This window comes from Python bivittatus, unplaced genomic scaffold (genome assembly GCF_059951505.1).
Source record: "Python bivittatus isolate LINGU-HERP-01145 unplaced genomic scaffold, Pbiv_v1 ctg000610_np1212, whole genome shotgun sequence".
Taxonomy (NCBI): Eukaryota; Metazoa; Chordata; class Lepidosauria; order Squamata; family Pythonidae; genus Python; species Python bivittatus.
The window spans coordinates 11,850,785-11,922,873 of record NW_028277088.1 but is presented as its reverse complement, the minus strand read 5'-3'; the positions used below and the strand labels follow the sequence as shown (position 1 = coordinate 11,922,873).

General features: G+C 41.6%; 1 protein-coding gene and 1 long non-coding RNA gene across 2 annotated transcripts; one reads left to right on the top strand and one right to left on the bottom strand.

The window, feature by feature from the left end:
- Positions 1-43,253: 43,253 nt before the first annotated feature.
- LOC148214563 (uncharacterized) lies at positions 43,254-49,093 on the bottom strand. The gene is made up of 3 exons (XR_015797807.1): positions 45,869-49,093; positions 45,197-45,262; positions 43,254-43,473 (listed from the first exon to the last, which is right to left on the bottom strand). It is a non-coding gene; the product is annotated as an uncharacterized LOC148214563 (long non-coding RNA).
- A 2,260-nt stretch (positions 49,094-51,353) lies between these two features.
- Positions 51,354-63,272, top strand: KLF6 (KLF transcription factor 6). The gene is made up of 4 exons (XM_025175659.2): positions 51,354-52,214; positions 54,971-55,550; positions 58,077-58,200; positions 59,513-63,272. Exons 1-4 carry the CDS (start codon positions 52,113-52,115, stop codon positions 59,562-59,564), a joined length of 858 nt encoding a protein of 285 aa, XP_025031427.1. The 5' UTR covers positions 51,354-52,112; the 3' UTR covers positions 59,565-63,272.
- Positions 63,273-72,089: the final 8,817 nt, after the last annotated feature.

Sequence of the window (72,089 nt, the reverse complement as noted above, 5' to 3'; positions counted from 1 at the left end):
ATCTGGGAATTAGAGGGGAATATGTGGAAATTTTATCTGTTCTTCCCCCAGAAAGAGAACAGGTTATAAAAGAGATGGAGAAATGTCTGAAATGAAAATGTCATTCAGAGACCCAAGTTCTAATCCGCTGTCAGAGGATTGTTTGGGGCCAATCATTCTCTCAGCCTGACCTACTTCAGAGTTGTTGCTCTGGATATCGTACTGCATTTAGATATAAATGCATACTAAATAAAAATACAAATCATAATTAATCTGCTTGCTCTGGTGAGAGGCTATGTGATCAGGAGAACTCATGGGGAGAGCAACAAAGCCAAGATGGCTGCTGCAAACACACGACTGAAGATTGCTCCCATGTAAAAGAGGGCCAAGGTTTCAATCATGCAGTTGTGGGTGCCATCTTGACTTGCTTGACATGTATCCAACCCATGGATGCTCCTCTCTGTGTTCACTGCATTTTTCTGGCAAAAGATAATTCCCAGCTTTGTGATGAATTTTTCGATCATTTTCCAAAATGGATAATTTGCCTCTTCTTGCCACTCCCTTGACTCACGCTGTAGGCTGTATAGGACCTGGTGCTGATTGAAGGCACTTGGTCAACATGAATTTCTGTACCTCCTTCAGATTATTCTATTGTTTTACATCTTTTTCACTTTCCCTCTGTCATTCTTGGCTCTCCCTCAGAGGAGAGTTATGATTCAGGACTTCTCATAACTTTCTATTTCTGTAGGAGCTGAGGACTTGGGTGAAAATTCTCCTCTGCTTAATCCTGGAGAATGGTTGGAAGTAAATTTGGATAATTACTCAGTAGATTGACTCATCTATACAAAGGGATGTGAGCATTATTGCTCCCCACCACTGAAGATTATTTGTCCTCATCCACCTCTGGCTTTCTTGAGCTTTGAGAAGCAAGGACAAAGGGTTGTAGAGTTGAACATAAATGAAGGAAACAACACTATGATCCACCAACTTCTATGCTCTACATTACATTGCTTAATTGCTGTCATCTGCGAGATGAGTCAAAGCATTTTTTCCCCAATCTGCTATCTCATCTTGGGCCCATGTCCCAAAGGAGCTTCTTAGAAGATTTCCTCCTTTGCTTTCATCTGGTGACTCAGGCCCTTCTCAGGAGGATAGACTGGCGCATAAACTGAAGATGCTGCTCTCTGTTGCCATACCAAAATTGTCAACATGCTGGAGGGCTTTCTCCTCCTGATCTTTTTGCTCCTGTTTTGCAACCTTTTGTTTATTTCCCATGTCCCTGAGGTCTTAGTTGTTAAGGTGATCTTCTCTTCTGCTCCTAGCTGCTCATCTGATCCCTTTCCTTCTTACCTTAACTGTTTACTCTTCCCTATTTCCTCTTTTCTTACCTGATGTGACCCACTTTGTGGACTGTTTCTGAACACTGAAAAGTTCTCCAGGAATGTTTAAACAAATTTTTGTTCATTCATTCCCTGGAATCCTTAGTGTGTGCTAATTACCATCCCATATTTGTCCTTCCTTTTTTGTTTAAAATCCTTGGGAGACTTGCACCTTCACAACTAGCTGTTCATCTAATCAGTTATGATCTTGATGACCCTGTCAGGATGCTGGGCAGGTCATTCAACTGAGATGGCTCTTTCTCATGTACTGAATGACATTCTGGTGTCTTTCTTCATTTTTATGCTATTAGATTTGTCTGCAGCATTTGACACTCTTGACTGGGGCCTTCTGGGGGGTTTGATCCAAAAAGTCAAGATGGCAACTATGATCATGCAGCCATGGTTACCATCTTGACTTTTTTGATTCCCCTGCAGATGGCCCTGCTCTTGCCCAACAGATATTGCTGATGAAGTTATAATTCCTAGGCATGACCAGCAATGCTTTACCTCTCTGATTGGTCCTCTTGTTATTTTAGATTCAATAAATTTCATGATGTAGTCTAATTTCACAATTAGACCTTAAATACCATATTTATGTTGTTGACCCCCAGATTATAGCTTTTTCTTGAGGTAAATGAGGCTGACAGGATTTTGTCATGGACGACTGTACTTTGGTTAAAACTAAATATGAATTAGACTGAAATCTTGGTATTTCAACAGGACCATCCTTCCCATCTCTTAAGCCTCCTTCAAATCTCTGAGCTGCCTCTGGCACTGGTAACCAGGAACCTCAGCAGCTTGTTAGATTATGTGTTCTCTCCTTGCAACTGCAAGAACATATCTTTTTCAGTTATTGAACATCTCTCAAATCCTCAAAGTTAAGTTACTGAACATCTCTCAAATTTCCTGTCCACTATCCCTGCAGTTCAGGTTCTGGAAATTTCTTGGCTGGACTACTACAACTATCTATGGGAGGGTCTTTCTTTGTCCTCCCTTCATCTATTGACCCTGGTCCAGAACTTTGCAATACACATTATTCTGGACTTCCCTTATTTTTTACCCATATGTCCTCCCACCATTGGGCCTTTTATTGGCACCTTCCCAGGGCCCATTGTAAGCCTTTGGTGCTAGTGTTTAAGGCTCCATGGTTAGCTATTCCACATTTGCTGTGTCAACTCATGTCTTGGTGTGATCCTGTTTATACAACACAACTGGTAAGGCAGGGACTTTTTTCCATTCCCTTCCTGTGTGTTGTACCATCCCATCTGCTTACATTTCAGGTCCCGGGTACACTTCGAATTAGAGAATTCTTTTCCTTTTCTTCTTTGGTGCCACACGTCTCTGAATGAACTTAAGAGAAATTTCAAAACTTACCTAGTCAATAATCCAGATTGATTGGTGGAAATTGTCATGAGCAGATGTTGAGAATGATGATTAGTAAAATTAGATGGTGGGGCTATCCTGTTGTAAACCTTTCTAGTAACGTCAGATGGCAGGGTATCAGGTTATTGATTGTTTGATTGTGATTGATTATGTGCTACCAAGTCTTACTTATGTCCACTCTTAGCAACCACATAAATAGATTTTCTCCAGGATGACCTGTCCCAACGTGGTCCTTCAGGTTTTCCAATGGTGGACACATTATCACTGAAATTGAGTCCATCCATTTGCTGCTGGTCTCCTTCTCCTTCTTCTTCCTTCCACATTTCCTAGTGTTACAGACTTCACCAGAGAGCTAGGTCTTCTCATAATGTGTCCAAAATATGATCATTTGAGTCAGGTCATTTGTGCCTCTGGGTTGCTTTGTTCAATGATCCATTTGTTTACTTGACTCTCCATGGTATTCTCAGGCATCTTCTCCAACACCAAAGTTCAAGAGCAATCAGGTTGTAGGTGTACTTTATACTTGTATAAGTGTTATTTTTATGGTGATTATAAATACGTCATGACGTATCTTGAATATAGTGTTCAGGTAATTTTTGTTTTTGTTTTAGCTTAATTGATCATTTTAAGTGTGCTTGGACTTTTCCCTGGTGTGGCCCTGTCATTCATACACACACACACACACACACTCACTGTCTGTGTATATTACTTGTTTGTTACTGACATAAAGGGTAGGACTATATACATGTTTTCCCCAGTTCTCATTTTATTCACACAGAAGCCTTGCAAGATAAGCCATGCGTGTGTGTGATTCACCCAACCTTTCCTAACAAGAAAGATTTGATCCCAGGGATCCCTACCAAATACTTTCCCAGAGGCCAGCTGAAGATATCCATGGAATTGCTCTCTTATACTCTAATCACATTTCCCCACAGTAGAGGGCCCTAAAATAGCTCATTTTTTCTTTTTTCCATTATGCATTTACATATCAAAATATTTATAAATAGTTTTTACAGACCCAAGAGATCCCCCACGTGTTGCTATTTTGAGATGATCCCCCCCCCCCCCCCCGCTTCTCTGTCTTTCAAAATTCTTGAAGAGCCTCCCAATTTGTTTCAGACTGCCTCACATTCTGATCATGAAAAAATGTGCGGGCTGTTGTAGAAGAAATATTTCTGCTACAACTAGAATAATTGTAGCAGTAGGGAGAATATTCATCACAAATATCTGAGAATATGCCTCTTAGTACTGAGAGACTAGTTCAGTGTCTATATGCTTGTTTACAACTTGGAAAACACTGGATATTGTTAAATATTTCCTACTTTAAAATCTGAGCCATGCTTCTAGACAGTATTTGGAGAGTTCACCTCATGTTAGCTCTCCATTTATTTCCATCTCTCAGATGCCTTTCTTCTGAAACTGTTACTAACTGACTAAGTCCATTATTTCGTTCTTGAAAATCAGTTTCCATTTTCCCAGTTCATCACTTCTTGAAACCATAGTAGCTGAAGCTTGCAGAGGCCAGAGGGGAATTATATTGTATGAGAAATGTTTAATGTGCTGCACTAAATTATAAGGATGGAATTGTATAGAATTTAAGTTATAAAGGAGATGGAAAAGGATAATATTTTTACACTTTGCTTTACTAATGATACAGTATTTTATTGCCTGTGGTGAAATGTATTTATTGTTGCAACGTTTAGCTGGGATGAGAATTCATAATTCAGTTGGCTTGTTATACTGTACTTTTGCACATACACGTTCACACTGCTCAGAATACTAACAAATATTAGACACTGTAGTGTTTTAGAGGGAGCAATGCCCATTTGCACAGACATGGGGCAAATCTCAGTTTACACACACTTGCTCATATGTGTATTAACTTAAAATAGCTATAGGATGCCCTTTTTCCTAAAAGCTCCCAAAATAGCTCAGTGATAAAACTACAATCAAGCACATTAAAACGCAATGTTCAAAAGAGAAAAGCCCAATGGATTAATTTAAAAAATATTAGAGAGACAAAAATTGCCTCTTCGAATGTCTTGAAAAACTCCCTGATTCAGAAATCCTAATGAGAGGCAATAATTTGAGCATTAGAGGAATCTCCAGTAAGAAAATTTGCACAACCAGAGTACTGGTCCTTATTAACTCCACTTCTGGTTGTGGTGGCAGGATCCAGTGTGAGACTTCATTAGAAGATCTCCATAGGTAGATATATCCATGCAAAAGAAGGATGTCTTTTATGTCTTCTTGGTTCAAATGATAGATGGCAGCAGAAAGGGCTCCATTTCATATTAATGTTGCCACTGCAGATGACAGGTTGAGATTTGGGGCCTGATTTCATCCTTTGTTGATTTTCTTGTTTTCAACTGGTATAGGCTGAAAGAAACTTAATGGACATAATCATGGTCTTCTTAGAAAGTAGGACCACTTGCAGCCTGGAGGTTGCCTACTGCTAGTTTAAGACTTTGCCCTCTGCTGAGAAAACAAATTGAAAGTCAAGGTAGATTGATTGATTGATCAAATGTGTCACCACCTCTCTCATTGAAAGTGACTCTGGGCAGTTGACAGACGAGATAAAATCAATTAAAATACAATATAAAAAGATAGACTAACAATGGGCAACCTGAAACCTATACTAATCCTTGAAGTGCCAACCAGCCAAAGCTTTCTGTCTCAGCTGCAGTTAGTGGCTTGTAGAGCATGTGCCGTCCTCCGATATTTTCGTCCTCTTCCCTACTACAATTTCAATTATTCATTCCAACAGAATCATAAATGTTGCACTACGACCTGGAGACCTGCAAGCCAAACAGTGCAGTAATCAGTCCTCTTGTTGACCCTTTCCTGACAACGTATTGACGCTGGATTGTTCATCAGAGGAATGTGTGATCTGAACAAGAGCAGGGTGGTTTTGAGAATGGATGGAAGATTCAGCAGCTCCTCTTGCAAACACCGAAATCCAGAAAAAAGCGAGACACACACTGCTGGGGCTGGCCACAGAAAGGAGAAGCAAGTCAGTAGAAGGAGCACTCTGTCATTGGCAGCACAGAAAATGTAAGAGAGGTACCTATTAAGAGAGGTGACTATGGAATGGACTGGGCTTTAAGGGGATAGAACAGTGTTTTCCCAATTAAGTGCCGGGGAGAGGACAAATGATGGCCCTTCTCCATTATCTCTAAATGGACAGGTCCCATCAGGGAAACCTCGGTGGTAAATTAGTAGGTATGTCAGGATATTCTAGGATGGGGAAGTGACAGTCAGCATTTCAAAAGGCCACAAAGTGCCTTTGCACGTGCAAAAAAATGGTAACCCTTAACCATATAAAGCAAAAGTATGTATTAAGCCAATAAGAAAAGGAAACATTGTGTTATGCGTGTTTTTCAGGACTGTAACCACCCGAATGCTGGTATCTGCTCCTGTGGGACAGATCCAATGGTTGTTGCTGAATCAACTTTTCTTTGCTGGCTTCTTCTACTTGTTGGGCACAGAATGGTTATTCTATGACACTATTATCATATCATATCATATCATATCATATCATATATCATCAATATAATATAATATATAATAATAATAATAAATATAAACACTAATATACTGTGATATCAAACTGCCCCCAAATCCCAGCCCTGTTCACTACCCTTTCTTCCTTACAGATTAGCAATAGTCTGACATTGTCCCCAGCATTGCCCCCAAAGACGACAGATGTGCTAAAATTACCACTGCAGTGATGCATTTGTCATTATCTTGCTGCTTGATTTACTGCTATGGGTTACCCTCCTTATCATCAATGATCCCTACCATCGTTTAATCTAATAAGGGTGAGATTGGCTGTGTGGCAAAGCCATGACCTGGTTTGAAAACATTTGATCTCCCCAATACTTACACAACTTTAAGCAGAAATCAGAAAGGCTGCCACACAGTACACATGTCACAGATCCCAGATTGTGTGCCTTGGAAAATGTATGTCTGCATTTGGGTACAACTGCTGCACAATGCTGATATTTTAGTCCTACCGAGACAACCACCCTCTTTTCTTGCACTCAAATCGCCAAAGTAACTGCCCTCTGTGCTTCTACTGTTTCAGATTATGATAGTGCATCAGTTATAGTAGGGCTCACCCAATGCCCAGTAGAGGACTATTGCCACCAGCTGGTTCTTCCTCTTGCTAGAAAGCTCACCCATTATCCAAAAATAAATAGGAAGATGGGCCACTAAAAGTCCCCAAGGTGAGGTACCCCTCAGTCTCAGTCCTGTTCAAATATAGTACAGACATATCAGTTCAGTGTATATTATGTGGTGAATATACAAGAATCAGAGCGTCCCCCAGTTTTTCTCAACTTGGGCACTCTTCAATTGGGCAGATTTCAAATCCTAGAACTACTAGCAATGGAAAACTATCTGGGAAATTCTGAAAGTTGAAATCTACACATTTGGAAGATGCTAGTTTGTGGAAAGCTGGCCTATACCATCATTGCGCCTAGGCTGTGGACTTCTAGATGTGTTCTTGAACTAGGAGTTACTATGAAGACAAAAGTCTTTTTAAAAATAACTGCAAGGCAAACAATTCAGCCAAGGAAGGACTTGTCAACTGATCATGGCTTTCCTGTTACCAATAACATCATCCCTGACTTTTGTTCTAGTTGTTTTTCACACAGTGGTGCAACTTCTCATTCCTATGGATGGTAAGGACTCTTTTGAAGATCACAAAGCTGTAAGATCTGCCTGATCTTTAACACACCTATAGCCTGGTAAGTGATCTAATCAGTTCCACAGATAATGCTTGAATGACTTCTTTGAAAAGAAGGTATAAAGTTATAAAGTTAGAGTGTTTCTCTGCAGGGCGAATGCTTTACATTCCATCTCCTTAAAGAAGATTCACAGCCAAACAGCAGAGCTGACCTTCACTCACTCACGTTGACAAACTGACCTTCCTTCAGCAAGTTTCTCACTCTACTCGCCCACCCACTCACCCCAAAACAGTTGCATCCTGAAGGAATGACGCTATTTTATTTAGCTTCCATTTTTGGATGGATAACTACTAAGAAAGTAAATAAACATAGCAGCAGCCAAACAACTGCCCAAATAACAGGGTTTCTTTCCCCATTTCAAACCAAAAAGGCAATTCCCAAAGGAAAACTCTTTTTTGCCCTGCCACTCAAAGGATGGGGAGATGTAATTTAATTCCTTGCACAAACCAGAAGGGATAATTTAATTTATTGCACAAACTGGCAGAAATATTGTTCTTAAGCTTTTACTCAATAGAAAACCAGAAAGCTGATCAGACAGACATGCAAGCCATGTTATCACTTCAAGTTGAGCGCGTTTGACTGTAGGAAGGAAAAAGAAAGTGCTATCAGTGTGGTTGCAGCATGACTGGTTTTTCCCACACATCCTTTTCAACTATCTTCTAACTTCAGAGTAGAAGCCAATATAGGATAGCTATACAGCATCCTCACCTTGGCTTCCTCTAAGTGGGTGGGCACTTCCTTGATCATGAGGGTCAGGAATTCTGGGAGCTGCAGTTTCAGCATAGTTTGAGAAAGCCATGTTCCAAACAGCTGATAAAGATGAGTCTATTGGAGTTGAATGGCTACAATAAACAGACAAATAAATTGAGAAATTACCTTGTTAAGATACCGTGCTTAAAATGTTCTTGAAAGAGAATTATCTGTGAAAGCTTCTTTTTTTTTAAAGACACGTTCTCTTTGCTGTTTAAAAAAAAAAAATGCAAGAGCCAAGCAGCTATTTTATTTGACAAAGAGGCAATGCCTTATTCAGATGGGGCCTAAAGGTCTTTCCTTTGTCACCTACATTATTATGCTGGCTGGGGAACTCTGAGAGTTGAAATCCACATCTCCTAAAGATGCCAAGGTTGAAAAGCACTAGTTTAAGCTGAAAGGCCATCTGCTTTGGCTGATCCTCAAACACGGGCTTCCTGTTTGGTAGGGTGGTCATAAAAACCAAGATGGGGACCAGAAACACAAAATTGAAATCCTGCCTCTTTTTTGCACTTGATCTTAGTCAAAAGGCTGACATGTGTGACACATATGTAACACATGTTAAAAAGAGACAGGGCTTCAGTCGTGTGATTACAGATACCATCTTAACTTTTTTTTTTTTATTCTCCTGAAGATACCCCAGTCCCCAAAGCTTGCCGTGACTTAGCCAGCAGCCATTCCAACATGCAGCCTTGAACCCTTCTCATCCTAGCTGATTATCATAAGAATTGTAATTTCAGCGTAATTCCCAAGTTGGCTTTCTCTCTTCTGCCCTCAACTTCTCTGTTCTTTCTCTGTCAAGATTCTTAAAATTGTAAGCCTGAGGCAGGAATTGCCTCACTATCAATCTTTGGAAACTGTTCTGGGAGTAATTTTGGCTCAAATGCCCATGTTAATAATAATGTTAACAATGAAGATGCACCACAACGATCAAGGTCAAGAATCAGCGGTAATCGTCTGTTACAGCCAAACAGTGAAAAGTATGAAAGCACTTTAAAGATTAACAAATTTGTTATGACTTGAATAGGTGACAGATCCATTATGAAATGGAAGGATTTCCCCACCCTTCAGCTATACTATCTGTTGAGGGTTGTTGGATTTACAAACCCTACTATCAGTGAGGAAGTAGTAATAATGCTATTTTTATTTACAGTCGCTGACTGGTCAGGTTTAACATACACAAATGCAACAAGAACAGCATAGAAACTAAAAGTGCAATCAAAAATAAGTGAGCTAAATCACTAACAGAGAAAAGGAAAACTACATTAATCTGATAATATAGCACAGTGTTTCTCAACCTTGGCCACTTTAAGATGAGTGGACTTCAACTCCCAGAATTCCCCAGCCAGCCATGCTGGCTAGGGAATTCTGGGAGTTGAAGTCCACTCATCTTAAAGTGGCCAAGGTTGAGAAACACTGATATAGCATGAAGAAATTGACTTGGAAAAGGGCTGGATGGGTTTTTCCCTCAGGGGCCCTGGATTGCGAATAAATGTTTTGTTTTTGCACATGAATACACATACATGTTGCCATGTTTGGGTTGTGTTGGGGATTGGACAGCTCAGTATGGCCTAGAGCAGTGTTTTTCAAACTGGACAACTTTAAGATGTGTGGACTACAACTCCCAGAATTCCCCAGCCAGCAATGCTGGCTGGGGAATTCTGGGAGTTGTAGTCCACACATCTTAAAGTTGCCCAGTTTGAAAAACACTGTGCTAGAGTGTCATTTACTGAAACACAGAAAATACCATTTCAGAAGTAGGGTTGGGTTTTTTTCCCCCATTATCCAGATGCAATTGTTACAAATTTGTCCTGGGCCCCAGCAAACGTTCTTTAGGCCCCCATGGCTGCCTTTTAAAATAAGAACTAAAACGAAAACACAAGGCCAACCCATGTTTAATATGCATTACTTGTCATTTGTCTCTTCGAGGAAGCTAAAACAGATGGGCTTTTGGAGGATTTCAAATGACGTAAGTGCTATTCTACCCCAATACATAAGTTTTCCACCGCCAGCCAGAACTATGACAATCCATGATTATCTTTCCCTTAACTAAAGGCCAAAAAGCTTTATGAAGGAAGATGCTAGTCTACAGCTATCTGTTCACCAGTTGATAAAGTCATTTAAGGGAACATCTTATCAAGCCTATCAAGCTGCTCAGGAAATTAAAATTAAAACATTTAAAAAAAAATCTTCCAAAATCGGGGACATCCCACTCAACCGCTCATCTTGGCAAACCTGCCAAGTAAGCCTGCAAATGTTAAAGGAAAACTAATTTTTCCCTCCTGTTTATACCTTCTTAGGAAACATCTGTTAGTTCCCTCTTCTTGTTCTGTTCATATTTATTTAGGCTGCTCCGAGCAAGTGGAAGGCTGAGACAAATTCCTTTTCTTTACAAGCTGGTTAATTTCAGGTTTGGGTGAGGTCAGCAAGGCAACTGCCATGCAGAAAAACGTCAACATCCCACATATTTTTACCCCCTCGGGGGAGTTGAACTCCTAACTATTTACACAGCTCAAATAGAGGTTATTTTTAATACTCCAGCAGTGAAGCAAAGCCATCAGACAGAGACATATACAAAAATATTGATTTTATTAAGTGATTAGTTTCAACAAAATAAACAACATGTCTTTTAAAGAGGAGGAGGAGAAGAGGAGGAGATGGAAGGAGAAGAAGAGGAGGCACTGAAGACAGTGACTCACGTCCTTTTCCTCTCTTAGCTGAACTGCTGCATTATGTTCCACATAGGTCTGACCTTGAAGACAGCTTGGAAGCCGCAGCCCATTTTTGGACTGGCATTAGTCCATTCAGCAGAATAACACTTGTGCTGTGGGAGCTGCCTTGACTGCCATTAAGCTTCGAGGCCCACTTCAAGGCATGGGTGATTACCCATAATGCCCTATGTGTCTTCAGCCCTTGTTACCTTTGGAGCCATCTTATCCAGGTAGAATATGTCCACCCTACATGGCCTAGCAGGAAAAGATCACTCCAGGTGCTTACCCCAGAAGAGATCAGAAGGTTGTGCCCCAGAGAATGACATTCTCAGGAACACCCCATCCCTCTGAAACAGCATGCCCCTTAAGCACAGACGTGCCCCTACTCGGTGCCTTTCCATCAGTCTTTTTTTTTTTTTTTTTTTGGGGAGAGATTCGTGTGGGAAGATCTAATGGTAGCTGTAGTTGTTTCAACAGAATTTAATTGTTTTATTAAAATGAATTGGGGTTTTTTAATTGTGATTTTAAATATCTTTAGTTTCATATATAAGCTACCTAGAGTCACAAAAGTATATGGCATACAAAGATGGATGGATGGATGGAGGGATGGATGGAAAGATAGATAAAAATTATTTTCCAGTTGTTCTAGGGACTGCAATTTCCTGAATTCATAAGCAATCCCATCATATCTGAAGCTATCGCTTGGGTAACCCAGCCAGATGTCTTCACTTAGCTATTCATAAACTATGGAATGTATTCCCAAAGGAGTCAGCCACTGTTTCTGCCTTCAGAAAAGAAATCCAGACTTTCTTCTTCAGCCAAGGCTTTTGAGTTAGATTAGTAATAGTTTGAAGTGTTTCGCTGTTTTTAACTCCTATATCTATCTATCTATCTATCTATCTATCTATCTATCTATCTATCTATCTATCTATCTTCCTTCCTTCCTTCCTTCCTTCCTTCCTTCCTTCCTTCCTTCCTTCCAGATGCCTTAAGTGTCCCATGGGTAGAAAGGCAAGATATAAATGGAAATAATAAATAAGTACTGAGACACACATCTCCCCAAGTTCAAGGTAGCACGCTTGCACATAAAATTGTAATGTTAGGCTTTGTTTCCATTTATTTATGACATTTATTTCCTGCCTTTCCTCCAAGGACCTCAGGTCAGCATATATGCCCACCCCCCCACACGTATTTTTACACATACAACAAACCTATAAAAAGGCTTAGGGTGTGAGAAAGTGACAAGCCCAAGATCAACCAGTGAGATTTATGGCTGAATGAAGATTAGAATCTGGCTGTCCCCAGTCTAAGAAAGTGAGCTGGTAGAATCAAATAAGGGTTCCAGGAGCATCTTACAAAGTAATAAGGTGACAGATGGAAAGATAGAGGCAGAGGTAGAACTAAAGGTAGAGACAGAGGTACAGGTAGAGGTACAGGTAGAGGGAACAGCTTCCTTCTGGTATTCTCTAGCTATGCCAACTGGGATACCTAAGTATGGGAGTTGTAGCCCCAACATAATGGAGAGCATCAGCTTGGGGAAGGAGACTTAATGGATTAAAATATAAGGAGGTTCCACTTAGTTCAACAGACTCATTCCAGGATAAATGTTCAGATAATTGTAGGCTTGGGAGGAGAAACACAGACACAAGACTCAGTTTAAAGGGGAGACCTAGGAAAGTCTGCTAGCCTGCCCAAAAAGGACAACAATGACACCTACAACTATGGTTTAAGAATAAGAATAATCTTCATTTCAACTCCATTATGAAGTTCCACAATAAGAAAGTTCTGCACAATACTGAAGGTCGAATATACTTCCTGAAGCTGTATCTATCTATCCCTCAGAATGTAATCTATTTACACAGGGGATAAAGAGGTTTTAGGAACCAACAAAATATTTGCTCATTAGTTGTGCAAGAGATGACCTACACGTAGACATCAAAAGAAGCGAGGCAAAATAGAGAGCCTTTCTCCCATCAAAGCAGAGGCTGCTTATACTGATATACTTATCCAGCTTGTAGATGCTTATCAGAGCAACAGAGATACCCACGTTCCTAATTTGGGGCAGCCAATTTTTGTTGAGGGTGTAGTATATTTTTCAACAATTCTCCTGCTCTTCTTACCTTAACAATACTTCGTTCTGCAGACATTAGCAGGAGATAATGTTTACCTTTTCAGTAAAGCTTTTTTCTTTGAGCATCTCTACAAGCAATTCAAGTTGCCACTGGATGCCAAAGTTTCTCAAAATGATCAGTGAGCAGTATTACTAAAATTAAAACCAGGATGCTGATTTGTAAAGTATTCCCATACAGAGTTCTGCTATTTGAATTGTAATAACCCATCAGATACTTTTTGTAGATCTTCTAAGCACCAATGAAAGCTAAACATTTCTTGGCCCCATACAACTTCTCCAACCCAATGCTTCTAGGTGTGTTTGGGATTACAAATCCCAAAATTCACAGTCAGCTTTGCTAAAAGCACCCTTCCTCAGCTTGTGAACTTTCCAAGATAGGCTAGGCTAGAAATTCTTCAAGCTGTAACCTGATCAGATCTGGAGGGTATCACAGGGTAAAGCAACAGTCCATCATGAGATGTTTAAGATGGGAACTCAAGGAAGAATTTCTTCAGTGCAATTTTTTTCTGTTACTGTAGCTACCTGTCCCTTTATGCAACCCCAATTTCTTCTGCCCTCATCAATTTATCCTGGTTTTAATACAAACCTAGGTATACTCTGATAATAGAAGTCAACATTACCCCAGGAAACATTCAGATGGGCAAAATCATGCTTTTGTTTCCACCAGACATAATATATCCTGGAATTTACTACCAAGAGTGTGATGTTGGGTGACAATAGTTATCTGTGGCAAACTGAGATTATGTCAAAATGATGACAGGCACGTGGTAACATCCTGATGCAAACTCCACCCTTGCAGATTTCCATTCTGATATCTGATGCAAGTATACAAATTGTGGATTTCAGTGACACACACACACACATCCTGGCAGATACCCCTGCCAACAACTAAAGTGGCCTTTTACATATGAGTACACAAGAGGGCATTCAAAAGCTGTTCATCACCATAAGACTTTCAATATTTGTCATCAATGCCCCTCAGTAAAGACCAGATCCTGAGAGACATCCCTCCATGCTTGGTTTGTGGCTTTTCCAGAATGTATTTCTTTTTTTTTTTAATAATAACTTTATTAAATTAAAAAAAAACAGAAAGATAAAAACTAATAAAAAGTAATAATCAAGAAAAAGAAAAGAAGAAAGAAGAAAGAGGAAGAGGAAAGCAAATGTGCAGAAAAAGAAAGAAAAAGAATCAGATACAAAAAAAGAATGCCTTCTGACTTCTATTACAGCAAATATAAGTAAAATATACATTAAACTCTTACTCTAGGATTACAACTTAACTTCCATTTTTTTCTATAATCTATTAATTTTACTTATCATCAAATTGATATATCATAGTTTCATTTTTTTCTGTTACCCACAAAAAGTCCAAAAGGGACTTCCAATTAGCATTAAATTTAATCAATGTCTTTTCTCTAATTAAAACTGTCAGTTTCGCCATCTTAGCTAACTCCATCAACTTTACCATCCATTCTTCCATTGTAGGTAATATCGAGTCTTTCCACCTTTGAGCATATAAAAGTCTCACTGCAGTTATCATATATAAAAACAAAGATCCTTGAGAGTTTTCAAGTTGTTTATCCATCAGCCCCAGAAGAAATGTCTAGTTTCAACTGCATATTCATCTTCAAAATCTTCTGAATTAATATATGTATTTGAGTCCAATTTTTTTTTGCTTTATTACATGTGCACCAAAGAAGATAAAAAGTCCCTTCTTGATGTTCACATTTCCAACATATATTTGAAATCTCTTTGTACATTTTTGACAATCTTTCTGGTGATAAATACCATCGATACATTGTTTTATAAAAATTCTCTTTAAGATTATAACATAATGTAAATTTCAACCTTTTCATCCACATACTTTCCCATTGTTCCATTTGTATATTATATCCAACATTTTTAGCCCATTTTATCATACAATCTTTAACTTGTTCTTCTTCTGTTTCAAATCTCAACAAAAGTTCATACATTTTAGCAATAAGATGTTCATCATTAGAGCATAACTCAATTTCAAATGCAGCTTTAACATGTTCACAACCATATGTCCTTTTGTCAACTTTAAATCTTTCTACTAATTGTACACATGAAAACCACTGACACATATATCCTTTTAATATCAAGTCTTCTCTTGATTTTATTTTAAATTCTCCCTGGTAAAAATCTAAAATGTCACCATAAGTTAGCCATTTCTGTTTAACTGCCATTTCTCTTCTATAATATGCTTCTTGTGGTGATAGCCATAAAGGTATTTTTGGACACAATCTAGATTTATATCTATTCCAAATTCTCAGAATGGCACGTCTAATAAAGCGATTTTTGAAATCTACATTAACCTTAACGTCGTCATACCATAAATAGCCGTGCCACCCAAATCTCAAATCATGCCCTTCCAAGTCCAGTAACCTTCTATTTCTCAGCATTACCCACTCTTTTGTCCAGACTAAACAGCAAGCTCCAAAGTACAATTTCAAATCAGGTAAAGCTAAACCTCTTCTTTCTTTAGCATCTTGCAGCACCTTGTATTTAACTTGAGGTTTTTTGCCTTGCCACACAAATTTAGATATATCCTCCTGCCATTGTTTAAATGGTCAATCAGTAGTCAAAACTGGGATTGTCTGGAACAAAAATAACATCCTAAGCAAAACATTCGTTTCTATCACAGAAATTCTTCCCAACAATGACAGTTGTAATTTCTCCCATCTTAACGTGTTTTTTTTAACTTCATTCCATGTCTTAACATAATTATTCTGAAACATATACAATTCATATTTGTCAAATTAACACCCAAGTATTTTACTTTTTTCTCAATCTTGAAACCTGTTTTGTTCGTCAATTCTATTTGATCTTATATCTTCGTAATTTTTGTTAACATCTTTGTCTTTTGTTTATTCATCTTTAAACCAGCTAGTACACCAAACTCTTCTAATTTTCTCATTAATAGTTCTATCCCTTTCAACAGCTCTTCCAACACCAGTACCAGATCATCTGCAAAAGCTCTCAATTTATATGTCTCTTTTTTAATTTTTACACCCCTTATCCCCTCATCTTGTCTTATATCTCTGTTCAAAACTTCCAACCCCAATATAAACAAAAGTGGGAATAATGGACATCCTTGTCTTGTTCCTTTCTGAATTTCACATGGTTTTGTTAAATCTCCATTAACAATAATTTCTGCTTTCTGTAGTGTATATATCGATTTAACCCATTCCAGAATATTTCTTAAGAAGTATGCTTGTATTTTATTTTGGCTGTGATTACAGTATAAAGGACTAATAGGAAGACACAGTCACTGAGAACAGCATCAAATCACATTGTGATCTAGGCAGGCAATAAATGAAACATTTTTTCAGCACCAGCCAGAAGAGCTCATCAGTATGTGTGTGTGTGTGAAAGAACGAATGAATGAATGAATGAATACACACAAACATACACACACACAACATTATAGCACAAAGGGAGGTTGTTTTGCATCACAGAGCTATTAGACTCCTTCTGAACATAGCATAGTGATTGTGACTGGGTTGCAAGCCCCAAAATGCCAACTTTGAGCCTTGCCTCAACTATGAATTCTCTAAGCCACTATCCGTCTCTTTCTCTGACAGTCTCTCCATCTGCAAAATGGGGAAAAACAAATTCGATTGACCTGTGGCAGGATTCTTTGGAGAGTTACAACTAAAGAAGACTTGAAGTGCTCTAGACGCGTGAACATAAAGAACTTCTATTTTTATTCCCATGTCAAGAATCAAATGCAGCATTTTTTCTTGACTGCAGCTGCAATTCACCCTCTATGAGGGCCTTAACAAGATTCGCGTTCATCCTGGGGAGGAGCTCACAACTTGCCTTGTAGAGGGGCTTTGGGCGTGCCCAAACACCTTTTCCACCTTCGGGAACTGCTGGCGGAGGCCTCAGAAGTGACACAAGGCCAAGCGAAGGCGCCACTTTGCATCACTCTCCAAAATGGCGGCAAGGTTGCTCAGGAAGCTCCTGCAAATTCTGCTTCATACAAATCTTTGTAAAAGCAAACCATTCCTTCAAGTTTTTGCATAGTCTATTCCTTTAGAACAATGTTTTTCAAACTTAGCAACTTTAAGGTGTGTGGACTTCAACTCCCAGAATTCCCCAGCCAGCCATGCTGGCTGGGGAATTCTGGGAGTTGAAGTCCACACATCTTAAAGTTCCCAAGGTTGAGAAACACTGCTTTAGAGAATGCAAATCACACCCCAAATCAAAGAATGCTTTCTTACCCCTATAATGGTATTATGCTTCCTTCAACCCTCATGTAAAACAGAAGCTCATCAATAACTTTGTCCCTTCTGGCAGCTGTCTTAAACCAAGGTAGGGCATCTTTCTCTCCAGACCAGCATTCACAACTCAGACCATCAGCAGCTATATTCACCTCTTTAAAGCAGCTGCATCTTTTCCTGGGGTTGCATGGCAGCTGCAGAGAGGCAGCTGCGTTAAGGAACAAGAGACAGCTGCTCCATCTGTGCTCCAAAGCATTGAATCTGAAACATTTCACAACCATATTACCTGCCACTCGATTTCAGATCCTAAGGTCTGAATGTCAACACCTCTGCATTCGAATGATCAGTCCACAGGAGATAAGGTTCTGGTACCCTTTCTGTTGGGGTCAGCAATGTTCTTCCTACTCCAGGGATCTGTGAGGCCTAATGGCAAGGGGGAACCAGTATGGAGTAGTGGTTAAGGCATCAGGCTGGAAACCAGGAGACTGTGAGTTATAATCCTACTTTGGCATGAAGCCAGCTGGGCGACCTTGGGCTGGTCATTCTCTCCCAGCTCTAGGAAGGAGGCAATGGCCAACCACTTCTGAAAAAACCTTGCCAAGAAAACTGCAGGGACTAGTCCAGGCAGTTATCAGGAATCAAAAAGCTGACTCAAAGGCGCGCGCACACACACACACACACACACAAATGGCAAGGGGTGATGGGAGCTATAATTCAGTAACGTTTGGGTGTGCCATCTCATACCCACCTTCACATTAGGCAGAGCAGTGTCATAACAATATATCCAATGGTGCATAAAAAATGGCATGATTAAATGAATATGTGATAGATTTAAGTGATGCGTATCATTTAGGATGTTATTGTTTTAGAGGGTCTTTCTATCTGCTAGTTGAATCTTCTATTTCTTTCGCTTTCACTTGTTTGGGTATTACACATTCACAAGTACTTGATTTGTTCACTGTTTGTTTTTGTTTTTAATTTGGTTTCGTATGCTGTTTTTTTAAAAATTGCAGGCAACGTCCTTTTCTGAAAAATCTTCAAGCTAAGCCGCACCACAAAAAGTGAAAAACCGAGAGCAATGCAACAGCAGAAGAGGGGGCATTCAGAAGACTTGCAACAATCCCGTGAGCAGCCCTTTTCCATACAAGAGAAGTTGGGGTTCCCATAAAGCCGGGCAACTTCATGAGCTAATCTGCTGCCCTCAGGTAGAATCTTGTCCAGTATTTAAGATCCAGTTAAAGACCTGTCTCTTCATCGCTGCCTTCCCTATTAGAAGACTTTATCTGTCTTTGTTGGCCCGTGGGCACACACCCAGATTTTCATCCGATGGAAAATAGATTTCTTTGTATAAGAAGTTTAACAATCAGTTGCCCCATTATTGTTTTTATTTTTATTACATGTCCATTGCATCAAGTTATTTTAATGCAGGAAAGAGGGACAGTAATATTGACAGTCATATTTCTCAACCGTGGCGACTTTAGGATGCGTGGACTTCAACTCCCAGAATTCCCCAGCCAGCATTGCTGGCTGGGGAATTCTGGGAGTTGAAGTCCACGCATCTTAAAGATGTCAAGGTTGACAAATACTGGATTAAGGCAACGTTTCCCTCAAGCCATACTCAATTTCTGATGTCAACAGGGACACATCTATGCATTTTATGGTTATAATGAGGACATGGTTGTCCACTTCCTCCTTCCAGGATGTTTCCCTGACTTCTCAATTTAGGCCATAGTCCTGGGATTTCCTGGTGCTCTCCCATCAAAGTACAAACCAGGTTTAACCCTGCTGGAGCTCAGCTAGGTGCTCCCATCTGTGGTGATAGAAACTGACTAAATTAAATAACTCAATAACTGGCAGCCCAGTGGACTTTCACAAATAGCGTGGGAGGGAGCAACATGTTGAGCAGCAGTAACTCACCTCTCTTGCAAGCCATCTCTGCCCCTTCCCTCATCACACAGAGCATGACCTGCTCACCTGCTTTTCCTCCCTGTAAATTTCACTGGTGGCTTATCAGCTGCCACTGAAATGCCATCTGCCCTCAAGATAAATAGAATAAATAAAATATAACAAATACACTCCAGAACTGACATTCGAGGCTGCACCGCTCTCTATCGCTTTAGGCTACAGGCATGTTTCAATTCTGACCCAAAGTTTGGGGGCTCTTTACCAGATGTTGAGCTTTCAGTTGAACTCCAGACTTGACTAAACCTGACAAACAGGTGAGCCCCGTGCAACGCACATCCGGGAATGAGATCATCCACTACCATCTGTTCCCATTCATCGCCCTTATTACTCACTTTGTGTTCATTTACTGCATGTCGAGAACTTCACTGGATAAAGAGGCTGTTTTGTTGAGGAAGGGGAACCCACCTAAAGCGTCTCCTTGAATCTTATCTTACCGGAAATGTCTCATGGAGTAGTAGAGATGGCAAATGCACACACTTTATACCAGAATTAATTATAAGTCCCATTTTGATTTGATAGAATAAGCCAGCCTTCCCCTCCAGATGTGTTGGAGACCTCCAGCATTCTTTGCCAGCCCAGCCAATGGTCTTAAGGCAGTGTTGTCCAAACTTGGCCACTTTAAGATGAGTGGACTTCAATTCCCAGAATTCCCCAGCCAGCATGCTGGCTGGGGAATTCTGGGAGTTGAAGTCCACTCATCTTAAAGTGGCCAAGTTTGGACAACACTGCCTTAAGCATTTACCCCTCCACTTGGTCGTAGAGACCAGTTCCTGTATAAAGTGTCAGTGTCTGTTCCATGCTGAAATAGATTGTCTCCTTGTCCTATGATTTATTTTTGCCTGCACCAAACCAGAGAAGGATCAGCAGGCTTGCAATCGGTGGGCATTGCCCACAGCAAGCCAAAATGTCATCAAAATGACAAAATACGCATGGCAATGTCAGGATATAAGTGCTGTTCCTTATGTACATGTGCATGATATCATGACACAAATATAAAAGGGATGGACTTTGCATTGGGATGTGACAATACACATTTCATCATTCACCTCTCTTTGCCCTCAGCTGCAGACACCCACTCTGCTCTGCTGGTTTTCCAGTACCCATTAAAAAATTCCAAAAATCAGGGTTGAGGAAGGTAGGCCCTGGCATCTTCAGGGTGTTCTCACAAGCCCTCATGGATGCTGCCTGCTGAAGTTGGTCGTGGGTGCAATGAAGTTGTGATGAAGCAAATCCAATCGTCATCTATCAACTCAAGGCCTTAGGCTGAGAAGTCTTGGGCCTGGCCTAGTGAACAAAATTGATTTTCATAGATTTCATAGCCAGCCTGATCAATAAATATTTTCTTGATCCTTTGGGTCACTTCTACAATGTGTAAAAAAATATGGAATTATGGGGGTGAGGTTAGCAATGAATTAAAGGCAAGGGGATTTTTGTTACACCAAGAGCTGCTGTAGCTTGGGAGGGCAGACTTAACCATAATTTTTGCCCTTTCCTGTTGGTTGGCCAGAAAAAGCATTGACCAGTTCTTGGTATCCCTTCCCTGTTCTCAAGTACTGAGGACAACTGGAATGGAAAAGAACCCACAGGCCACTCAAAATGTTTTGGAGGTATGGGAGAAAGGAAAGAGCACCCTGTGGAAATCCCTCCACATTTCTCACCACTTGAACCAGGAAAAGTAATCCACAGTATTCTGCAAATGAAATAGGCAAATCTTAACTTGAGTAATCTAACTAATGATAATGAGATTGCAGATGGAGCAACAGGGGTTTAGATTGCATCTAATTTTAACAAATTGTTCAGCTACAAGGGTTAGGACCTAGCTGGAACAAGTGATGCCCACAAAAATCTGTTCAGGATCAGGTCTGGTTAGGACTTAGATAGAAAACTCTGCAGGAAATCTCAGAGCTGTTGATGACACTGAGATGTCAAAAAGAGACAAAGAAGCCAAAAGTGAGCCTCTTCCATTATTGCTAGTAACAAAACAATACAGAGGCATCCATGAAAGCACCAGAAGTTGAGAAGTTGTTGCTTACTTAGACACAGAAAAGAGCAGAACAGAACAGGGCAAACTTTATTACAGTCAATCACCAAAAGAGAGAGAGAAAAAATGGAGAAAAATATGCATGTACATATAAATCACTGTTTTTCAACCTTGGCAATTTTCAGATACGTGGACTTCAACTTCCAGAATTCCCCAGCCAGCATGCTGGCTGGGAATTCTGGGAGTTGAAGTCCATACATCTTAAAGTTGCCATGGTTGAAAAACAGTGATACAGATAAATGAGTAAGCAGGTACATTTAAAATCACATAACATTTATAGACATAGAATCCATAAACGTATGCAGAAAAGACTGATAGAGTTGCCAAGCTCAACAATTAAACCTCAGGATGAATCTGGATTATATATTACACTTGCTTTGAATGCATTTTCTGCCTTATTTCAAGTAGTTAGCACCAGATATTTAACAGATAGCACGGGCAGAACATTGCCGTCATATTTAGTTTCTACGGCTTCAGTGTTTGAGGTACGATCAGTATTTTCAGCTGAGCTTTTCAAGAGCTTTGCCGAAAATACAAAGCAGTTTGGGGAATGGGGTGGAGAGGAAAACATCTCCAGATTTCTCATCATGTTATTGTGCATCTTGTGATTTATTTTTGTGATATAAGATAAACCATCAAATCATGAGATGCAGTGGGGAGAATCACAAGACTCGAAAGCTTCGTATTTGTTGTGGGATGATTGTATCTGTGTGTGTCTGTATGCAGAAAAGACAATCCACAAATCCATTAGCCATCTGTTTTGCTGACCATATCAAATCTGGAAATATGATCAGATCTGACCAAGACTTTTTCAACTTGCAGCCCTCCAGAAATACAGGCATTACAACTCCCAGGATCTCCTGGTTAGCATGGACATATAGTACTGCTTCTGAAGCAGCCATGGATAAACCATGATTACTGATCCATCATGTAGAAAGTTTCCTGGGCTTAGAAGCTTCCAATTCCTGGGCTTAGAAGCTTCCAAGCCTCCCAGAGTCACCCATTGGGGGAGATGGGCGGCATACAAATTTGAAAATAAATAAAATAAATAAAAAATAAAAAATTGTGTAGACTGCAACTCCCAGAATTCCCCAGCCAACAAGCCCATTGCTGAGCATTTCAGTAGTTGAAGTCCACATATCTGGAAGTTGCCAGGGGGGAATGCTGGTCCCCCTCCAGAAGTGTTAGATTAAACTCTCATGCTCCACATCTAAAGATGATTGGCAAGAATCATGAGAAGGCACCAGGTGGGGAAAAGCTGCCAATTTATGGTGGCATAAATTAATCTGGCATAAACTGGAGGTTTGTGCTACGGAACCTCTAGCAAGAATGACCTCAGGGTATGGTCAAACAAGTTAAGATGGCTGGAGCTTCAATTGCACCATCACGGCCACCATCTTGACTTATTTGACCATAACCTATGGACACTTCTGGGGTGTAGGAAGCCCAGTCCTTGCTAGAAAATTTGGACTTCAACTCCCAACAGCCCCAGCCTTACACTGAAAAAATAAGAAGGGGTGGGAACTGCAGTTCAAAGCCCACCTGGCATATACTAGTTGCCAACCTCTGCCCCAATTTGGCCTTTATAGATAGAGAACTGCAAACCCATCAAACTGAGGCTTAATCATGCAAAAGGAAGAGCAAGCCAAGACGTTCCACCCCATGGCCAGACTCTAGGCTGGAGGACACAGATGGGTATTTTCCAGGTGAATGAGACAACTGAAACTCTTTATAAAAAGAGTGACAGAGTTGTTGTACAGGCTTTTATGACAGGGTGTCTGTTGTCATAATTTGGCAACCTTCCCCAAGAATGTGTTCCAACTATGATGCAAATCCATGTAGCAAAATTGGATTATATAAGGAGAGTCCCCAGACATTAATGGTGGTTACTCGGCAGCTGTTGGCGCAATCTTTCTGTTGCAAGATTTGACTGCCTGTCCCATCATCCAGCACACACTAAGGCTGGTCCCCCTGCCATTTTCTCCTCCACTGAATGTGCTTTCCTGAATTAGCTGACTGATCCAAGGACACATGTTCATTGCAGCCACTCTCCGGTGTCTGGCCAGCCAGCTGCCCTTCGTAAGCCTCAGAGCAAGCGGATGTTTCTCCCCTGCTCTCTTTGAAAATATGCTGAACTGTTCCATGCGAAGGAGGTAACATGACATCACTGGACATTATTTTTGGAGCGGCCCATATATGGCACTGTTTCAGATGCCTCCTTTTGCAACACATCTAGGTTGCCTCCAGGCCTGTTGTCCTTGTTGCTTCACCTGTAGCTGAGTTCAAAATGTAAATTATGAATCACCTGGTGAAAATTCACAGGGAGAAAGAGAGAGAGAGAGCAAGCAAGCGATACCTGGAATACATCTTATTTCCAGGTGGGAATCTGGGAATCTGTATGTTCTGAAGGGAATCACATGTCCTTAATTTCTCTCCTCTAGACACCCTTTTGCAGATGCAAGTTAACTCTCCCACGTGTTTTGTTTGAGTTAATCTTTCCACGTAAGTTGAAGCACTCCTGAATGTTTACTTAATGCACTTCTTGTCCATGAAGAACAGCTGATTCACTGTTCCCACCACCACCCTGCCCCACCACATGACTTCTGTTAGCATTTCAATTCCTGCAACAAGCCAGAAGTCGGCAAAATAAAGAGACAGAAACACACAGAGAAAAGTGAAAGGCAAGGAGGCAAGAGAAGGGGGGGGGGGGAGAGAGAATGAAACTCTTCCTGTTCCACAAGCTGCAAAACAGAATTTCCCACTCTTGCCACCCCCTTTCTGTTTTCCAGGCCTTGGAATACCCTGGAGAACTTTGAAAACACATCCATTTCTTTCAAAACCAAAAGCAATAGCTTTGCCATGACATCAGCTTCCCCCTCGCTGTAACTAAGTACTCACCGTTCCCTGAACTAAAGTCTTGAATGCCAAAGGTCTTGCGCTGCAGTTTCATTTCTGGCTCAATGGGTATAGAAAGAAAAAGAGAGAAAGAGAGGGACGGAGGAATAAAACCAGACGGTTCAAGATATATGGAGCCCGTCTTGATCTACCTTCAAGCTTTGGTTTAGTACAAGGCAAATATCCCTGCTCAGCCTTGGAGTGATCTTCAAAGGGCCACATTCCAAAAATTAGCAGGGTCAGAGTTAAGACTACAGCCAAGACAAAGCTAAATTTAAATCAGATTTTGTTAATATTGAATATATAGGGGTAGTCATTTTCCTTTCTGTCACATTATACACTGCAGTTGAGTATCAACTTTTGGGGGGTTCTGGAGATTGCACCCCAACTTGGGAAAGAGGGTCACATATTGTAAGCAGGTCCTAGAATTTCTTCTCCTTACACCCATCCTTGATTACTTCCACATTTCCTTGATTTACAATAGTTTGCCACACTGTCTGAACCTCGCAAAAGCAGATTTTTCACAACCTGTTATTTGCCTGTAAGTAAGAAGGGAAACAGTGGTTTAAGTGTGGTCCTCACTCGGAGTCCCAGGAGAATTCTGACATGTTACGGTTACACTAACGCCAGAATAGGTTACTTTGAACTAATAAATCAAGAACGAAATGGGGACAGGAGTGAAAAGACTTGACCGGCTTTGCTCCTTGTACTAAATCACAATTTAGTTTATTTTTACCTTTGCACATTGACTGAATCCAGACAGAGTGGGTCATGGTTTATGCCTTTGTGTGCTGTGCCCTCCCAACCAATTGTTTATGCAACAAACTGTGACTAAGTAAACCGTAGCTTAGCAAAAATGTGTCACATCCAACTCTTATCTCATGCCAATTGCAAGTCATTTCCCTGGTATCCATAAATTGTGAGGAATGCTTTTCTTAATCTGCACCCTGTAACACCTACCCACCCGCCATAAAACCCATCTTGCAATATCTAAAGGAGACCTGGAATTTCTGCCACCTGATGTTCTTCCCAGAATTCTAGGCCAGCAGGGACTATGGGCCATAGATTTGGGGGAATATGGTCTTCATGCATCCTGAAGGCATCAGATTGCAGAATGAAATTCTCATTGAACAAAGGGTTGGAGTAAGGAAAGTAATGGTGGGGGAGTCCTGGGTGTTCCTATTCTGCTTCTGCACATCTGCAAGAGGGGAAGCCAATGGATGCTACCAACCTTATTTGCATGATGACACCACAACGCGTGTGACGTTATTGGCCCTTCTGTTCGATGCCTCTGACCCCAGGCCTTGTTTCTAAAAGTTAAGCGATATCTCGCCCAGGCTGCTGTTCTTAAGTTGATCCAGTTTTGTACCTCCTTAGATTACCTTGTTTGTTGCAAGTGAATTTGCTAAAAGGTCATGGCGTTCTGTCCTGAAGGCTTTTCCTGCCCCCGAGCTGACAAATTTGCCCGAAAGTATTCCCCAAAGGATGGTAGACCGAAGTCCCCATTCGAGTGATATGTGACCTTTGAAAAACGCACACGTTCCCTCCCCTTCTCCTAATCCTCAATTGAAACTTAAGATATGACTATATTTCCAGGTGGGCCAGCGGCAACGGAGGCACAGGAAAAGGGAAGGAAACGTTGTTAAAGATAATGAATCGCCCGGCTGCTGCAAAACGTTCGAGGTCCGTGGCAGGCAGCATAACCTCACCGGCAAATAAATGTACCTCTTGACAGCAAGAGTTGCCCTTTTTTTCGCTTCCCCTCTCGTGTGAAATAATGCTCGGGTAGCAAATACAAGTTCTTTGCATTTAAACAGCCTGGAAAACTACCTATGCACATTTATGGCCAACATTTGTTTTGCTTTAGCATGAGGGGAGCTAAATAACCAGCAGTATTTTTCCATCCACTGCTGGGGATAATGGAAGAATACACAAAGGTTTCTACGCAGCAGCGGATTTTTAAAGGCGGGATCTCCACAGCTGCTTATAAGGCAACCAGAGCATTTGCCACTTTTTAATGACAGAAGCCCCCCCACACACACACCCGGTGACCCATAGGCTTGACTCTTGTGGGCTGATCGCTGGCTTTAAGACCGCCAGGAATCCCAACCCCAGCAGCACGGCTGCGGAGACAGAGAAGACCCAGTTCATCCTACATGCTTGCCCTTCCTTGCTCCGAAAATTAGGAAAGTCAGGGAGGCCCCCCAGTGTTTGTGGGAGAGGCGATAGGGCAAGGGAGGGACTTCATAAACTCCAAGGGCAGAAGGACAAGGAGAAAGTCCTTCTTCGCAGGTGGAGAAGACGGAATGAGGCCCTCCAAGAAAGGATGGGCCAGGGAGGAATTTTATCTCAAGAGCATCGTGTGCTTGGCCAGCAAAAGATTCCAGATTGATTCCCTTGGCTTTCCCACTTAAAAGTATTAGGGAACAGGAGATGGAAGAAACTCAGAGAAGAACCACCATGGATGGATGGATGGATGGATGGATGGATGGATGGAAGGAAGGAAGGAAGGAAGGAAGGAAGGAAGGAAGGAAGGAAGGAAGGAAGGAAGGAAGGAAGGAAGGAAGGAAGGAAGGCAGGCAGGCAGGCAGGCAGGCAGGCAGGCAGGCAGGCAGGCAGGCAGGCAGGCAGGCCTTCCATCCAGGGCACTGGGGGCAAATGTGTAACACAAACCTTTGCTCTGCCTGTGTATTTTTGGTACTTGATGGGTGTAGCTGTAAATGATTTATTTATTTACTTATCATGTTGATATAGCCGCCCATCTCACCCAGAGTGACTCTTCCAAAGGTGAGTAAGTAAATCTCAGATCCGACACTGAAGCCAGAAGTGGCATCAGGGGTATCCAAAGCAGGTCCAAAAAGTCAAAATGGTGGCCATAGCTGGATGATCAAAGACCCACACCTTTTTTATGTGTATCCTACACCTGACATACATAAACCAAGAGCAGGGCTTTGATCACCTGGCCATGGCAGCTGCTCTCTTGACTTTTTTGCCCCTCATCCCACAGAGACCCCTGACTGCTATCATTTGGGAATTCCAAAATGCTTCAAGGGAGCAAGTGATCTGAGATCAGATCTTTCCTCAAAAAAAAAAAATCCACCCTTGGCAAACCTGTTTATACCAATAGATAGATGATTGATTGCTAGACAGACAGACAGATGTAGCTATCAAGCTACAAACTCCCTTGTCAAGCTTCATGTTGGGTAATGATATGTATTGGTCCATTAGCAGTGGCTGTTATAATACTCAAGTGAGGTTGGCCAGGCGTGTATAAACTGACATAAATGTATAATTGGTGATGAATAAAAACATAAACAAAAATAGGCCAGGTAATTTGATTGCCGCATGTTTGTGTGTGTACCCAGCTTTAAAGAAACACCAGATGTACTGCTGGTTTTCTTCTTTTAACATTCAGCCTATGGATTATAGAATGGTTTTTAATCTCATTCTGGAAAGATTGCATAAAATCTTTATGTTGACCTATGTTTTCTCTAGAGCAGGGTTTCTCAACCTCAGCAGCTTTAAGACGTGTGGACTTCAACTCCCAGAATTCCCCTGGGGAATTCCCCTGGGGAATTCTGGGAGTTGAAGTCCACACATCTTAAGGTTGCTGAGGTTGAAAAACACTGATGTAGCAGATGGTCTTTTAAGAATCCAGGTTCATTTCAGAAACTTCTGTGGCAACTGTTACTCAAGCATCTTAACAACCCTGGTCATAAAGGGCTATCCTAAAAATGCCCATTTCTCTGTTTTGCTTCACAAAGTTGTGTATTAATCTCTGTCCCATGGCAATCTTCACCTTTAACCGTATGACTGTGGGCCTTTCTGATAAAATTGCATTATTTCTTCCATGCAGAAACTGAGGATTAGAATGAAGGGGGAGAAAAACCTGCTATTCTTGCTTCTTAAGATATAAGAGATGTTTTAGAGATTTTATTCATCACCACCTGTCAAAATCTTTGACAGGGAGATTAGAGAATTTATTCTGAGTTTTCCTTCCTACATAATGCTGGGGAAAAGAGGGGTAGGCAGGGCGGAGGAAGAATTTCTTGCAACAGCATAAAGCAAGATGTCCAAAGCAGGGGAGTTCAAAAAAGTCAAGATGACAGCCACACCTGTTCAATTAAAGCCCTAAGAGAATTAAAGAGAACTAAGAGACTTTTTGAATCAGACCAAATCCAAGTCCCCAGGAAATTCCCAAGGAGGACATAAAGTTGCTATTCCTCTTTCACTTTTTGTTTCTGTTATTCAGAGGTAGACTGCTTTGGGACCTGGAGGCTTCATTTAGTTATCACAGCCAACAACAGCTATTTGCCTCTAACTATTATACCCATTTGGGCAAATGGTTCTGTGACCATTGGACGATTCCATCAGTGAATTGTACAATGTGGTGCGAAGCCAGACCTTCTTTTCATTCCCCCCCCCCCCCCGCTTGCTTTCACTAAACAGCAGTGGTCCTGAGCATAAACAGAGTGATTTTCCTTACCCCTGAGCAATTTCAGCCTTTTATTTTCTTCCAGTCAGTGGCATTCAAAAAAACCCTGTCTCTCCCTTTGAAAATATCTCCCAAGTGACTCCCTTTTTTAAACCATCCAGAAAATGCAAAGAAACATTTTTTTAAACAGGGGGAAAAAAATGTTTCTTGGTATCAAGTCATGAAGTCATTTCAAAGCAAAACAAAACCCAAAAAAAGAGATGACTTATCTAAAAGGAACCAAATCCACTAACGGGAAACTGTATCCCAATTAGCACATCATTTTTGGCCAGGAGTTGCCCATCCCTGCCACGAAGCCACTGACCCAGCATTTTCCATTCATATTTTCCCTCCCAGTACCAACTACTGCAGATACACAAGCTTTTGCTGTTATGGATCGAACATCTCAGCCCAGCAGCTGCAAAACAGCAAACAGATTTGCCCCAGAGGGATCCTAATAGATAGAAGGACAGAAAATAGAACAGATTGTAGCAAGGTTTCTCAACCTAGGCAACTTTAAGATGTGTGGACTTCAACTCCCAGAATTCCCTGGGGAATTCTGGGAGTTGAAGTCCACACAACTTACAGTTGCTAAGGTTGAGAAACCCTGGATTACAGAGCCAAGAGAAATGGCCTTCTTAAGGTCTCAGCTGTGGGAAAATGAAACCCCTGCCCCAGAGGTAGACAGTGTGTTCCCATTCTCCTAACTCAAAAATAACTCATCATGGGCATCCACAGGGAGAGGGGGTCAAAAAAAGTCAAGATGGCACCCACAACCCTGCCCTGTTTGACATGCATCATTCAGCTTGTGCAAATGCCTCACAGGGGTCTTTGTGGGGGTCAGAAAAGTCAAGATGGAGGCCACGGCTACTTGAGGCTTTGATCCATGCTTGTGGCCCCCATCTTGACTTTTTTGACCCCCTTGCAGATCCCTGCCTCTGAGAAATTTGCACGCGCTCAGGGCTCTAGGATCATGTTCAAGCACGGGAGAAGGATTTTATTTGGCGTGGCTTTTTTTTTCTTCTTGATGACAGTCTTGTTTTTGTGACAGGAAATGACTCAGCCTTGGAACCGAGACAGCAGATACTTTATTCAGCAACATTGGGTGGTCATTCCCCACCCCACTACCCCCCCCCCAATATAGTAATGCAGAAACAAATACACAGCCCTTTTCACAAAGCAACACGTTTTCTGCAAGAAAAGAAGGAAAATCCTATGAATTTAGGATTAATGGCTTTGATGATTAGAGAGAATGGATTATAGAAAGAAGAGACTATGTTGTAACCCTAGAGAAAGAGGTAAATTTATAATCATGCTTATAACTGCTGTAAAGAAAATGGGAAGCTACTTCTCTGGATCTCCGTTCCTTCTTCTCTATTTTACTTTTTCTTTCTTTCTTGCGCTTTTTACTTTCCCTTTGATCTTTTTCCCTTTCTTTCCTTTTTTCTTACTGTATGTTAGTTTGTATTAGTTTTTCACTTTCTTTTTAAAAATCTGGAATAAAATTATACAAGGAAAGGAAAGGAAAGGAAAGGAAAGGAAAGGAAAGGAAAGGAAAGGAAAGGAAAGGAAAGGAAAGGAAAGGAAAGGAAAGGAAATTATTTTCACCCTGATTCCATTCCAGGAGGGGATTACCAACTACGGTTCTCTTGCTCGATCATCATTTCTCTTCAATGACTCCAAGCAGACAAATAAGTCCATTCCCTTCTTTCTCACCCCATCCTCCATCTACGGCCAAATAGGGAAAGTTTTATCACATTTCCCTCCCTGCTTCCCCAGTATCTTCACGGTCCTAATGGCCGAGATGAATCAATCGGGTGTGTGCCTTCGCTGGGTAAACTTCCTCCCTGATAATATAACCATGATGTCAATATTTGAGAAATTATGGCTACTGACTTCACACGGCCCATTGCAAACAGTTTTGTCTGCTTCTCCGCTGTGGCTGAATCCTATCTGATTTTCAAACAGTTCCACGCAGGGCAAAAGCAGATGGCTCTGGTTAAACGCAACCCTCCGGTCCTTAGACCCTAAATAGTGCTGCCCTCATTGCCAATTCCTCTTCTGCCCAGCAACGAGGGCTTGAAATAACATGGTATCCGTCTGCTGAATACCCAGTCGCAAGTGTGGGAATGCTCCATGCCTGCGACCTGTCAGTTGGACGTAGCTCTCTTCTGAAAAGAAGGGGTTTAGTGCTCTTCTGAAAGGCTGCTAAACCTGTGTCGAAAAATAGACTTCTGACAGACCATAGGCATGGTGGGACAGCCCAGGACAGTGTTGTCCAAACTTGGCCACTTTAAGATGAGTGGACTTCAACTCCCAGAATTCCCCAGCCAGCATGGCTGGCTGGGGAATTCTGGGAATTGAAGTCCACTCATCTTAAAGTGGCCAAGTTTGGACAACACTGGCCCAGGGCGAAGCAGGAGGGGCAACAGATAATGAGAAAGCTCCATCCTGGAGAACCGTTGCAAGGAAGTGGCTGATCCAGCACCCAGTGACCAAGGGTTCCGCGTCTGACCTCGTGGCCAGCAGCATCCAGATTGGCCCGTGGAAGCTGGAATGGAGTAGGCAAAATATCAGCCCGCCCACCCAATAGTAGGAAGAGGTAGAGGTGTAGTGTGGGTGCTTGGAGATCCCTACATCCCTATTCCAGCCACTGCATTCTGGACCAGCTTTAGCTCCCCAGTCTTCTTCCAGGGCAGGCCAATGTGGAATGTGTTGCACTAGTCCGGTCGAGAGGGGCTGGCAGGGAGAAATGCCTCCTGCTACAGGAGAGATCACCAGTCGAGCCAAGGGGAAGCTGTGCAAAAGTCCTCTTGGCCACAGCTGCCACTTGCTCTCAAGCGGGAGCTGTGAGTCCGAGAAGACCCCCAAATTGTGAAGTGATCCAACTGCACCTGGGGAAGTGCCCCTACATCTTCAGAGTTAACAAGGGACTCTCATTGGAATTGGTAGGGTGTCAAGTCAAAGCTACTCCATCTGGCTGGGATGGAGGCTCAGCCTGTTCCTTCCCATCCAGACTTGGACAGCATCCCGGTGCTGGACAGCACCTTGACGGTATCGCTTCTTCCACCAAGATTTACAATGGGGGGCCCTCAGCTTACTCTTAAAACCTGACCCCACCCTCCAAGGCAGCTTCCACCCAACAACCTCAGCACACACTCCTGGTCCACTCTCAACCTTAAGGAGAGAAGCTCCCGCGCTCGATCCTTCCATTCACCCTCTCCCTGATCTTGTTCTCAGCACGGTCAGCCGGATGGGGAATCATTCTGGAAGGCCACTCTGCGTCTTGACTAAACTGGCAAGGTTGCCACAACGCACTGAACAACAACAACAATTACAAAAGATGGTTTACACACCAGAGTCACCAAGCAAATCGCATAACAGCTTAGCGATGGAACCAGGTCGGAGAATCATGTCAAAGAAAAGTGGGACTGTGTAGAATGTCACAGGATGGACAGGATTCAGGAAATTAAATTCAAGACACAGGGCCAGCACCAACAGCTCTCTTTTAGCCCAGCCTACCTTACAAGGTTATTGAGGGAGGGGGGAATGGAAAAGAAACCAGCTTGATTCTTGTCAGAGAAGGTAATGGTGAAGAGATAGATGCTGAGATGGTGAGGGAGAAAAAGATAAAGTTGATGCCCAGGTATGATATAAGAGAAACAGGAAAAAAAACATGTAACTCAGGATAATTAATTGGGTAGATTCTTAGGAGCAGCTTGGTGCTTTGCCAAAAATAACAGAAATCAGATGAAGATCAAATAAAAAGTTGCAGGAACTCTTTTCAGGGTTCCAAAATAATTTGCGATAACTTACCAAGCATTTATAACAGTAACCATAATTATGAAATCAATTTTAGATTTATTTGACAAGATATCCAATGCCTAGAGTAATCTAATGTATTTTATTGGATTAAAGAGAGAGAGAGAGAGAGAGAGAGAGAAATCTGCATTTCTTTAAGTGTAGATTTAAGCGGTTAAATGCCCAGGCCCCAATCCTACTCTAGTTGCAGGCCAGCAGTCACACCTAATAACGGATAGGCCTGAAGAGAGCTGCACACGGGCCAGGTTTACACAGAACAACATGGCTTGTTTCTTCATTGGTATCATATACCTAAACTCTTGCTTTGGAATACATCCAACAAGATGTTTAGCGAGATCCACAAGCATCACAGCATGCATAAGCCAACTTCTCCTCACATTGGCTATGCACAAAGATGGTTTCCTCCTTTGTGGATTTGGAGCAACAAGATCAGACACTTTTATTTTGCCTTATTGTGCAGGAATGCCAAAGACCTGCTCGTTGATTGCTTTTTATCCCAGTCTTCCATCCCAAACTCTCTTTCCTTTTATTGGCACAACAACCCTGAAGGGTAGAAGAGGCTCAACCCTGCTGACTCCAGATGATCTTGAGCTAACGGGACCTGAATGCTAATTTCCTTGGTCTGAATCAGATGCCGGGCACTAACATCATGCTGGCTTTCACATTCATTGACTGGCCATCAATTTTCCTCTTCTTTGGTTTATCTGTTTAAAATTGGAGTCCACTCTAACTGAACCCTTTGGGGATAACTCCACCGCAGACAGAAACTATGTCAGACGGGGAGGCTTGCTCTCAAAATGTACATCAAAAAATGAATAAAGGTCAAGAACTTGTACTAATAGCATGATACAGCCATATATAATCTATAAAAGGAAATCGGATGAATTTCAGTCTAGCAGTGTTACAACTGAGATGAACTGGGAAAGTCTATAAAACTTTAGATCTAGTTTTTTTCATATTTTTACTTTTCTGTATTTTTGGCTTCGACCTTGAACAGTGGCAAAGGCTTTGCAGCATGGAAATATTGTAATTGTTTTTACCGCTTTCCTTTTTGTATTAAAGTTGAGGCCAGCCAGTCAGCTGGCCCTCCTTCTCCTCCTCCTCCTCTTTTGCTTAATTTTCATTGTGTATTTGCATAACTTTGCATAATCATGCAACTTTTACATTTCAAAATCTGCAAGCTGTACAGACTTTTTTTTAAAAAAAAAAATGCTAAATCAACCCTTGGGATTGCTCATATCGCCCAGAATTTGGGGCTTGTGCCATGTGCTCCCACTATAAACCTACCCGATGAAAACAGATATAATCTTTCAAACTTCTTCTACAACTCTGTATCTATCGCTGCATTAGCACAAGATATGGCAGCCCTTGACTGTGTTAGAAACGCGGCAAATTCATTGTTATAGTCCCAAAGAGAAACAATTTACTTTGCAAACATAAAAAGCAAAGGGCAGTGATTACTTGGAAAAGACAATAAAAGTTGCTCACTATAACACTAACATAGTTTTGTATAAGCTACTCAAGATGGCATCCACAACCGTGCAAAGACCCACCCTTTTTAATCCACCAGGCAAGAGTGGGGCTTCAATTGTAGGATTGTGGCTGCCATCTTGACTTTTTTGACCCCCCTTCCTGCAGGCACCCCTGAATAGGATTTCGTTTCAGAAACTGGATCTTCTTGATGACTCCTTAACTGCGTTCAAATGTTGGTTTGATTTTAAATTTACAAAATAAAGTTGATAGCTAAAGAGAAGCCTCCAGATCCCAGAGTGTCGTATCTCCAAAGGAGAGGGAAGAAGAGAGAAGAAGAGAGAATTGGTACGCGCGTCTGCTGAGTTTTCCATAGGTATTGGAACAGACCTCAAAAGGACAGAATTGCAGCCATTGCAGGCAAGTTGTGTGATCCTGAGCGACTTGGATTTTGAAAATATTTTTTTTAAAACCATACACTGATTTGGAAATGTCTGCATATTTGGGAACTTTATTTCAGGCTGAAGCAAAAACTGAAACAAAACTGAATAAGGCTTTACAGTTTTAATATAAGGACCTTGGATTTGCATTATGGATTACTCATCATTACCTTAAAAACTGTATGACTCAAATGGGTATGATATTCACAAAGAGCTGACACAGTCTCTTTGTGTGTGTTTGTGTGTATTTATATACCCAGGGCATGTGGTAGAAAATTCTTAACATCTGATTTTTCTGTCCTGTCATCCTGGACTAACAACTCAGTTGCCAAGTCTGGACTTGCCATCTTGTTGAGAATATATTAATGTCACTGAATGATTGCAGCTTTATCCCAAGCTTCAGTGGATGAGTGCTGATTCATAAGAAACTAAAGACACAATGGCTAATACCGGCTTGAAATTGGAGTCAAATTGTTACTCTGAGTGATTGCTCTGGAGCATTCTGTACTAAACATCCTTGTTGCATGACATATATGTAGAGATCTGGGCATTCCCGCTGAGATCTTAGTGAAAGAACAAGACGGAATGTGGTTCATTTCATTGTGATGATAAAATACTAAATCCACCAGTTGGACACTGGTAATTATGTTGGACATAATTAATGCAGAGAAATAGTCCTTTCTCAACTGGGAAACAAAGCACAGATGAATGTGTTGGGTTGAAGGCTGGTGTGAAGCATCTGAAAGGGTGGGGGGTGGGAAATAATGCGATGTCAATTCTAGCCATTGCCAGAAGAAGACCCAGGTAGGAAACAATCTTTTTTTCCAAAGATTCCAGGTTATTGCAACTGACGGTGGGTAGGAAAGACATAAGAAGTCTGAATCTTATTTTCTCTAAATATGGCTTGAGTCTGATGCACAAATATCCCTAAAATTCTTTTATAACTTTCATGACATCGATAATAAAGTTTGGATTGTTGGAGACTGGGGGGCCTGTTGAATTGGTTCCAGTTCAGCCTGCCAGAGGGAAGCCAGGCAGGTCAAAAATCATGTCCTGCTTGAAGTAAGAAGGTCGGGGACAAAGGGAGGAACACAAGGACCAGCAAACTGCCTTTACAGAGTTGAGATTGGTGAAGATCTGTAAAAACATGTTTTTTGTACAGAAGGACTCATGGTCTTGACATTTCCTAGTAGGGCTGGAAACTCTGTTGTTTCCTGTCAGAGTAACAATGCTGGGTAGACTATTATGTCCTATAACTGCCTGGGTGGAGACCATTTCTTCAACCAAGCCTTCCCTTGGTTTATCATTGTTATTTTCCCTACCTCCCATCATACCATTAAAAGGCCAGGAATACCTTCATATCAACAAAGCAGCATTGACCTGAGGCTTTCTTTGATCTAGGTTCTGAATTAATTTGTTAATTATTGGAGGTTCACCAAACTTTGGGAGAACATTTCAGAAGCGGTGGGATTGTTACTTTGAAAGAAAAAAAAAAGATGGCTGTTGAACGAATAGCAATGCTTCGTGACATCATCAGGTGATTCTATATCAGGGTTCTACCGCCTTCTCCAAGCAACCTCCGTTCATGGTGGGGTCTCTTGACCCTTCTGAGCAACAGTCAAAGAAGCTGGTCATCTGCCAGCAAAATGTCATTGGAGCTGCTTATAGAATCAAGGCGAGCCCTACCGTTAGGCTGAGCAAGGCATCTATTTCAGGCGTTCAATGCTAGGGAGGGCAACTCTTCTTGAGATGTCCAGTTGTCCTTCTCCATTGGATGAAAATCCAGTGCATGATACCAACTCTGTGTGTGGTGAGCCCCTAGACTAGTTTACTGTCTAAAGCAGTGTTTCTCAACCTTGGCCACTTGAAGATGTGTGGACTTCAACTCCCAGAATTCCTCAGCCAGCTGGGGAATTCTGGGAGTTGAAGTCCACACATCTTCAAGGGGCCATGGTTGAGAAACACTGCTCTAAAGGGCAATGAAGAATGCCTTCCCTCTACAACTGAAAGGGGGAGTGGGCCCTTTTTTCACAACAAACTATCACGGTAGAGCCTCATGGTTCTTAGAGTAACAAACAGCTTTTCAGGTCCTTTCCCTTCAGACCAAGCTTCCCCCCACCTTAAATTCCAGCCTCTTGACCAGGGGCTTATAATTTAAATGTGTAAGTGGTTTACTTTTCATCATCTAGATTTTCAAATGATTTTATTTTATTTTTTGGAGGGTTTGATGAGGCTGTGCTGTCTATCTATAACCACAAAGGCTCAAAGATGTATTTTTCAGAATCTCCGAGTGCTGACTTATATGGAGAACCCAAATAAGACCTGACAGATATTTGCAGCTTCTTTTCAAAGACGGCAGCTTAGGTGGTAACTACTCAAGGAACTATCTAATTGTCATATGATCCTAAGGAAATTCTGTTGACTCGTCTTCACTTATCTTAGAATTGAGGCAACTGCTGAGGGAGAAGTCCTCTCCTCATAGCTCCTTAGGGGCTAGGGAGAAAAAAAGTCTAGCACAGCAATAATTGTCTTATTAAGTTGAAAACATGCCTTTTAAAAAAAAAAATCTCTAAACCTCTCGCAGCAGGAAACATTTGCGCTTAAGAGGTTCTCTTGGGAACAAGACGCTGCTTTGTGGCTTCATCTAAATCTCTCCGTAAGATTTTTGGCAAGCGTGTCTAGGGGGAGGGGGGGTCAAAGAAGTCAAGATGGAGGCCATAACCACGGACTCACCACTTTTCCATATGCACCACAATGTGGTTGTGATTGCCATCTTGACTTTTTTGACCCCCCTCCTGACAGATGTCTCTGGGTTTGGGGGTTTAAGTGCATACATAGGACTCTTCCAGACATGAGGAGGTCCATTCACGATATGAACCCTCTGCTGTTCACATAATGCCTTAGCCAGGTTATGGCTAAAATACCCAAATTTGTATAATTATTTCTGTTTCTCTCATTAAAAACACTTCCCGACCAGTTCTCCATGTCCAATATTGGCCAGGAAGATCAAGTGCTAATTGGCTGTCAGTTCTTTACAAGCACTGTACATCTTTATGTGTTTAGAAGTGAACATGCAAGCTTTGGTTTCTTATTTATTTTGCCCATGCTCATAACACCTTAAAGTTGAGAAAATCAAAAGAGCCCTGATAAATCCTGGGTACATTTTCAAGCAGAATCAGAAAAGTTAAGAGAGATGCTTATGGAAAAACCATTTTCATGGCCTGAAATTAGAGCTGACAGATTTCGGTTGCAAAAATTAAAAATAAAATATTAACAGGATGGATGGATGGATGGATGGATGGATGGATGGATGGATGGATGGATGGATGGATGGATGGATGGATTGATCTGCATCTACATTATCTTTCTACCACCTCCATTACATTCTTCAATGGCTTCATTCCTTTGATCTACAAGATAAAACAGCGTAGTAATAATTCTTTTCAATACCCATTTTTTCTTATGATTTGCAACCAAAATAGGCACTGGGATCCACTTAGGCCTTCCTAGAGCTGTATGTAATCATATTTAGCAGAACTGCCGCCTTCACATTTTTCTAAGTTATTTTTAAAAATGTACATGTTTAAACTCACTTTCATGGTTTTATTTTAAGGAGGTGACAAATTTGTGGCTTGCAGTCTTCAGACCTCTGATGAATTGGCATGGTTATAGGCTGAGGTCTCACTGATGCCCAGCATTTGCTATCGTTTAATGAAGGGTAAAAAATAGCAGCAACAACAGGCACGTTTGTCTCTTTTCTGTCTGATCCTTACTGGAAGTAACCTTAGAGTTACAAGGCCTTCCCTAAGGATTTTCGACGTAGTGGAGATTCAAGCAACATTTTAGCATATCACACGTTCTCTTTGCTTCTTCCTTCACCATGAAAGCAAACAAAGATGCTGTCATTGCCCAGTTCAATCAGGAAACTGCTTTTCTCAAAGCAAGCCAGGCTGCAGAGGTATCCACAGGTTGGTCAAAAAAGTCAAGATGTCAGTCGCAGATAAAGAGAGGTGGAGGAAGCCCATTCGGACTTGCAAGATTGATGTCAGCCCTTCAAGTTAGATCAAACTAGGCATCCCATGTAATGCAGGTCAGTACTACTTTTATTGTAAAGTTATAGTAACAGAATCTCGCAAATCTTTGGGTGAACTAGGAAGAACTGAGACGTTTACTGAGGGTACATTCCTGCCCCAGACTCAGCCCTCTTTTATCTGACCATTGTCTTGATAGCAACTCTTCTTCCTGTCCCTCAAGGCCGTTCCCTCTTTCCTCTACAGTTTTGATTGTGGTTGCAACCACCATCTTCACTTTTTTAACACCCCCCCCACACACATACACTCAGGGCTTAGTTTCCAAAAAAAGGAGCAGGGCTCCCATCATGCAGTCAAGGCCACCCTCTTGACTTCTCTGCCCTGATGCTCATCATTCTTCTTTCCATTTGTTTCCAACCCCCCTGACTTTTTCTTAAAATGGGGGCCCCGAGCCAGGGATAGCATTTCAAGTGGCATCTCATGAAGACAGAACCCCATGGAAAGACGGCTTCCCCTGACTGGGGAAATCTCCTTCTGCAAAGATGGCTTCCCAAGGCTCTTTGGTTCACAAACAGGAACTTTGGGAGCCTCGCATAGCCTTGGAGGAAACACACAGGCTGCATTTGGGGACGAAGCAGCGGAGCAGCCAGTAATCCTTGTGGATCCCTCTGCGCACAGGCTGTAGTAGTAAGGCAACGACTCACAGATGTGTTGTTTCAATAAATGCAACCAGGGTCCGGCCCAGTGCTATTTTTTCCCCTTTCTAGTTATAATTAATTAATAATCATTGCAATAAAACATTCTTTCTTGGACAGGACAATGGAAGCATTTACCCATTTGCATCGATTAAGTGACATCCCTCACAGGTGTAAAGTTACTCCTGTGTGGGAGACCCATCTGCTGACTTGGCAGCCATTCTTTCCTCCGTGAAACGTCTTGGATCAGATAATTTCGGCATGAATGTTGATGGATTGCGTTCTCAGGCACTAAATGTGCGAGTGGGATAGGAACATTCGTACAAACAACCATCTTGTTTGCCTGCAAATGTTCCTAGTTGTAAAAAAAAAAAGTACTGAAAAATGCAGCCCAGCAAATCTACATAAAGAGGGTGATCTCAGAACAGTCTGCCTTTGCATATATCGTTGCGATCTTTCCAAAATGCTTTCAGCGGTCTTTAAGAACAGAAGTGTGATTTAGCTACTGCATATTCAATGAAAAAGAGGGGGAAAAAAATCAGCTAGTTAAAAGCGTGCTTCCCTCCCTCGGTGGCCTTACAGTGTTTGTCCTTCAAAGACTGCAGTGAGTTTATTTACTTTTCGTCCATGCGTCTCAAAATTAAGGTCAAGGGATGATTTTAAATATTATATTCACACAGACCCACAGACTCCTCCAAAAGAAGAGAGACTCCTCTGCAAGTCTAATAATGCGCTAATTCTTTGCCATGTAAAAATAGGGGATAGATATATTTGTGAGCTCATGTGTGTGTGCTCAACAAATGCTGACTGTGAATTTCCACAATGAAGTCGTCATATGTTTTCTTCCAGAAAGAAAGAATGTGTGGAGGAGGGAGAGAATGTTTGGGGCAGGAAAACTGACATTTCACATTACCCTTTGCTGATGGGACGTTTTTAACAGCAGGTAAAAACTCACACGTACTCATTCCACAAGACTGAAGGCCTGATTGTGGGGCCAAAACCACATGACTTGCTCTTGTTGATGACCTTTGGTGGGACCGTAATGGAAAGTTATCCTGGTTGTGCTTTGGATCTCTTGGTGGCCTTCAATATCATTGCCCATAGTATCCTCCTGGTCCAGTTATGGAGGCATTGTTCTTCACTACTTCTCTGGGTAGAGAAAGGTGAGGTCTTCAGCTACCTTCTTTAGGAGGTATTATGTGGCGTATTCCTCCCCCGTCCACTGTTTAATATCTATATGCAGTTGCTGGGAACAGCTGCTGGCTCAGGGGAAGTAGCATAAATCTGCTGGTGATATCCAGTTATTTTAGACTGAGTAGGAGATGTGGTGGAGGTTTTGACCAGGTGCCTAGAAGCTGTTATGGTTGAATAGGAGGAAGCAGGCTTAGACTGAATCTTACCAAGACAGAGTAATTGTGGATTTGAAACCTGACTGAGTCTAGAGATAGTCTACCTTTGACACTTGGACGATGTAGCACTTCCCCAGACAGAGCTAGCTTGCTACTGGTGATCCTTCTGGATTCACACCTCCTGCTTAAATAGCAGGGGGAGGCCCTGGCCATGAGAGTCTTTGCACAATTACAACTTCCGTGCTGTGACCTTTCCTGGATCAGGATATTTTATGCAGTCACTCATGGTAGAGAGTAAGGAAGACTATCTTGATGGAGATATGCAAGAACTGTTGGTTAGGCAAAAGGAGCTGAACGTTTTTAAGTCTAAAAGTACGAGATAACATTCAGAAGCAGCTTGGACAGGTGCCTCCCTAATTCACTGAACTATATGGAGGAGGTACAGCACAATCAGACTGGCATGACTGTGTTATTATAGTCAATCTCAATAAAAATAATTTTAGTTTTCCCGTGGAGTTGGTTTCCTGGTCTGGTCTACCTAGTGGGCCTGACACTCATGCCCTTATTACTTTCTGGTTGGATTACTGCACTGTATTCTACATGGGACTGTTCTTGAAGACCATACAGAAGCTTTAGCTGTTGCAATGTGCAATAACCCAAGTAGTTATGGATTCACCAAGGTTGGCCCAGGTAACACAGCTACTACAGGAGCTGCATTGGTGGCCAGTTTGCTTCCAGGTGGGATACAAGCTGTCGGTTATCATCTTCAAAGTCCTACCTGGCTCAGGTCTTGGATATCTCCATGACAAACTTCTCCAAGTTGAATCCATCCAGTAAGATGTAGAACAGAGGGCCCACCAAGGAAATGTCATCTTCAAGGACTCTAGACTCAAGCTTTCTCTGTGATGGCCCCTCTCCTATGCAACAGCTAACCCCAAGATATCCAAAACACCTCTTCCTTACTGTATTTTAACATTACCATAAAAACACTGCTCTTCAGAAAGGCATCTGGGGACAAGTGAATTGATATTCCCCCCAAATAATGGCACATTGAACTGACTGGCTATAAAATTAATTGATTGTATTAACTGATTTTTATTTGTAATCTTCTGTTATTAATACTATTAAGCTGATCAGAATAACCAAAAATGAAAACTTGTATAAATTGTTGTAATATAGTAATAATCATTAATAATATAAAGCTAAATTTATTTAAAAATGAATTTTATTTCAGTTGGTCAGAAGATGGGATATCTAAATCAGCTTATTGATGAAGTTACAATATTTAGATCCCATGGCTTAATGCACCTGACTTACTGCCTTTTTTCCTACTAGTCCTTATTCAACTTGATGAAAGAGAATTTGCCTTTAAAAAAAGTGTAAAACATATTTTAAAAAGTACATTTTACTTCAAGTCAGACTCAACCCCTGATGACTTAATGCACATATCCATGTAATTTCTTAGCAGCTATACAGAAGTGGTATATCACTGTCTTATTTGGGGAAATCTCTCCTCTTCCTTCCTTGAATTACAAGAAAATCAAAGTTTCTGAGTAGTCATCTTTAGAAGTTTTGCAGAAGTACCAAAAAGAGCAAAAACTCAAGGGTTACATTCTGGCTAAAATCACAATTAAGTCATCTGAAGGAACTGTGAGCCTTCCAGATTGTTGTTCCATCCAGTACCCATCAGAATCATGGATGATGGGAGTTGTAATCCACCACCTGGAGGATCACAGGCTGCTCACACACTTCATTGAACAAATAGCATTTGGATTCAAATACACCATTTTGCACACGATTTGCATCAGTATAGGCAGCTTTCTGTTCCTGATACAAGCCCAACATTTCCACAAGTTTTTATGAAAACAATGCTGTTCGTCTGCCCCAGTGCAAACATCTCATTAGTACTAACTTAGCAGCAAGCCAACCCCAGGTAGATCCAACGCATAGTTCAAGGAAAGCACGTTTATGAATAGCCCAGCCTGTTGCAGAAACGATCCAATTTGAAATTCAAGGGTGAGTCTTCGTTTATGACAGGAAGGGCTGCTAGGGCAACCACCATAACAGCTTTACAACAGGACCTGTAGCATACATATGAATAGTTCCACAGTTCCACGGGCTTTGCTTGACAACTTTCCAGTAATGGTGTTTCACAACTGCTCCAAGTTAATCATTGTTCCATCGTCTCGTCAGCGTCACTGGAAAGGACAACTCCCAGGAAGATCACCTACATTCTTCCTCGAGTGATCATCCAGGTCACCAGGTCATCTCAGTGGACTTTTCCCTTTACCTCTCCAGCAAGTGCGGCTATCCGGCATCTCTCAACCCACACATCACACCTGCCCCTTGAAACTTCCAACTATGCAGAAGTGCCAGGAGACAAGCATGTAGGCCCCTGCTTGGTGCTTAGAAGAACCTTCTACTCCAGTGTTGTCCAAACGTGGCCACTTTAAGGTGAGTGGACTTCAACTCCCAGAATTTCCCAGCCAGCCATGCTGGCTGGGGAATTCTGGGAGTTGAAGTCCACTCATCTTAAAGTGGCCAAGTTTGGACAACACTGTTCTACTCAGACAGATTGCTTGAGGCAGGGAGGACGGAGGACAACTCAGAACAGCCCGGTCCGCCTCTGCTTGATTTGCAGGAGATGCATAAGGATTTTGGAGGGGTGGTTGCTTATCCTTCCCCCTCTTCAATTAGGCCACGGAGATGAAGGGCGGGGGGAGACTGACATGCTTTGCTAGCTCTGTCTCACTCCCGGTTCCCATGAGGCACATCCCAACTTGTCAAACTGTTATGATCTGCCATCTATATCCTGTTTTTTGCTCTGCCTGGGGCACACAACTGCTGCGTGGTTTGATGTGTTTCGAAGTTGTAGCATTTCCACTTTCTGGTCCGAGGGGTTTTCATCCCACAGAGGAGCACTTCCTCTGAGCATCAGAGAGAATGCCGTGGAAAGGGAACTACCATAATTAATAAAAAAAAAAAATAATAATAATACATGATTACTGCAGCAAGACTTCTTCATGCACAATTTTGGAAAACCCAGACACTACCAACACTACAAGAATGGTTGTTAAAACTGATGGAAATGGCAGAAAATGATAAACTGAATTGCTTATTAAAAGAAAACTCAAATAACTATTACCTTAAAGAATGGAAACCATTGATGGACTATTTGCAAAATGCAGGTGGGGTGAAGCTTACATGGGGATTTGAAGATGAGATTATAAATGCAATGGGATATGTTTTGACAAAGAATTACTCCTACTTAATGTATTAAAAATAGCACTTATGATAGTCTTACTATTCCTAAGACCAGAGATAGATTGGAAGTTATCTATTTTTCATATCTTTTTTCTTTTTCTTTTACTTTATCTCACTTTTCCTTTTCTTTATAATTTGTATTTTCAATTTTCTTTTTCATTTCTAACTTTTAACTTTGTAACTTTAAAATTTTAATAAAATATTATATAATAATAATAATAATAATAATAACGATGATGATGATGATGATATCCTGCAACGATATCTTTAACACGATCGAACAACAACATCTGCCTATGCCAGGTCCTTGGGAAGGACTCAGTAAATGAATAAAAATGCCAAATCCAGTCTAAACATCTGGCTGGCTGTGCAACCAACCATCATCGTCATCTGCATCATCATTATTATTATTATTATTTAAAAAGCTAAGAGAAGCCCAGCACAATTAGGATCTGCAAAGGTTTAACTGCTTCAACAACAGTGAAATGCTCAGTGGCAGCAGCAGGAAATGTTTCCTCTAACTTTTTTAAAAAGTGAAGGTCTCCCTGAAGTTGAACACAACTTCTGGTGACTGAGTAGCCATGTACATGTTCTTCTCTTGGGCAACAATATAGAACTGCATGGCTCTTCTTTTTTTTTTTCCCCAGCGTCATTGGCAGCTCTGAGATTTCCTGGTGGTTTCCCATCCAAATGCAAATCAGGACTGACCCTATTTTGGGCTTTTTGAGTTCAGCCGAGGATAGCTAAGTGCTGCCACCAGCTATGCAAACACACCGGGGTTTGTTTGAACATACATAAGAGCATGATTTGTTAACTGCAGATGAATGTGGGGCTTAGGAATGACAACGCAGTAACAACCTGATGCCTTAGCTCCCCTGCCATAGGAGATGAACAAGAAGCAAACTTTCTAACCCTTCCTACAACCTCGTTTGTTTCAGCACGAGCCTTCTGCTCATACAAATCGGTTACTACCCCCAATGATGCTCGAAAGATGAAGCATTTATCATGACATCACAACTTAAGTTCTGCCCTTCCGTTCTTGCCATACAACACTGCATCCTATGACCTAAGTCATAGAACTGGTGTTGTGAGTCATGTTGTGTCATTCACTCTCCCCCCGCAAAGATGTCTGTGCTTCTGCTCGCTTATTCAACATGGTGTACGATGCAAGAGATTTGCAAGAAAAAATACTGGCAAGAAAAAGATCTGGCCTGCTATTTTCTTTATTATAACCTGAATATACAGTTATACGCAAGAAATATTGTGCTCCTATTTATGTATATTGTGTATCCACATTGATGTGTGGATATGCCCACTGAAGTTACTAAATGAGACTGAATTAGGGACAAAATATTAAAACGTTCAGAAAGCAAAGTAGAATTTCTGTTTTGACATATTTGTACAAGACGATATTCCTACCTATGAATCAGTGGAAGATACTTTGGGACCCTTCACAACAGGTCCTGTCCAAAGAATCACAGAATCCTAAAATAGAAATTTTCAAGGACACTGTGTTAAATAATCTTCATGGCTCAATGCAGAAATGCAATATAAAACGGTTATTTTGATTCATATTTTCATGTATGATCCCACCCACATCAGAACTACAGTTTATTCCTGGAGGCAAGACAAAGAAACTTGGGGAAAAACTCACACATTAAAATAGGTTTTATTTCTTTGTGTGGCAAGAACAGGATATAAGAATGATGTAATTTCACAGGTTTTAGCCAGAAGTATATATTATTATATGTCAGGCCCTAAGCATAATATGGTTATCTGATGTAACTGAATTTGGGCAGAGGGGCGGGAGGGATCTTGTATTTTTATATAGAATACTCTAGGACAGTCTTTTCAACCTGGTGTGCTCCAGATGTTCAGAAATTCTACACATCTGGAGGGCAAAGGGCAGGGAAGACTGCTCAGGGACAAAAGGAAGTACTTTCATTTATTTTTTTCATTTTATGCAAATGAAGCATGGATGAGTTGCAACTATTTATGCGGTTACATTCAACCTGCATTGAAACCAGTTCCAAGGAATGCATATTTCTCCAGCAAAAAGTTAAACATTGTAAAAATCTCCCTGTAACTCACTTCTCTTTCTGAAGAGCGACATATGCTTGGAAAGACTGGGTCACCTTCAGTGAAAGGACATGTGGGTTTTTCAGTCCAAGAATGCTTTTTGACTTCCTTCCTTGTAAATTCAAAACAAACATTTCTGCTTAGTGAGACTGTACACAGAAGAACTGCTTTTCCCTTTTGTTACAAAATCCCCCAAAATGTCTAGTTTGATCACTCATTATCAGAAATCGTGGGAAAAAAAGAACAACTCTACAAGAATAATGAACGTTTAGCCATCATTACAAAAAGCAGAAACAAGAATAGCAAAAAGAACAATTCCTCCTGTATTGGACCACATTAAAATGGGGAAGAGAATATGTTAATTTGAATAACCAAAACTCCTAGGATGCAGAAATTGAACATCCCAGTGGAAAAGATTAGGAGTTGTTCTTCACACTAGTCTGCTATTTGTAGTGGGTTTTGTAGTCTATATAGCTCCCCCCTTCTACGTTTGAAGGGGTACAATCACAGGAGGACTGTGATAAGTAGGAAAACTTAATCCGGATCTTTAATTTCATCACTACTCTATTTCCCTTTAATACGCATCTGAACACATCTTTTAGCAACCATTTAAATACCAAAACACGTGTTTTATCTTCCATTAACCTTCCACTGGATTCCAATCTGTGATTATTAGCTACTACTGCTTACAGAAATTCAACAGGAAAAAAGAAAAATGAAGACACTTAAAAAAAAAAAAAATTCAAGAGCAGTTAAGATATCGTTACAAAGCCTGTATTTATCAGAGGATAATTTTATCATTACTTTTAACAAGGCATTTTCCATAAAATAGAGAGCTGCCTTCCAGATCCACACCACAAGGACCAGTAAGAATTTTTTTCTTAAATCAAAATCAGACTTGAAGGAGTTTCCAGACGATTTAGATCAAACAGATTCAGAAGAACGATAAAAGAAAAGGGAAGATAAGAAGCAACTATTAGCATGTCTGACTTCACCATCTGACTTCACTGGAGATTTTGAAGGAAAGGAAAGGAAAGGAAAGGAAAGGAAAGGAAAGGAAAGGAAAGGAAAGGAAAGGAAAGGAAAGGAAAGGAAAGGAAAGGAAAGGAAAGGAAAGGAAAGGAAAGGAAAGGAAAGGGAAAGGCTCTTCTCTCAAGCTCAACTCCTGTGACTTTATGGACATATGTATAATTCATTTTTTTTTTCTTCGAAATATGGAAGAAGTGGTTTCTACTGCCTTTTTCTGGGATTTTTTAAAACTTTCCAGTCTAGCTGTCAGTCCTGGGATTTCCTGATGTCTACCATCCAAATATTAACCAGCTCTATCCCTGTTTAGCCTCTGAGCCCATAAAACTAAAAGCCGAAAGACAAGAGAATCTCGCAATTGTGTAGTTTCTGAAATGTTTGGCTCTCTTACAGAAATGCAGAAAGTGAGAGAATGTGCCATCCTCCAGGTGCTCAGGACGGTTGACAGAACAGTTCTGTACACTTTGAGCAAGCCAGTAGCATCAAAAACACTGAATTGCCTCCTAAAATGTTTTCGTAGGACGTGAGCGCTAAAAAAGTGTTTCTATACCATTAGCATACTCACTTGCACTGGCACACTTTTCACTATCTGTCTGTGCACAATGGTTTTATTTCAGAGGGAGTTCTACAGCTTAACAATCTAGTTTTAGTCTTTAGGGTTAGGGTTAGAGCAGTGTTTCTCAATCTTAGCAACTTAAGACATGTGGCCTTCAACTCTCAGAATTCTGCTTACACATTTGCTGCTTACTCCTGGGTGCTATGAGGTCTAACATGTCACTACAAAAATGGTGCTTGCTCATCAGCAATTGCGTTCTCTCACTATACCCTAAGATTTCCCTGTAACCTGCCAGCCAGGCTACTTTTGGGACATGGTTTTAGCTCTTGTTTAGAAGTACGCTAGACCCCTGTTCAGTAATCTCCTGTTTTCACCTAGATCCAAGCACCTGCCTACACTTACCTCTCCGCTCCCCATCCCACTTCACTCCTTTCCTAGACTGCAGTAGCTTTTATGGAGAGCAGCTGGTGGCTGTTTTCCTGCTAGCAGGCAATTCTTGGTAGGAAGGAAAACCAAGCCAGGGAAATCCAGGAATTACTTTCCTTAACTTGTCCCACCTTAAAAGTAAGAACAGCACGAGTCACCAGCTGCAACAGTGAGGCAGAACAGAAATCAGCAGTGAGGACAGTTTATGCCAGCATACTTTTCCACTGCCTCAAGAAAAGAAAATAGCACTTTAATGCAGCCGTCTTGTTTTGCTCACAGTGAAGTGAGCACTCAGGATCCCCTGGCTCAGGCTGGTGTGCAAACCCAGAAAACTGGGTTAATTCCAGAGAAGACAATTCAGTTAACACTGGCTAAAATGTTACATAAAAATAGCTTCTCTCTCACGTCTCAGCCTAAATTCCACCCCTACCCCAGATCTTAAAAGTCTGCTATGGCTTTTGGCTTCCAAATTTTCATCCCTTCCCTTCTGATCCTGTATGCTCTTGTATGCACAGCCACTGCTGCTGCTCTTTGCGGACACCAGCGATAAATCATGTTGTCACACCACTGGTGATAACTCCCTGTTGGGAGGGCCGACATGATCAAGCGCCACAGGGCATGAACGTAATAACAATTCCTATGATACCAGTTGCTTTGCAGCAAGCAGTGACACCGAGGGAAACTTCTCCATAACCAAATGCGCTCACAGAACCCCAACCGTTTGCTCTGGGAGGCCACGAAGATGATGGGTCAGAGACGTTCACCCCCAGAAGACACGTTGCAAGCTGGTACTTGTTGCAAAGGTGAAGAAGGGTCTTGAGGTTCCCTCCCGTGATACAGCCTCTCTTTCCTTTTTATGAGATCCCCCAGGACGCAATTGCCACTAGAAACACGGGCAAGATGTGGAGCCAGGAAAGGTGATCAGCTCTCAGAAACCGACTGCAACATTTTCCTTTCCTTCGGGCTATCAAATCGAGCATCATATCTAAGTTTAGCTAGATTCATGGATCCTGCTAAACAATAAAGAGATTTGACCGGTGGCATCTAGAAACCGTATCGGATGACCTGCGGTACGTATGGACTCATTCACTATGGTTTGTACGCCATGGTTTAAGAATGAGCAAAATGTGGGGCCCCAGCCATTGGGGCTTTTCCAACAAGGTATTGTTAAATCAAATAACAGTTTAGAGGATGGGTGTGTCCAGGCATCATGGCCAATCCAACATAGCTAGTAGTTAAAGAATGGTTAATATAATGTGTAAATCCAGCCATTAAACTTTCCAAAGCAAGCCTTCCATGTTTTAAATCAGGGTTCCTCAACCTCAGCAACTTTAAGATGGGTGGACTTCAACTCCCAGAATTCCCCAGCCAGCCAGATGGGAGTTGAAGTCCACCCATCTTAAAGTTGCTGAGGTTAAGGAACCCTGTTTTAAATGGGAAATCCTATCATCCTTGACTGTGGGACATGTTGGTTAGTGTTTTTAAGTTACTGGCCAAAACTTAGAAAAAGGACCAGGGTTACACCAAAGCCCATGCTAACATCTCAGCAGCTAGCCAACCTTGGTTGATCTTGAAAAACTAAACCAGGTCAGACCTGGTTAAATATTGGGTCATTAAGTCTAGTATCTACCTGCAGTCATGCTAGAAACACATTTTTGAAGTGAGCGCTTTAATCATGGTGTGATGTACTTGATCTTTGTTCTTTTACATCTGAAATGCCAAGTGTTGGTCACAGATGCTCGTCCCTCACCGATCTTCACAGAACTAAGCAGACCAATTCAAGCCCCAGATCAGAAACCACTAGGAAATCCTACCTTTTAAAAAAAGATATCACAGGAGACCATGGCAAACCACTTTTGTTGCCAAGAAATTTAAACAGACATATCCGTACAACCAGCAGGAGCCAGGACTGACTTAAGGGAGACTATCCTTTAAAAAAAAAAAAAAGCCCTTGTTAACCATTAAGATCTCCAGATGTGACAAAATGGGCTTCAGAATGTGGTTGTCTCATTTCTTACTACACTGGAGTGTTTAAAAGACCTTTGGACTCTGAGATCACACCCCTCATACAAAGGCATTCTGGTTAATTATTTTATATCTGTATCCTCTTTGTTCAGGTCCTCCAAAACCATCCTGCAAGCTTCTTTTAATAGAAGCAGATTGTCAGCCAGCTGATGGTTAACATGAAGGGGGGGGGGGGAGGAGAGGAAGTATTTCCTAAGCATCTTTATTGTTCACGGACTCCTATTTTCCAGAGAGCTCCAGAAGAGAAAATGATAAAAATTCCAAAATAAATCATACCCACCTACACAAAAACAGAGTTGTTATTGACAACCAGGATTGAAAGACAACCCTTGGCACGTGAACATTGGTGAAGCTTTAGCAATGGCTTACAGTCACAAGCACAGAGGGGGAAATGGATCTCTAGATTCCAGTTAAGCCAGGGTTCCTCAACCTCAGCAGCTTTAAGATGGGTGGACTGCAACTCCCAGAATTCCCCAGCCAGCTTGGCTGGCTGGGGAATTCTGGGAGTTGAAGTCCACCCATCTTAAAGCTGCTGAGGTCGAGGAACCCTGAATTAAGCTACCGAGTGAAACACAAGTTGTGGAGGGGGGCCCTTTTTGCTCATTGCGGGGGGGCAAGTCTTTTTGTAGCAACCTGGGAAAAACCTTGCAAGCGGAGCGTAAGGAAGGGGCGAAGGAGATGGGTCAAGCAAGCAGCTCTAAAATCGGGGGGGAAATCAGAGGACGACGGTTCGTGCACCCACAAGAGGAGGAATCCATCTATTTTTGGGATTTGGGGTTACAGGACTGAGTGTCAGATCAGCTGCGGGAAAGGCACCCCGGTAGCTTCCCGATTACAGCTTCCAAAATCCGGGCGGCCACTAGATGGCAGGAGAGCGAGCTCCCCGCATCGTCCGGATTTTTGCATCCCAGATAGCCTGCCGAGATGTCATGATCTCACCCCCGTCTTTTTTTAAAGCTGATCGCAGCTCATACAAATTGCTTAACATCTCCAGTTACTCTCCAGCGCTCCATGCGCGGCTTAGCAGCGCCCCCCAACTTCACCGTCGGTACTACAGCGACCCCCCACCCCCAGCAACGACAAACAACAAGCAAAACGTTCTCACTCTGAGTCGCTTCTCTAAAACGAGTTTCCAGCTTTATATACCCTTCTAAAAATAGCCTCTCGCTCCCAGGGCCAATCAGGACGGGTCGAATTTCGAATCGGGCCAATGGGGTGAGGCGTCACGGAGAGGTTCGGTCACGCCAGGAGGAGCCGAGATGCGCCGCGCGCGGCCATTGGGCTAGTCTGACATCATTGGAACGCGGTGTAACGAGTTTGTTGTTATAGATTGGGCAGCGTTCGGAGCCGGCGTAATGGGATCACGAGGTGGCGGAGGGCGGGGGAAGGGAGAGGAGTAAAGGGGGAGGAGCGAGTGTGGCTTTCAGCAGAAGGGAGGGGGAGAAAAGAGGAGGGAGTAGAAGGAGGGGGAGGTGGCGGCGAAGGAGAGCTTTGAAAGGGAACTTTTGCAGCGGGTTACATTTGCAGTCACCTCGGTGTTTGCAAATATTGAGTAGGCTTCTCAGCAACTATCTTCTGGAGACAGAGCCCCAGGAGTGGAAAGCAGCCTCAGCAGCAGCGTTGGGGAGACTCTGCAAAAGCAAAACAAAACGCGAGAGCAACAACAACAACAAAAGCCAGCCAGCCAAAAGAGAGGCGCAAAAGAACCCTGATACATTGCTGTGCAATTAAACTTTGCATGAAACTTTGCTTTTTTATATTATTTAACAATATCTACATCGATCTCTCTCTCCCTCTCTAACTTCGTCTGAGATACTGAACAGGAATTTAATATATATCTAGCGGTAGATTGCTATTATTATTATTATTATTATTATTATTATTTTCCCTTAAAGGTACTTTCTCCTGGGTATTTTTTCTTGTTGTTGTTGTTTTTTTCCCGTGATTTTTGCTCTGATTTTGGTGGTCGTCTTTTCTCTGGAGGAGGAGGAGGAGGAGGAGGAGGAGGAGGAAGTGAGACTTTGTAAATAGCTGGCCGTATTCCTGTCACCTCACCTGCCGTGCCGTCGCGATTGCAGCCGAGAGCCGCAGCCGAGAGCCCCGCCGCGCTGCTCCGCTCCTCTCCGCTCACCTGCGCCGGAGACCCGGCGGTCGGACGCTGCCTTTGCGGAGGGCTCCCGGTGGCCACTTTCTTCCCCACCCGCCCCCTCCCCCACGAAAGGCATGGATGTACTTCCGATGTGCAGCATCTTTCAGGAACTCCAAATTGTGCACGACACGGGTTACTTCTCCGCTTTGCCGTCTCTGGAGGAATACTGGCAACAGGTAAAGGAGGATGGGCTGTTTGCAGCCCCTTCGGGCTTAACATGGGGGAACCACAAGCCTGCTGGGGCTTCGGCGCTTGTTTTTTTTTAAAAAAAATGTTTTTATCTGCCTGGGTCAGGGAAGAAGCTTCGGGGACAGATCGCCTTTGAATTGCATGGGGGGGGGGCTCTTTGCATCAGGGCCGTTGGCAAAGCGAGGACGCGTTTCCTTCTTTCCCTACTGCGCGGTGCTTCTCGTCCCCCCTCCTCGGCGCATTGCTATTCCGACCGTGGCTGTCAGAACTTGTGAGTAGCGGCTGGGTGTATTTTTGAACGCTCGTTTGCTCGCTCGCCTGAATGGGACTCTCAGCCGCTCGAGCGAGCGCTGGAGGCTCTCGATAAATCATACGCTAGAACCGAACCGAATTCCCAAGTTTCTGCGATTTGCCCGATTTGCGATTCTTGGCCAAAAAAAAAAAAAGTTCCCCTCTCTCCTCCCTCCCCCCCCCCTTGAAGCCAAGCCAATTGCTATAAGGAGAACTGGTCATCCAAACAGTTTTGTGTTTGGAAAGAGTTGTTTTCCGTACTTCTCCTCCTTCCCCCCCCCGCAAGAAAATCCTCCCCCAAAATGGGGGGGGGGAATCATCTCTTCCAGCACTGTACTATTTTTATGGCAGGATCATGGACAGCTTTTTTTAAAACACCCCCCCCCGCAGTATGAGTTGTCAGTCATATGACAATGATTCCCCCCCCCCCTCTCACCTTTTGCTATGAGTCCTAATAGAGGAAAATCTGAGGCTTGTTGCCTTTAATGGACATGATTCTTTTTTTTTTTTTTTTTTTTGAAGTCCGTGTCATTGAATTGCCTGGAGAATGTTTTTGCCCTGCTCTGGATTTTTCCTTGAGGGTGGGGGTTGAGAAGAAGGCATGTTTCCATGCCTCTTCTCCATACTATGATGATTGTTCTCTCTAACCCAATTGAATTCATCTGGGTTTCGATTTGTAATGCTTGGAAGCCAGTTTTGGAGGTTGAAATCGAAAGCTTTACCAACCTTTTGCAGGTCTGGGGGTTGGTCTTCCCCACAACATGCTCTCTCCCTTCTTCTCCCCCCCCCCCCTTCTTTCCAGGACAGCCCTGCTAATAATGGGTCTAAGTAGCTTTTCTTGGGGTGCTGAGATTTTTGCTAAGATCCAGATTCGACTCTTCGTAGCCTTCAGAATCATTTTAGCCCCTCCAGCTGATCCTCAACATTCATTTGCATAATAGGGAAATTTAAATCCATTCCTGAGTGTTAAAACCTGCTCTTTCTATAAATTTCCTTCGCTGGTCAATAGCTTTGCCTTGTCTTTTTAGTAAGGTGTTGGAAGGGCATTGCAATCAGTTTCTTCATTATAGGGGAACCTATAAATATTGATCAGAGAGAGATTATTTTGCTTTCTCTTTCCCTGTGCTTCCCCCATAAACACGGATGTAGCAAAATACTATCCAGTTTTCTTCCCTTTTACTTAAGAGCACGTCTCTCTGAGTTTAGTGAAGCTTATGTCCAGGTAGGTATGTCTAATATTGGAAGTCAGGAGAGAGAATGTGGAAGTCAACAGGGTGCTGTGACCAATTTACTTAAAGCTGATACTGAAGGGGGGGGGGACGTGCAGCATTTTCTTTCTCTCACACAATTGTGGGAGGAAGGACTCTTGCCCAAAATAAGACAGCTCATGCTAGGCTGACAATTTTGCCTAGAACCTGATCATGAATACAATACAAATGATCAAGAGGATTCGTGCGGCCAATGTTTTCCTGTCATGGCTCCAATATGGTTGCACTGCTTCCTTACTTCTAAAGCAGTCGAGGAGGGTTGAGGAAAGGGGGAAAACTCTGCCATTCAAAGTCTTGTTTGTGTCTTTTAGTGGAGGATTTTTGAAAAAACAAAAAAACAAAACCTGTCCTGTTGCATGTAGATTTGAACCATGAACATTCTTGGCAGAGAGTCATAATTTTTAAAAGGAAGTCTCCTTTGGCATTGAGTGAAAGAAATAAGGGGATGACTCATACCAGTCCACTCTTGGCCAGGAGATAAAGTTCTCCTCCATTGTTGGAATCAGCGGTAGGACCTTAAAAGTTGGGGTTTTCCATGCTTTTTCCTTTTGTCTCCTCCGTTCAATGCCCTGTCAGAGTTCTGGGGGTTTTGCTGATGATGATCCTGCTCTCTCTGCGAGAAGTGCCTCATTTTATGAAAGACTCATGCCTGTGTGCTTGGAAAGGACATTCTTTGAATGTCTCCCTTAGGCTGAGTTCTCATGCGCAGGAAATGGCTTGGCTTGGAAGGAAGATGTAAAATCGGCCACAACACATGCGGCTTAAATTTAGAGTGCAAACCGTAGTTCTGTCCACTTGGTGGAAGTTCAGTTGAGTTTTTCCCTTCAGTGTGAGTTAATAAACTAACCTAAACAAATTGGGGGAAGGTAGCATTGACTTAAAGCTAACCCCACTGAAAATCTTTTTATGAGATGCCTGTTTAGTTAACTCATAAGGGAAATGGCTGGAGAATGTAGCTGGGTTACTATTTTTGACTGCATTCTTGACAGGTTTTTGAGAATTACACTGTTTTTTTGGAACGGCCATCAGTTGGAGCTTGAGTGGCCTTTAACTTTGAAGTACCCTAGCAACCAGAAATAAACTCTCCATCTTTGAGTGCATATGGCTTTCTGCTAAAATTTTCAGAGTGTTCTTAGAAGTGAATGATTTTTTCAATATCTATTTATGTATTTTTAATTCTGTAGACCTGCTTAGAGCTGGAGCGATATCTTCAGAGTGAGCCCTGCTACGTGTCTGCCTCCGAGATAAAATTTGACAGTCAGGAGGATTTGTGGACCAAAATTATTTTGGCACGAGAGAAAAAGGAGGAATCTGAACTGAAGACAGCAAGTGCTCCAAAGGAAGACAACCTAAATAGCCAGAGTTTAGAGACTAACAGTTTGAATTCTGATATCAGTAGCGAATCTTCAGACAGTTCCGAGGAACTTTCTCCTACAACAAAATTTACCTCGGATCTCATAAGTGATGTCTTAGGCTTGGCCAGTGCTGGAAACTTGAGTTCATCTGTCACCTCCACTCCTCCTTCTTCCCCTGAGCTGGGCAAGGAGCCATCTTCTCAACCATGGAATTGTGCCCCCAGTGAATTGCATTCACCTGGCAAAATCCGTACTGGTACTGGTGGAAAGACTGTGGAAAAGGGTACCCTGGTCAGTGGAGATGCCTCTCCTGATGGGAGGAGGCGGGTTCATCGGTGTCACTTCAATGGGTGCAGGAAGGTTTATACCAAAAGTTCACACCTGAAAGCACATCAGCGTACCCATACAGGTGAGTGTTCACATGGTCTCTAGGACCGACCAACGTGTCTTGCCTTATGTACTGTAGATATTGGCCTTAGAAGAGTCTCTTATAAATGAGGTGGGGTCCAGTTGCTGTATATGTATAATTTCCACAACTCAGGGTTTCATGACTCGGTCAGGAAAGGCCTAGGCCAGGAACTGAATGCATGGTACAGCTGTATGTATTCCCTGTAGAGTTCTTCCATGGAAGTGTTGCAACTTCCGTTGTGGGAGAAAAGCAGGAGATGAATGTAAGAAGGGAACTTCATTTGTTCCCAGTTCCTAGTTCCTTAGTAGCCCACTTCCTCTTAATAAGTTCTTCTGTGTCTTGTACCTTTAACATGTGGATTGTTAGTGGACGTTCTCATCCTCTTGGACTTTCCACATTCTACTCCAGCTGTTTGCTGGTTCATACTATGTGGTGTAATCATTCTCCTCATCCTCTTGCTTTTCATGGTCAGCCAAACTGCATGCACCAGAATATCATAAGGAAGGATCTTTTGTTCAGTTTCCCCAAAACATTAGTCTTTAGAAAGCCACTTGGAATTGGCTAGCTTCCAAAGTGTCTCTAGCAGATTATGGTAAAGAAGACCTTGATGCTTTAGTGTCATAATATTTCACAATTTCTGGAGCAAGAACTCAAGGCCATCAGATAATGCAATGCCAGCTGAGGTTTCCCAGAATGCAAGGCCTCACTTCCTCATTCTTTTCCATAACCCGTTGCAAATTTGTATCTAAGCTGGGTGGTTCATGTATTTGTTTCTGCATGGCTGGTTTCTGTTGGTTAATTGCCTCATGCCTGAGAAGGTGAACAATTACTTCATCATTTCTAAAAGGGAAAAATCTCTCAAGTAAAAACAAGACAAATCTGAAACTTGGTAACAAAAGGGAAGCCAAAAAATGTTTTGGTAAAGAGGAATCTTTAAAGGATCTTAAAGACAGGCTGGATTCCATATCGTCTTAAACCTTCATGTGGTTAGTGTGTTGTGTAATCCCAAGCAATTAAGGTTTAATCAGTAAACCATAATTAAATGGTTGCTTAATTCTGGGTCACTCATGGCATTTGTGCTGCAGAGTCACCCCCTGCACGCATAAGTACGTCGTTTACATCTGGAAAGGTGACAGTTGATTTACGACCATTTAATTTTTGTGCCTTTCCATTCATGAGAAATCTACCGAATGTTATCCTGGTGAAACTCAGATGTCAAAACACATTCCGATTCCCTAGTGCAGCCTGAAAAGATGTGGAGTGGAATCAGAGCTTCTATAAATTTTTTATAGTGGAAGAAGCTGCCATGGTTGTTTCTGAACATGAATATTGTACTGCTTTTAATGACTCCATGGTTAGATGCACCAAACCACTTAGAAACGTGCACAGCGAAGTTCTACATTTTGAGAATAGCTAAAAGGGTTCCTCCTTCTCAGAAGGAGGCTGAAGGCTGTTTTTACATTTTAAAGGGAGAACTAGGAAAAAAACCCTATTCTAATTCACCAATTAACCCTTGGGAAAATGGAGGAAAGAAAAAAGATGGTTCTGTTCTATAGTCATTGTGCTATAAAATTGAAAGTTAATATGTGTGGTAGTTATCAGGAAAAGAGGAACCAAATTTACCCAGAACCAATGACTAGAAATGTGGTTGGGGAAAAAAATGCTGGCCTTTCACTTCAGAGCTAATGCTACTGAAGATGGTTTTATTCCTTGTTTTTATTCCCCACCCACCATTTGGCCCATGTATTCTGTCAAGGTTACTGGATATTTACAAAGAGAAACAAAACCATACAGGAAGCTTAACTCGTAGAATAGAGTTTACAGACCTCTTATTTTACGTTCAGTGGCAAGGCAGCTTTTCAAATGGAGGTGGAAATGGTTGAAACCAAAAACATTGTCCTAATAAGATGGTTAAAAGTGTTTGAAGGTGCAAAATTTCAGTATTCTTATCACCGTACGTTTACCCAGCATACTTATTAAAGCTGTTATCTATAAGATTATTTGCTTATTTATTTATTTAGCTTTATTAGCCGCCCAAATCCAGTGGACTCCATTGGACTCTGTTACATGGTTTATACCCCCGGTGACACCTCTCCTTTAGTTGGGGCCCAAAGAAACGGAGAAGCAATTTTTGTAAAGCATTTGTAAACCTGATCATCTGAAAGCAGTTTGTACCTGAACCAAGTGACTAGATAAATGGTGACTTTTCAGGCCTAATTTAAAAACAAAACAAATTCAGACTTCTTACTATTCAGGGCATTCCAGAAAGTTTAGATGACTGGAATCTTTTTGTCAGGATTTGATGCTTTGCTGATACAGCAAAACTGTCAGCTCAAAAACAAATTTTCCATCAGCATTCTTGGAAGTACTTAGTAGGCTATTATGAATTAGCATGAGCAACTTTGTTTCTATATCGTTGGTCTTTAAAAAAAAAAAAAAAAAGAATGCTCAATGAGTCAATATTCCTCTTTGGAGAACTGTCTAGATAGATAATGATCACTGTAAATGTATTTTTTTGTTTTGCAGGAGAAAAGCCTTACAGATGTTCATGGGAGGGATGTGAGTGGCGTTTTGCAAGGAGCGATGAGCTCACGAGACATTTCAGAAAGCACACGGGTGCAAAACCTTTTAAATGTAATCACTGTGACAGGTATGTGGATCAAATCTTGTTTTGTATCATTTGATTCCCCAGTGCTTAGAAAACAGCAAGTTGCGTGCGCCTTCATTGATGAGCAATAGCTTAGTATTGTTTTAAACATAAAAAGGGCCTCTTTTATTCAGGAGGAAAATTTGGATCTCTGTTTTGGGAAGTTTTGTCCTGTTCCTACAATTTTTCACTTGTATATTGAAAGAGGAGGTATTCAAAATGTTTGGTGGTCCAATGCCCCAAATTTGAAATGTCCTGTTTTGACCTTACCAGAAATGTTTCAACACTGTTCCAGCTTTCCTGGAAGCGTTCCAACTTTGCAATGAAGTTGGAACATTTGTATTTGAAATAATTTCTGCATAGTTTCTGGATAAATAAAAGGGCAACTTTCTTAACCGATCAGGAAAGCAGTAGAACAAATTGATAGGAGGCCTCTGCAGGATCTCTGGAGGAGAGGTTAAATTCTCCTCGGAATCATTAAATCACGTATCACTGTTGCCACATGTTCAGTTAGATGGACTCTGTGACCTTGAGCACTTTTTAAAGACTTCCACTTTTGCCACTGGTGGTCTTTCATACCGTGCAATAGGCTGAGATGTGGAGAACCTGTAGTCCTCCAAATTTAACTGAACGACTTCTCCCGTCAGCCCTGGCAAGATCTGGAGATACAGGGTCAGAGAGATTATGCAGTAGTGACTAATGTGTTGAATTTGAATAAGTTAAAGTCCCTTATCAGATACAAGGCTGTAGGGATGACCTTCAGTGCATTCCTCTTTCCATGAGTTGTTGTAGTGTTAACATGCTGATCTAAGCTTCTTCTAGTAATAAAGGTAGATGTTTACTTGCCTGGTGACTGATGAGATCACAATCACTGTGTTGAAGAGTCAGTTCACATGCAAACGTTTAGCTGCAATGCAATATCTTCCATGCCAGCCACGTGGCGGAGTGATCACTTCACTGCTTTGCACATTTAGCAGACAGTACCTCGCTGTGTTGGATTGATTGTAATAGGAGTTATTCTGCCCATTGCGGGTGTCTGTAATTAAGCTTGGTGTAGAGTTGAATTGCAGTTGATAGCATTGCACTTAGCAATGGCCGTGAACGAGGAAGGTGAATAATATTCCCATTTTACAAGAATGGCATCCAGGCTAAGAAATCACTAAAGAACCTTGTAGGCAAGTTGTCCAACTGGAATTACAGTTTTTTGGAGCTGCCCGCAAGCTCAGAGTTTCAATAATCGGTCCTAAATCCAGCTGCATTTCTTGATGCCCCGCTGAAGCTTGACCTTAAGTATCCTCTCTTTCTTGATGGACAGGTGCTTCTCCAGGTCTGATCATTTGGCTCTTCACATGAAGAGGCATCTCTGAATGAGTGGAGAGCTTGAATCCTGTGGGCTAAGAGGCTTCGAGGTCAAGCTGGCCTTGGAAGAAGGGATGCGTATTCCAGCCAAAGCATGCCATTTTGCACCCTAACTCAGTTGCCTCCAGGCCCTCTCTTCCTTGGAAGGTCTTCAGAGGGCTAGACAAGTCATGTAAGAAACGGCTGCAGTGACCACATGGTGCAGGTCTCCAGTCCTGGGGACCCAACCTTCCGAATGGCTTCCGACACCTTCTGCCGTGAGCGCACTGAGAGTGTTAATGATTGGACGACTGTGTGTTATGGAGGATCTACTGGACGACTGTATGCTGAGGCACATTTAAAAAAAAAGAAAAAAAAGAAAAAGAAAACATTTGTTCCTTGTGGTTGTTTTATAACCGTAAGAGAGAAAAGGTTGTTTGAACGGGGGATTTTTTTTATTTTATTTTATTTTATTTTATTTCTATTTTATTTTTATTATTTTTATTTGGGGGGGGTGCATGTGAGGAGTGTTATGTAAGATGGAGAGACGCTCATCATTTCGATGGGGGAGGGGGAAATGGTGTCTGCACCTTTTTCTTTTGCTTTCTGAAGGGGGAGACGGAAGGGAGGGAAGGAAAATCAGGACAGAGAAATGTCGGCATGGGCCCCAATCCTGTGTGAAAGGAGCTCTTGGTGTGTGGTCCAGCTATTAAATGTGCAATGTCTCAAGTAGCTTGTTTGACTCGCTACAGAGCTCATTTGTAATCCATTGTATAAGCTGTGTATTTACAATATAACACAACCTATAACTTTTTTCATTATAATACAAAGATGATTGCATGGTTCTGGAGAACTAGATGCTTTTCCATTCTTTAATCAGGACTGCCATTTCTCTCTCTCTCTCTTTCTCTCTCTCTCTCTCTCTCAATTACAGTTAAAAGCTGTTACAATGCAATTGGTTTAATGTTACGTAACATACCAAACCCAAATAGTGTTTTTTTTTTCCTTTAATTATTTTTTACTTTGTCCTGTTGGGTGGATAAAACCACTGTAGGTTAGAAATGGATATTTAAAAAGAAAACGAAAAAAAAATGAAAAAAAAAAACTCATGCAGCTGTTCCCCCCCCTACCCCCTCCAACCCCTTCCTCCTTCTCTTTTATTTATGCCTTGAGGTCTAATTTCTGGTTTTCTACCTGTTAATGCACTGTTGACCTTAATAATGGTGCCTTATGCAAATTGAACTTCTCTTTTGAGAGGTCTTATACAGGGGTATGAATGATATATGCTTTATTAAGGCTCTCTTTTCACCTGACACTTGTACTGTATCTAATGTACATTATGAAGAGGTGGGAAGAACATCGTCTGGTGTTCAGGGTGATCCTCAGCGTTTCCATGTAGAGAAGCCCCCATATAGACATCTGTACTAAAAAATCCATGGCATAATCAACCAGTTATAGCAACGAACGCATCCCTGGGTCCACCTTTTCACAAGGTTGATCTTGCACAACCTGTCCCTTTTCTGCGTCCCTCCCCCTTCCCGTTCAAGAAATTAAAACAAGTCCTCCCCCCCCCAAAAAAAAGGAAGAAAAAGAAAGAAAACTCTACTCAAGATGCTGTGTTTTGCTCATGCATTTTTTAAAAGTGCACGAGTAACTACAAAAAACTATTTGCTTGAAAGGCACAATGTCCACACCTGTATATTTAGCTTCCCCTTAATTAAAATGGAAAGGAAACAAGAAAAATAAAAAGCAAAAAAAAAAAAATAGAAGTTATCAAGTGGGCAGGATATCTATAATGTGTGTATATATCTATTTGTGTGTATAGTATCTGTAGCTGTGAGTGTGCGTGCATGTATATTTGTGCGTGGGGGTGTGGGTGTGCGTGGGGGTGTGTGTGTACATCTATAAATATATAGATAATATATTATTTTTAAGGATTGTATTGAGTTCTTTGCTAGAAAGTGTAAGGAGCCTTCCTGTTTTCCTGCATTTCATAGAGAAGAAGCAAGCAAAAATCAGCTTTCTGGGTTTTTTTTCTTTTTGAATTGATAAAACTTCTGAAAGATTTTGGCAGAGACTTGAAAGGGCGGAGGGAAACGAGGAGCTTCAATCGGTGTGCATGGTTTTTGCAAGAGAAGGCAGTTACTTCCCTATGGATAGGCACTTGCACACTCAAAAATTTCCTAGTGTTCAAAGTGCATTGGAGCCCTTCTGGGGGCAACGGTAGGATTGAGTGGTTTGGGAAGTGTTTTTTGTTGGTTTTCTTCCAGTTCTTTTTGTTTAATGCAGTGTTCCTCAACCTGAGCATCCTTAAGATGTGTGGACTTCAACTCCCAGAATTCCCCAGCCAGCATGGCTGGCTGGGGAATTCTGGGAGTTGAAGTCCACACATGTTAAGGTGGCTCAGGTTGAGGAACACTGGTTTAATACAAGCCACTTGGCTACTTTTAAGGAAAAGATGGTCCTCTTAGAAGCCCTGAGAAAGTTAGCCCCTTTCTCCTACGTTCACCCAGTAGCACGTTCCTCCTTTGTTCGCCTTTTGTTCTGTAGGGTATCGTTTTTGCTGCATTCAGCTGCTTCTCTCGCTACTTCATGCTTTCCTTGATGGTGGTCAGTGAGCTCTCTATCTCCCAAAAAGGGCATTTAATTGGAACTCGAAGGGCTAAGTGTATCTGTTTAGCCATTTCCGCATCGTATGGGAGCAATCCATTGATGGCTACTTAAAAATGGACACTTTCAGCTAAGACTAAATAAATAAATCCCAACCCCTCCGTTTCTGTCCTCTAAGCTTATTGAGAAGATGTAGAAATGTGCTCCTTGATGGTGAATTTATTCCTACGGGTATTTACCTTTTAGCTGAATTCGCAAGGCAGTTTTATGAGATGTTAGAAATAGTCATTCCCCAAACATTAAGCCAATGTGTTTTCAAAGCTGCCTTCCACAAGAACATAGCTTATTTCTTGCTATTTAGGGCAGCATTTTCCTGAAAATGATGGTTAAGATTAATAGTCCTCTAACCACGTTCAAAACCAATTGATCCAAGGCTAAGAGATACATAGGCCTACATTATCTGCATTGCGTTTTGATTTTTATATGCTTGAAAATGCACTTTTTAAGTTTAAAAGAAAACTTTCCCAAGAAAACATTTTATTATCTACAGATTATGGAAGTCTAAGAGATGTATGGCGCTTCATACACGCAGGGCACTTTTCTTTTTCACTGCATTGAGAGACGCCATTTCATAGACAAAAAATACCGTAGATCGGGAAAAACCTCCGTCTGCATGTATGAATTAGAATCCTCACCCTTTGATCAAGGCAATTCTGCAAGTTTTTCTGTTCCAGCATTTGTATTCGAGAGGGTAAGATTGCAATGTTTTCTGCTTAGCCATAATAATTTGCTATTAAAAAAAAAAAAAAAAACCTTGCAGTAGTTAGAAATCAGTTTTGTAGTTAAATGAGTACATTTTGTTCAGGTGATAACTGAGCCTCAATCAAGCTGAAAGGAAAAAAAATTGCTTGAAATTTCAGAAAAAAAAATTTCTATTCGTAAAATTTCTTTTTATGTTTGTTTGTTTTTTTTGGAAGCACCCTATTATCTAAAGAATCTCTTTGTAAGATTTTTGTAAAAAAATTTGTTTTACAAGATTTTATTTGAAATTGTTTTTTGCAAGATTGTTATATTTCTGTATGAATGTATTTTTTATTGGAATAACATAAAAAATTCTTATCAGCGTATTTGGTCTTTCTTTGTTTTTCTTCATGTGGAATTGAACCGTGCAAGAATTTCAGTTCTCTGGGCTTGGATTATTAAGGATAACAATTAGAATTATTACCCTAATTCATTACAAATGTTCAAACTACTTAACCTCTGAGTACAATTGAAGATCAAGACGGTGTTTTTCAAAGAACTTTAGCCAGAACTTCTAAATCAGGAAAAAGTTGATTCAGCTTTTGATTCTGCATTCAAATTGCCCGTGGCATAGCCAGTGCAAGAAATGTGTAACAGTTCCTGGAACCTCATTGTGATCATGGTTAGTTAGGAGAAAGAATTTCAGGAGGTGTGTATTGTAATTCAGTCCAAACCAGTGGAGGATATATGTTTCAGGGCTGTAGGGCCTTCTAGAAGTTAATTGTTCTTTTTTAAAATTAGAAAACATTGAGTCCATTTCCTGTATACCATAAAGCCTGATGAAGTCATAAGGCATTTTTTTCATCTTCCTTTCTCCTTTTAATGGCTCAAGTCTTTCACTGACCTGATAGTTAGTTAAAAGAAATAGGGTGGTGCTTCCCAGAAGTCCTAAGGACCTACATCTGGAAGGTACTTGGCACATACCTTTCTGGTATGGTGGTACCTAATGGGAGTAAAGTTAGAACATGATTCTGTTTTTTCTTGTTGGATGATGGAATAATCTGTATAGTCCCCTTAGAAAGAGGTCAGGATGTCAATTAAAAATGTTATCTTCCCTGGATTTGGCCCACTAATAGGCCAAATCTTTGTATCAAGATGTAGCTGATAATGTCACCTTGAAGCATTTGAATGCCAACACATTTCAGCTATTTTGAGGATAAAACCAAACCCTATTGGACAGCGAGCATCTTGCTTTGAAAAACTGGTGGTCTGGAAATCATTAGGTTCCTCCCCATCCTGTAACATGGCAGGATCTGCTCTGGTTCCAGCCCAAATTTTCCAGAGTTATTTTCAACTTGTTTTGTCTTAGCTGCAGCTATTTTGATTCCTCTCAATTCCATTTTCTGAATAGTCAGCCTCACAGATTGCAAAATGTAAACTGTCTTACGGCGTAGGCTGAAATTCAATGTTTTTTCAAATTCCATAGAGGAAACTAGTAAAGGATCTTGCTTGAAACATTTCTTAGCTATCATTAGAGACTGCTAAAAATTCTTGCTGGAAGAAAAAAGCTATGGCTTTTCAGATGTTACTTCAGGAGTCCAGTTCCCATGAGTACCACACTAGCATAATCAAAGGTCAAGTATCTTGGGAATCACAGCCCAATACCCAACTACAAGGTGGCATGTTGCCCTGCCTTGAACTTCCACCTACAGCATGCATTTCTTCCCATTGATCCAGAGGCCAAGGGTGTGTATTTTTTGGCTTAAATAGGATATGAAAAAAGAAACTACAGGTAGTCCTCACTTAATGACCATCCTGCTTAATGACCAATTTTCTGGTCCCTATTGTATAATAACCTATTGTGGTTATTAAGCGAGGACTACCTGTACTGCATACATTCTGCATTCCCTTGTTTACTGGTATTGGTCAGTGGTAAATCATTGCCTTCATTTTGGGAGTGGTTTGTTAGGCTCCTAAAGTAGGTTAGTGGACATTGGGCAGAAATAACCCATGTTTCTTATCTAGGATTCCTGAAAGCTGATTTAAGTTATCATAACAAGTTAAAGCTCCTATTCTTCATCCCAGGGCATGACCCAGCGAGGGGACCCAATGGCCATTCAGCTTTGGTGAATACAACTTCTTTTTAAAAAATCAAAACTTAATTGACTCTGCGGTGTTGTTCTTTTCCTTCTAGCTGAGAGCAGCTAACAGGTACATTTTGTCATGCACACACACACAATACACAGCCTGTCCTTTGTCACCCTACAGTTGGTGGCCATTTTTTTTTAATTTTATTTTAAGTCTTAAGAATATACTGCTGATTTAGAAATGTTAACTTAGAAATCAATGGGCGAATAGAAGCTATTACAGAATAGACCATGCGTATGTATTTCACAGTTTCTGTAACCTACCACAGTAGTAGACCCTAGGCAGCATACAACATAACAGCAATGCAGAATAAGAACAACAAGACAGACACTATTAATAGATAACCTGCAAATGGCTGCAAGAAACATTCAGTCCTGGTTAACAGTATATAGCGTTGCTGTAATAGCTTTACAAAAGGCCAAGAAAGAAGATGCTCCTCAAAGCTCCAAAAGCAAGGAGTTCCAGAGTAAAGGGGCCACCACAGAGAAGGCCCACCATCTGGTCCATGTTCCCCACATCTCTACTAGAGCATGGACTCTAAGCAGGTCTTCTCATGATGTTCCTTCTGGCTGGGGAGGTTCAACCCATGAAAGGTAGTGCCTGATGTCATTTGACGCTATGCCATATGAGGCTTTAGAGATCATCACCAGCACTTTGAGTTGGGTCTGAAAGCCTTATGGGACGCTACAGTGATTTTAGTAGTGGTGTTGCTCAATTAGCATTAGATTATCCCATCAACAATTTAGCTGCTACATTTTGGGCCAGCTACAGCTTCCAGCTCACCTCCAAATGCTATTTCATATATAGCATTGTGGAAACATGGGGAAGTTAAAGTGTAAGCTCTAAAATAGCAGAAATCTTTTTAAAAAATCCCTAAAGCATACACCACAATCATCATCGTCGTCATCATCATCATCATCATCCTTGCCAAAAATATTCAGGGTGCAAGCTTGAGTTTCCCAGGGGAGAAAAGGTGAAATGGACCAGCCATCAAAAAGGGTCTGCATGAAACCATCGGAAAAATAAGGGAGAAAAAAGGCACCGAGATGAAACCTAACAGATATAAGAAGGTGCTGCAACTTCTTATGATTGGGTGGAAATTAACTGAAGCTGTGCTGTAATGAGGGTCTGGGAAGCTTCAGTGAAGATTGTCCATCATCATTCCATTGGATACTTCACAATTTATAACAGTGGCTGCACTGGACAAAAATGGGAGGTTGTATTTCAACCTCAGGGTCCAGGTCATCTTCTCAACCCCATAGCTGCTTTACATACTTTCAAATATTCAATTTCCAGAGGCAGGGAAAGGTCTGAAGCTTGACAACACTGACAAGGTATCAACAAGTCATTCCAAATGGTGGATGCATCTAAACTGCTATTTTTCTGTCCCGTGCCTTGCAGTCGGTCCCTTGCTCCTGGAAGATAGGAAAAGGATCAGTTGTGAAACAGACTTGTTTTTACAGATCTGGAAATTTATTTGGAAAGCCTGCAATGAAAGCGATACCTCCGAGAAGCCGACAAAGTCCTGTCTCTCAAAATCGGTGCATCTCACCTCATTTAAAAACACAGACACAAATCTGCTCTAGATCTTATGTCGGATAACTGAATGTAGAGCAGATCACCATCAGTCACATCAAAGCTCTGTTTAAATCATGCTGCAAATGCATGTTGTATCAGCAAGTCCTTAGGCTTGCTGATTCTAAGATTCTAAAATGAAACCTTGCTTCTGTGTGCTCGTACGGCACGCAGCCACAGCATGGAAAATGTACCTGCAAGTACATTCACCCAGCCAAGGGACTGAATGGGAAAACGAAACAAAGGATTTGAATGTGGAATTTAGGTTTCTGCTCTTCCAAATCCATTTTAGATTACCGCAGGCTTCCCTCCAGGAGTTTCCAAGGAGACCACCCTCCCTCTTTCTTCTTCTTCTTGTATATAATATGTAAATAATAATAACAACAACAACATATTAAATTTATACACTGCCTGACTCCCAAGGAGTCTGAGTGGTTTGCAAATGGTTAAAAACACTTTAAAACAAGGAACAATACAAAACCCACAAAAACAGCACAAAGGAACAAAGATGGCACAGAAAACAAACTAGGATGGGAATAAAAAAAAAAAAAAAGGAAGAACAGGGGTGTTAATCATCCTCACCAAAGGTGTGGGCAAAGAGCCACATCTTCAGGGCCCTTGGAAATACCAAGGTGTGGGAAGATGATACTCCTATGAACTCCTGTGGCTTCAGGTCCTAAAAACAGCCCCAAGTAAGTGCAGCATGAACCAGGTTCACTTAATCAATTTAATTTAATTTATTGGCTTTGTAAAGCTGCCCAGTTCCAAACAACTTCATCTCTCAGGATTCCCTTGCATCCTGCAGGCACACTGGAGCCATAGGAATTGCGTCTCCCATAGCTGACTAGGACCTTGCAGATATGTTTGGCCTCTTTGTAGGGGAACCTCCCCAACCTTTGGCACGTAAGGAATCAGACAGGGGATTTGATGGGAACATATTCTAGGCTGGTTTCTAAGATCATTCATTGATATCGATGGGAGAACAATGAAAGAGTTCTGAGGGAAAACAGAAAAGAAAAACTGAAGCTGAGGATCGTAGGGGATCATCCTCCGAGTTTGCACTTTTATTAATTCTTAAGTTTTTGTAACTTTACTTTGGGTTACCATTAAGCCATAAACCACCATACATGCTTTGGCAGGAAGTAAGTCCATAAATATAGTGAATGAAGCCAAGATTGCAGAGCAATGCCCAATTTCTCGGCTGTGTTGCATTTTTGAGCTTCCTATGAGTAATAGTGGAACAGCTTCAACCGCACATCCTAAATAAAGGCTTACAAGAATGTTTGGTTGTGTTGCCCTGGGTACTTCCTCCACACACACACACCCATCTTGGGTTGCAGGGCTCAGAGCAAATAATGCTGTGTTCAAAGCAAAGTGTGAGGCAAGACGGCTACCGCGCAGCAACCAAGCAATAATTTTTGGCACTGTGTCTGTCAGGCATTTCAACACGTCCCTTGTTCTGGGGACTTGCTTCACGCCTGGTTTTGAAATACTGGGCTTGTAAGGGCAGAAGGCTAAAGAAGAGATAGCAGTCATAGGGAATGTACATTTTCAGCAATTACATTCTTGCTTTCTATGGAAAGACGGCTATGTTCCATTTACGTTAGCTAGGAGATGATAAAGAGCTGGTGTGAGGGTCACACTTCCAAATTAAATTTGATCTGTATGATCATTAAAGGCTAGGAGTTGTTTAGGAACTTGCCATCTATCAGTGTTTCTCAAGCTTGGCAACTTTCAGATGTGTGGACTTCAACTCCCAGAATTCCCCAGCCAGCATGCTGGCTGGGGAATTCTGGGAGTTGAAGTCCACACATCTGAAAGTTGCCAAGCTTGAGAAACACTGAATTCTAAATCCAGTCCAACCACCCAGCAATTACTTGCTGCTTTGGGAACTTCAATATGCAAGTGCACAGAGCTGTAACTTGAAGGATGTTGATGAAATTTGTAAACAGATATTAGAAGAGTCATCTATTGTAAAAAAAAAAAAAATCCCAAGTGATTAAGCCCCTTTGAGCTTTATGCATCATAGGTGACCAAGATCCGTGTGCAGGATAGTAATTATGAAATGCTCTTTTAAAGACTCTGTGTGTGTGTGGGTCTGCGTATGTGTGTGTGGGTCCGGGTCTGGGTATAGATGGGTCATTTCAGGGCACCATCATAGTGGACGTAGCTACAACGGGAAGCACTCCAAATACACAGCAGAACATCAGGTGCTCCAGCAGTATCCGCAGGGAGGGGATCAAAAAGTCAAGATGGAAGTTGCAACCATGTGATTGAAGCTGACCCCCCCCTTGTAAATGTAGGTGACGTTGATGCACGTAGAAAGGGGCAAGACTTCAGTCATGACCACCATCTTTATTCATTCATGCATTCAATTTGTATGGCCGTTCATCTCAACAAGGGATTCTGGGCGGTGAACAAAATAAAAAAGAAAAGAAAAGCAATTGCAAGAATACAAGAATTAAAATACCTAGCAGCTGAGAAAAGACCATACGCTGTAATTGCTAAAATAACCAAGAAACGGGTCCCTGCACACACGAGGGACTCAGGCCCGGTCACAGAGCCAGGTCTGTAAGGACTTATGAAAAGCCAGCAGAGTCGGGGCCATCCTGATCTCTGGAGGGAGAATGTTCCATAAGGCAAACGCTATGGCACAAAAGGCACATCTTCTAGGTCCCACCGACCGGCATTCCTTAGCCGTCAGGACCCAAAGCATGCTGGCTGGGGAATTCTGGGAGTTGAAATCCACACATCTTCAAGCTGCCAAGGTTGAGAAACACTGCTCTAATTCCTGATTCTGTAAGCATTACTTTGTTGGCATGCCCTGTAGAGACTTATATGATACTCATCAATTTTTGAAGCAGTTTTTGCTATACTAAGCAATTCTTCTGTCTTATTTTTACTTTCTTTCTTTTTTACTTCTACGTTGGTTTTCTGGCTTGGCTTAATGCTGAAACTGTACAGTAAGGAAGGAAAGCACCCTCAGTTTCTATCAATCTTACAAGCGAAAGCAATTTGAGTTGAAAAAGAACTCATCGTAGGTTTTATTGTTATTATTGATACTACTCCATAGTCATTCAAGAAAAGCAGAGCAGGAACAAGAGATGACCCACAATTCTGTAGGACAGGATGGAGCCACGTCTGAAAGGTGAATATTAGTGATGAATAGTTATCACAATATTTAATGAAAAAGAATTTAGCATCAGTTTTCATTCAGTTGGAGCCTTCCTCTCACACTGGCCTTTCCAATGGAGTGAGAATTGTGACAGTGTAGATCAGTGTTGTCCAAACTTGGCCACTTTAAGATGAGTGGACTTCAACTCCCAGAATTCCCCAGCCAGCCATGGGGAGTTGAAGTCCACTCATCTTAAAGTGGCCAAGTTTGGACAACACTGGTGTAGATTGTCCAGGATTAGATTCGCCAAGGTGTTGAGGCAAGGCGATCTACCTTAACAAGGCATTTTGCTTCAAAGCCAGGAGCTTCTGCCCATGTGCAGATGCCTCTATTATTGTCCAAGTGATGTGGCCCCTCTGCTCTGTGCACTTTGCCGTTTTCCTGTGCGGGTGCATATAACTTGAGTCAGCAGGAGGATCAAACATGGCATTCGTTTTTCCACAATGAAAATCCACAGCCTTGTCTCTTCCCCAAAGAAATTGGGAAAAGCTACACTGCTGAAATGTGTGGGGAAACAGCAGTCCTCATTTTAAAAACAGAGAGATCATATGCATATTCAAATCCCGCATCAGAGAAATGTAGGTATCAAAGGATGAGAACTGGGTGAATTACATTTGTAGATAGGTTGACCATTGTGCAAATTAGAGAAAGACGCATAGAAAACCTCCATCATTTATCAGAGATAAATTGATAAATGTCTATGCTATTTATCTGAAGTGAGCCTCCCAGAGTCACTTAGATGAGATGGGTGGCCATACAAATAACAATAGCAACAAGAACAACAATAATAATGCCCACTTGGAATGCTACTCTACAGATGTGAGTAAGGAACCAATAACTGGATTTTTAGTGATTTAAACATTTCTTTGTTGTGTGTCTGCATTAGAGGAATAAGAACATGGTGGTCACATCTAATATTCTGTGTCCTGTTCTCTGGAATAAGAGGAAATGGCTGCTCTTCTTCTAGGTGACATCCTTTTAGATATTTGAAAGGTGCTATCCTGCCTTCCCTCAGTTGTCTTTTCTCAATAAAGTACATAGTTCTTTCAAACTCTCTTCAGCTTCTTCATTATCCTTCTCTGAAACTGTTTACATTTCTCTGAATCCTTCTTACACTCTGTGCCCAGAAGTAAAGAAGTACTTGGGGTGGGGTCTGACCAAAATAGAAATAAAGACAGGGGTGTCTGCAGGGGAGAGGGTCAAAAAGTCGAGATGGAGGCTACAACTGCACAAAGCCCAACACCATTTCTATCACACGCATTAAAAAGGAGCAGGGTTTGAGGGTGTAGCTGCACTTGTCATCTTGACTTTTATGAGACCCCTCTCTTGAAGATGACCCTGAATAAAGAAGAATAATTATTTCCTGTAATTTGGAAATTTGGTGGCTTCTGTTGTAATCTAAAACTGCATTTGCCTTCATTGAAGCTATATCATGCTGGTGGCTATCAATTCATGGGCTATCTACTACTGCTCCAACATCTTTTTCATAAGGACCATTACCAACCCAGGTATTCCTCATCCTATACCTGTACCTATACTTTTGTTTTCTGAGGCAATAACTTTACACCCAGCTCTGTTAAATTGTATTCTGTTACTCTCCGCCCATTTCTCCACCAGATCAAGATCATTTGAATTTCATTTCTATCTTCTAGGGTATTAGCTGCCCCACTCAATGTTATATTAACTGTAAATTTGATAAGCATTCCCTCCACTTCTTCATCCAAAGTCCAACATTGAAGAGCAGAGGGCCCAGGACTACTCCTTGTAATATCTATTTGATACCCCTCTCCAATTTGACAGTGAGCTTATACAACGGTTCTTGACTTCAACAGATTTAGCCTCATTTGAGAAGAGTAGATGGAGCTAGCCAGTAGTAACATACAAAGGAGACCCGGGTCTGAAGATCTGGATGGCTTTCCCTATTGATTCCCTATGAGTCTTTTAAAAAATGTGGAACAAAATATCATTTTGAGGAATCCTGACCAGAGATTTGTCATAGCATTCCAATAACCACTGGGATTGATAAATCACATTGAATAAAAAAGCCCCCAAACACTCTCTCCATATTCATTCATAAGCTATCTGAGTGCAGTAAATTATGTGGGAACTGTAGCCATAATCAGAAACAGATGGTTGCAACTTTTAAAATCAAAGTTGGCAATTATGCGAGTGCAGTTGAAAAAAGAGGCATTTAGTTCACGGGTGAGAGATAACCTCCCACATACTACTACTACAAGTAGTAAACTAGCATTCATTGGTCACTTAACAGCCAAACAAGGGAACAGAACCAAAAACTACCATGGAT

Excerpts from the sequence above, each read along its gene's own strand:
- KLF6 (XM_025175659.2), top strand. The coding sequence starts at position 52,113 with ATGGATGTACTTCCGATGTGCAGCATCTTTCAGGAACTCCAAATTGTG. Across the intron at positions 52,215-54,970 it reads TGGAGGAATACTGGCAACAG|ACCTGCTTAGAGCTGGAGCG; the intron begins GTAAAGGAGGAT and ends TTAATTCTGTAG. Across the intron at positions 58,201-59,512 it reads AAATGTAATCACTGTGACAG|GTGCTTCTCCAGGTCTGATC; the intron begins GTATGTGGATCA and ends CTTGATGGACAG.